General features: G+C 46.2%; 5 protein-coding genes and 2 long non-coding RNA genes across 7 annotated transcripts; 3 read left to right on the top strand and 4 right to left on the bottom strand.

The window, feature by feature from the left end:
• Window positions 1–13,860: 13,860 nt before the first annotated feature.
• Window positions 13,861–16,636, bottom strand: LOC109760678 (uncharacterized). The gene is made up of 4 exons (XM_020319484.1): window positions 15,229–16,636; window positions 15,008–15,051; window positions 14,425–14,607; window positions 13,861–13,866 (listed from the first exon to the last, which is right to left on the bottom strand). The coding sequence occupies exons 1-4, from the start codon at window positions 16,634–16,636 to the stop codon at window positions 13,861–13,863; spliced, it is 1,641 nt and encodes a 546-aa protein (XP_020175073.1).
• Window positions 16,637–19,517: 2,881 nt separating this feature from the next.
• Window positions 19,518–21,268, top strand: LOC109760670 (putative E3 ubiquitin-protein ligase SINA-like 6). The gene is made up of 2 exons (XM_020319479.2): window positions 19,518–19,992; window positions 20,112–21,268. Exons 1-2 carry the CDS (start codon window positions 19,783–19,785, stop codon window positions 20,802–20,804), a joined length of 903 nt encoding a protein of 300 aa, XP_020175068.1. The 5' UTR covers window positions 19,518–19,782; the 3' UTR covers window positions 20,805–21,268.
• Window positions 21,269–22,093: 825 nt separating this feature from the next.
• On the top strand, window positions 22,094–23,325 carry LOC109738362 (putative E3 ubiquitin-protein ligase SINA-like 6). Its single transcript, XM_020297459.2, has 2 exons — window positions 22,094–22,315; window positions 22,597–23,325. The coding sequence occupies exons 1-2, from the start codon at window positions 22,094–22,096 to the stop codon at window positions 23,323–23,325; spliced, it is 951 nt and encodes a 316-aa protein (XP_020153048.2).
• A 1,004-nt stretch (window positions 23,326–24,329) lies between these two features.
• LOC120976345 (uncharacterized) lies at window positions 24,330–26,018 on the bottom strand. The gene is made up of 3 exons (XR_012180889.1): window positions 25,297–26,018; window positions 24,951–25,136; window positions 24,330–24,806 (listed from the first exon to the last, which is right to left on the bottom strand). It is a non-coding gene; the product is annotated as an uncharacterized lncRNA (long non-coding RNA).
• Window positions 26,019–42,179: 16,161 nt separating this feature from the next.
• LOC109786254 (SKP1-like protein 20) lies at window positions 42,180–44,991 on the bottom strand. The gene is made up of 2 exons (XM_020344836.4): window positions 44,653–44,991; window positions 42,180–42,402 (listed from the first exon to the last, which is right to left on the bottom strand). The coding sequence occupies exons 1-2, from the start codon at window positions 44,974–44,976 to the stop codon at window positions 42,229–42,231; spliced, it is 498 nt and encodes a 165-aa protein (XP_020200425.1). The 5' UTR covers window positions 44,977–44,991; the 3' UTR covers window positions 42,180–42,228.
• A 3,672-nt stretch (window positions 44,992–48,663) lies between these two features.
• On the top strand, window positions 48,664–49,494 carry LOC120975262 (uncharacterized). The gene is made up of 2 exons (XR_005771048.3): window positions 48,664–48,978; window positions 49,222–49,494. It is a non-coding gene; the product is annotated as an uncharacterized lncRNA (long non-coding RNA).
• A 2,110-nt stretch (window positions 49,495–51,604) lies between these two features.
• LOC109786255 (phenylalanine ammonia-lyase-like) lies at window positions 51,605–55,349 on the bottom strand. Its single transcript, XM_020344837.2, has 2 exons — window positions 54,985–55,349; window positions 51,605–53,309 (listed from the first exon to the last, which is right to left on the bottom strand). Exons 1-2 carry the CDS (start codon window positions 55,347–55,349, stop codon window positions 51,605–51,607), a joined length of 2,070 nt encoding a protein of 689 aa, XP_020200426.1.
• Between the last annotated feature and the right edge of the window lie 5,599 nt (window positions 55,350–60,948).

Here is a 60,948-nt window from a genome sequence, read left to right as displayed (position 1 = left end):
GTGTTGTCACCTCGGCGTACTGACATACCACGTCACCTCGGCTGGACGGGGGGCTTCGTCAATACTTCATTAACCCACGCCGGGGACTTCGGTGTCACTCTCCCGGCCTGCATTGGCCGTGCTATGTCACCACTTCGGAGTGTCGAGCTCTTCGCTTCGCCACCTCGGGACCGGCTTGGGGGATGAAACCTTGTCCCGCATCAAGATTGGACCGCGTCATCAATGCCGAACACATTAACCAGCTAAGTCGCTTTCATGCTCAAAGTTTTAAAATTTTAACTTGTTCACATACGTTGTTCGTTAAAAGAAACTCCCCTTACCGATGTTAACTGGGGGCTCTTAAAATTTGCACGAGCCATTCTATAATAATGTGTTTTCTTCTTGGTCGGTGCAAAGTCTTTTTCTACAGCTCCTTTTTCTACTCAAGTGTATGGTCAATAGCCGGATAGCCTAGCTTATCTCTAAAGCCACTCGAGTTTAGTTCGCTAAACTAGCCTCGGAGAAGCACTCCGCCTTCGGGATAAGGAACTTGAAGCCGTAGGCTGACCCGCTTGAAGTCTTGAGATAGGATGTGTCATGTTAAAGCACGACAGAAGCACAATTTTTTTTAAAGACCAATTTCCGGATTGGCACCAAAATCTCGGTTTAGTCCGGACGTCAGGCTTTTACATAAGTTTTTGGCTTTTCGGGCCTATGGCACTTCTAAACTATTTGTGTGTTTCGAGCATAAGTCTCGTAGTGCAACGCCGGACACCTTTAGAGATTCTGCAAAAACATTCTCGGATATTGCTATATATACATCGGTTTCGAATTGTGTCTTTGGTCAATAGTTGGGTTGCCCGGCTCCTATGCTTGCCTCCTATGTTCCACTTTGTTCGGCTCGGTGTGCAAAGGGAGAACCACTGCGATTGTGCTTCCAGCTCGCATGGTTAAGCACCTTAGTGGAAAAAAGCCGAAGACTGACTGTCACGATAAGCGTAAACTGGTCAGCGATCCGATGACAGTGTTAAATGACAGGTCGTTCATAACATTGGCCGAAGTGTTTACGGCTTGACCTCGGCTGTCGCCGAACACTAACCAGGGGCTAGTAGCTGGCCTCCCAACTTTAAGCTCCTATGACTAAGTGAAAATTATAAAGCCCGCATATCTGATTGCGTCGTTTCCGCTAACACAACTGCCTCAGGGCACCGAGACGTCGGCTAAGGGTTGTCTTGTTATTGCGGAAACACCCTGCGTAGTATCTACAAAGGGGTAGAAGTCGACGATGGGCCACTTTCAACTGATGAACGGTCGCAACGGAGTCAAAATAAACATATCATCAACATTTGTATTTAGTATACAAGCGCTGCCTTCCGTAATCATCGTTATAAAGCCATAAATATGCATCAATTTGACTTAAGATTTTGGCCAAGCTGGGTTGCCTGGCTCCTGTGATTACCCCTATGTTTCCGATTGTTCGGCTAGGAGGTAAAGGGAGCACCTCTGTGATTGTTACTTTCGGGTCATCCGTGTTAGTACCTTAGACTAGGAGAAGCCGAAAGCTAGCCATCTTAAAGAATATAATTGGTCGGCAACGACGGAAGTGAAAATTTTGGCCCATTAAAAACCACAGAGATCGGGAACTTACCCTGAACTAAATCCTCAATATTTTTCTCCCGCATCGGTCGGAGTTGAGGTTTCATGATCATGGTCGGCATGACAACCCAAAGAAAGGAACCGATCGCGGGATTATTTTCTTTGAGAGATGTTTCTTATTGAAGGAAATATGCCCTAGAGGCAATAATAAAGTTATTATTTATTTCCTTATTTCATGATAAATGTTTATTATTCATACTAGAATTGTATTAACCGGAAACTTAGTACATGTGTGAATACATAGACAAAACAAAGTGTCCCTAGTATGCCTCTACTTGACTAGCTCGTTTATCAAAGATGGTTATGTTTCCTAGCCATAGACATGTGTTGTCATTTGATGAACGGGATCACATCATTAGAGAATGATGTGATGGACAAGACCCATCCATTAGCTTAGCACCATGATCGTTTAGTTTATTGCTATTGCTTTCTTCATGACTTATACATGTTCCTATGACTATGGGATTATGCAACTCCCGGATACCGGAAGAACACTTAGTGTGCTATCAAACGTCACAATGTAACTGGATGATTATAAAGATGCTCTACAGGTGTCTCCGATGGTGTCTGTTGAGTTGGCATAGATCGAGATTAGGATTTGTCACTCCGATTGTCGGAGAGGTATCTCTGGGCCCTCTCGGTAATGCACATCACTATAAGCCTTGCAAGCAATGTGACTAATGAGTTAGTTACGGGATGATGCATTACGGAACGAGTAAAGAGACTTCTCGGTAACGTGATTGAACTAGGTATTGAGATATCGACGATCGAAGCTCGGGCAAATAACATACCGATGACAAAGGGAACAACGTATGCTGTTATGCGGTTTGACCGATAAAGATCTTCGTAGAATATATGGGAACCAATATGAGCATCCAGGTTCCGCTATTGGTTATTGGCCAGAGATGAGTCTCGGTCATGTCTACATAGTTCTCGAACCCGTAGGGTCCGCACGCTTAACGTTCGATGACGATCGGTATTATGAGTTTATGTGTTTTGATGTACCGAAGGTTGTTCGGAGTCCCTGATGTGATCACGGACATGACAAGGAGACTTGAAATGGTTGGGACATGAAGATTGATATATTGGAAGGCTATGTTTGGACACCGGAAAGGTTTCAGATGAGTTCGGGCATTTACCGGAGTACCATGGGGTTATCGGAACCCCCCGGGGAGTTAATGGGTCTTAATGGGCCATGGTGGAAGAGAGGAGGAGGCGTCCAAGTGGGAGGCGCGCACCCCCCAAGCCCAATCCGAATTTGGGGGGCTTTCCTTCTCTCCCTCTCCCTCTTCCTTCTTCTCCTACTCCAACTAGGGAAGGGGGGAAACCTACTCCAACTAGGAGTAGGAATCACCCCCTTGGGCGCGCCCCATGAGGCCGACCCTCCCCCTCCTACACTCCTTTATATACGGGGGAGGGGGCACCCCAGACACACAAGTGGACTGTTTAGCCGTGTGCGGTGCCCCCCTCCACAATTTTACACCTCGGTCATATCGTTGTAGTGCTTAGGCGAAGCCCTGCGTCGGTAACTTCATCATCACCGTCACCACGCCGTTGTGCTGACGAAACTCTCCCTCGGCCTCAGCTGGATCAAGAGTACGAGGGACGTCACCGAGCTGTATGTGTGCAGATCGCGGAGGTGCCGTGTGTTCGGTACTTGATCGGTTGGATGGCGAAGACGTTCGACTACATCAACCGCGTTACTTAACGCTTCCGCTTTTGGTCCACGAGGGTACGTGGACACACTCTCCCCGCTCGTTGCTATGCATCTCCTAGATAGATCTTGCATGATCGTAGGTAATTTTTTTGAAATACTGCATTCCCCAACGGTGGAATCCGAGCCAGGTCTATGCGTAGATGTTATATGCACGAGTAGAAGACAAAGAGTTGTGGGCGATAATAGTCATACTGCTTACCAGCATGTCATACTTTGACTCGGCGGTATTGTTGGATGAAGCGGCCCAGACCGACATTACATGACCGCGTTCATGAGACTGGTTCTACCGACGTGCTTCGCACACAGGTGCCTAGTGGGTGTTTGTTTCTCCAGCTTTAGTTGAATCGAGTGTGGCTACGACCGGTCCTTGTTGAAGGTTAAAACAGCACACTTGACGAAAAATCGTTGTGGTTTGATGCGTAGGTAAGAACGGTTCTTGCTAAGCCCGTAGCAGCCACATAAAACTTGCAACAACAAAGTAGAGAACGTCTAACTTGTTTTTCCAGGGCATGTTGTGATGTGATATGGTCAGGACATGATGTGATATAATTTGTTGTATGAGATGATCGTGTTTTGTAACAGAGTTATTGGCAACTGGCAGGAGCCATATGGTTGTCGCTTTATTGTATGAAATGCAATCGCCATGTAATTGCTTTACTTTATCACCAAACGGCAGCGATAGTCATAGTAGCAATAGTTGGCGAGACGACAATGATGCTACGATGGAGATCAAGGTGTCAAGCCGGTGACGATGGTGATCATGACGGTGCTTTGGAGATGGAGATCAAAGGCACAAGATGATGATGGCCATATCATATCACTTATATTGATTGCATGTGATGTTTATCGTTTATGCATCTTATTTTGCTTAGTTTGGCGGTAGCATTATAAGATGATCTCTCACTAAATTTCAAGGTATAAGTGTTCTTCCTGAGTATGCACCGTTGCTACAGTTCGTCGTGCCGAGACACCACGTGATGATCGGGTGTGATAAGCTCTACGTTCACATACAACGGATGCAAGCCAGTTTTGCACACGCAGAATACTCGGGTTAAACTTGATGAGCCTAGCATATGAAGATATGGCCTCGGAACACTGAGACTGAAAGGTCGAGCGTGGATCATATAGTAGATATGATCAACATAGTGATGTTCACCATTGAAAACTAGTCCATCTCACGTGATGATCGAACATGGTTTAGTTGATTTGGATCACGTGACTAGAGGGATGTCTATCTAAGTGGGAGTTCTTAAGTAATATGATTAATTGAACTTTAATTTATCATGAACTTAGTCCTGATAGTATTTGCATATCTATGTTGTAGATCAATAGCTCGCGTGTAGCTCCCCTGTTTTATTTTTGATATGTTCCTAGAGAAAAATAACTTGAAAGATGATAGTAGCAATGATGCAGACTAGGTCCGTGATCTGGGGATTATCCTCATTGCTGCACAGAAGAATTATGTCCTTGATGCACTGCTAGGTGACCGACCTATTGCAGGAGCAGATGCAGACGTTATGAGCGTTTGGCAAAGCTCGGTATGATGACTACTTGATAGTTTAGTGCACCATGCTTTATGGCTTAGAACCGGGACTTCAAAAACGTTTTGAAACGCCACGGAGCATATGAGATGTTCCAAGAGATGAAATTGGTATTTCATTCTCATGCCCATGTCGAGAGGTATTAGACCTCTGACAAGTACTTTGCGTACAAGATGGAGGAGAATAGCTCAACCAGTGAGCATGTGCTTAGAATGTCTGAGTACTACAATCGCTTAATCATGTGGGAGTTAATCTTCCAGATAAGATAGTGATTGACAGAATTCTCTAGTCACTATCACCAAGTTACTAGAACTTCATGATGAACTATAATATGCAAGGGATGACGAAAACGATTCCCGAGCTCTTCGCGATGTTGTAGTCGGCGAAGGTAGAAATCAAAAAGAAGCATCAAGTGTAGATGGTTAACAAGACCACTAGTTTCAAGAAAAAGGGCAAAGGGAAAGAAAGGGAACTTCAAGTAGAATGGCAAGCAAGTTGCCACTCCCGTGAAGAAGCCCAAAGCTGAACCCAAGCCTGAAACTGAGTGCTTCTACTGCAAAGGAAATGGTCACTGGAAGTGGAACTGCCTTAGATACTTGGCGGATAAGAAGGATGGCAAATTGAACAAAGGTATATTTGATATACATGTTATTGATGTGTACTTTACTAGTGTTTACAGCAACCCCTCGGTATTTGATACTGGTTCAGTTGCTAAGAGTAGTAACTCGAAACGGGAGTTGCAAAATAAACAGAGACTAGTTAAGGGCGAGGTGATGATGTGTGTTGGAAGTGATTCCAAGGTTGATAAGATCACCATCGCACACTCCCCATACCTTTGGGATTTGTGTTGGACCTAAATAAATGTTATTTGGTGTTTGCGTTGAGCATGAATATGTTTAGATCATGTTTATTGCGATACGGTTATTCATTTAAGTCAGAGAATAATTGTTGTTCTGTTTACATGAATAAAACCTTCTATGGTCAAACATCCAATGTAAATGGTTTATTGAATCTCGATCGTAATAATACACATATTCATAATAGTGATGCCAAAAGATGCAAAGTTGATAATGATAGTGCAACATATTTGTGGCACTGCAGTTTAGGTCATATTGGTGTAAAGCGCATGAAGAAACTCCATGCAAATGGATTTTTGGAATCACTTGATTATGAATCATTTGATGCTTGCGAACCATGCCTCATGGGCAAGATAACTAAAACTCCGTTCTCCGGAACAATGGAGCGAACTACTGACTTATTGGAAATAATACATACCGATGTATGCAGTCCGATGAGTATTAAGGCTCGCGGCAGGTATCGTTATTTTCTGACCTTCATAGATGATTTGAGCAGATATGGGTATATCTACTTAATGAAACACAAGTCTGAAACAGTTCAAAGAATTCCAGAGTGAAGTGGAGAATCATCGTAACAAGAAAATAAAGTTTCTACGATCTGATCGCAGAGGCAAATATTTGAGTTACGAGTTTGGCCTTCATTTAGAACAATGTGGAATAGTTTCACAACTCACGCCACCTGGAACACCACAGCATAAAGGTGTGTCCGAACGTCGTAACCGTACTTTATTAGATAAGGGTGCGATCTATGATGTCTCTTACCGATTTACCACTATCGTGTCTGGGGTTATGCATTAGAGATAGTTGCATTCACTTTAAATAGGGCACCGTCTAAATCCGTTGAGACAACACCGTATGAAGTGTGGTTTAGCCAGAAACCTAAGCTATCGTTTCTTAAAATTTGGGGCTACGATGCTTATGTGAAAAAGCTTCAACCTGATAAGCTCGAACCCAAATCAGAGAAGTGTGTCTTCATAGGATACCCAAAAGAAACTATTGGGTACACCTTCTACCACAGATCCGAAGGCAAGATCTTTGTTGCTAAAAATGGATACTTTCTAGAGAAGGAGTTTCACTCGAAAGAAGTGAGTGGGAGGAAAGTATAAACTTGATGAGGTAATTGTACCTTCTCCCGGATTGGAAAGTAGTTCATCACAAAAATCAGTTCCAGTGATTCCTACACCAATTAGTGAGGAAGCTAATGATGATGATCATGAAACTTTAGATCAAGTTACTATCGAACCTCGTAGGTCAACCAGAGTACGGTCCGCACCAAAGTGGTACGGTAATCCTGTTCTGGAAGTCATGTTACTAGACCATGATAAACCTATGAGGAAGCGATGATGAGCCCAGATTCCGCGAAATGTCTTGAGGCCATGAAATCTGAGATGGGATCCATGTATGAGAACAAAGTGTGGACTTTGGTTAACTTCCCGATGACCGGCAAGCCATAGAAAATAAATGGATCTTCAAGAGGAAGATGGACGCTGATGGTAGTGTTACTATCTACAAAGCTCGACTTGTCGCGAAAGGTTTTCGACAAGTTCAAGGTGTTGACTACGATGAGATTTTCTCACTCGTAGCGATGCTTAAGCATGTCCGAATCATGTTAGCAATTTCCGCATTTTATGAAATTTGGCAAATCGATAACAAAACTGCATTCCTTAATGGATTTATTAAAGAAGAGTTGCATATGATGCAACCAGAAGGTTTTTGTCAATCCTAAAGGTGCTAACAAAATGTGCAAGCTCCAGCGATCCATCTATGGACTGGTGCAAGCATCTCGGAGTTGGAATATACACTTTGATAAGTTGATCAAAGCATATACTTTTATACAGACTTGCGGTGAAGCCTGTATTTGCAAGAAAGTGAGTGGGAGCACTACAACCTTTCTGATAAGTATATGTGAATGAGATATTGTTGATCGGAAATGATGTAGAATTTTCTGGAAAACATGAAGGAATGTTTGAAAGGAGTTTTTCAAAGAAAGACCTCGGTAAAGCTGCTTACATATTGAGCATCAAGATCTATAGAGATAGATCAAGACGCTTGATAAATTTTTTCAATGAGTACATACCTTGACAAGTTTTTGAAGAAGTTCAAAATGGAACAGTCAAAGAAGGAGTTCTTGCCTGTATTGCAAGGTGTGAAGTTGAGTAAAGACTCAAAACCCGACCACGGCAGAAAATTGAAAGAGAATGAAGAGTCATTCCCTATGCCTCAGTCATAGGTTCTATAAAGTATGCTATCCTGTGTACCAGACATATTGTGTACCTCACAATGAGTTTGGCAAGAGGGTACAATAGTGATCCAGGAGTGGATCACTGGACATCGGTCAAAATTATCCTTAGTGGAATAAGGAAATGTTTCTCGGTTATGGAGGTGACAAAGAGTTCGTCGTAAAGAGTTACATCGATGCAAGATTTGACACCGATCTGGATGACTCTAAGTCTCGATCTAGATACATATTGAAAGTGGGAGCAATTAGCTAGAGTAGCTCCGTGCAGAGTATTGTAGACATATAAATTTGCAAAATACATACGGATCTGAATGTTGCAGACCCGTAGACTAAAATTTCTCTCACAGGCAAAACATGATCATACCTTATTACTCTTGGGTGTTAATCACATAGCGATGTGAACTAGATTATTGACTCTAGTAAACCTTTTGAGTGTTGGCCACATGGCGATGTGAACTATGGGTATTAATCACATAAAGATGTGAACTATTAGTGTTAAATCACATGGCGATGTGAACTAGATTATTGACTCTAGTGCAAATGGGAGACTGAAGGAAATATGCCCTAGAGGCAATAATAAAGTTATTATTTATTTCCTTATTTCATGATAAATGTTTATTATTCATACTAGAATTGTATTAACCGGAAACTTAGTACATGTGTGAATACATAGACAAAACAAAGTGTCCCTAGTATGCCTCTACTTGACTAGCTCGTTTATCAAAGATGGTTATGTTTCCTAGCCATAGACATGTGTTGTCATTTGATGAACGGGATCACATCATTAGAGAATGATGTGATGGACAAGACCCATCCGTTAGCTTAGCACTATGATCGTTTAGTTTATTGCTATTGCTTTCTTCATGACTTATACATGTTCCTATGACTATGAGATTATGCAACTCCGGGATACCGGAGGAACACTTAGTGTGCTATCAAACGTCACAACATAACTGGGTGATTATAAAGATGCTCTACAGGTGTCTCCGATGGTGTCTGTTGAGTTGGCATAGATCGAGATTAGGATTTGTCACTCCGATTGTCGGAGAGGTATCTCTGGGCCCTCTCGGTAATGCACATCACTATAAGCCTTGCAAGCAATGTGGCTAATGAGTTAGTTACGGGATGATGCATTACGAAACGAGTAAAGAGACTTGCCGGTAACGAGATTGAACTAGGTATTGAGATACCGACGATCGAATCTCGGGCAAGTAACATACCGATGACAAAGGGAACAACATATGTTGTTATGCGGTTTGACCGATAAAGATCTTCGTAGATTATGTGGGAACCAATATGAGCATCCAGGTTCCGCTATTGGTTATTGGCCGGAGATGAGTCTCGGTCATGTCTACATAGTTCTCGAACCCGTAGGTTCCGCACGCTTACGTTCGATGACGATCGGTATTATGAGTTTATGTGTTTTGATTTACCGAAGGTTTTTCGGAGTCCTAGATGTGATCACGGACATGACGAGGAGACTCGAAATGGTCGGCACATGAAAATTGATATATTGGAAGGCTATGTTTGGACACCGGAAAGGTTTCGGATGAGTTCGGGCATTTACCGGAGTACCGTGGGGTTATCGGAACCCCCCGGGGAGTTAATGGGTCTTAATGGGCCATGGTGGAAGAGAGGAGGAGGCGGCCAAGTGGGAGGCGTCCCCCCCCCCCCCAAGCCCAATCCGAATTTGGGGGGGGGGGGGCTTTCCTTCTCTCCCTCTCTCTGTTCCTTCTTCTCCTACTACAACTAGGGAAGGGGGAACCCTACTCCTACTAGGAGTAGGAACCCCCCCTTGGGCGCGCCCCATGAGGCCGGCCCTCCCCCTCCTCCACTCCTTTATATACGGGGGAGGGGGCACCCCATAGACACACACGTTGATTGTTTAGCCGTGTGCGGTGCCCCCCTCCACAGTTTTACACCTCGGTCATATCGTCGTAGTGCTTAGGCGAAGCCCTGCGTCGGTAACTTCATCATCACCGTCACCACGCCGTTGTGCTGACGAAACTCTCCCTCGGCCTTAGCTGGATCAAGAGTACGAGGGACGTCACTGAGCTGAACGTGTGCAGATCGCGGAGGTGCCGTGTGTTTGGTACTTGATTGGTTGGATCGCGAAAACGTTCGACTACATTAACCGCGTTACTTAACGCTTCCGCTTTCGGTCTACGAGGGTACGTGGACACACTCTCCCCGCTCGTTTCTATGCATCTCCTAGATAGATCTTGCGTGATCGTAGGTACATTTTTTGAAAAACTGCGTTCCCCAACAATTACATCAAATAGTAATATACCATTCTCTCCGCATACCTTTGTTTATAAAACCATATGGCCGGATTGCCCTGTTTGTCATAAACCTTTGCCCTTGTAAAGGCTTTATGAAGTAGGACAAACACTCCCTCGCCACTGGCCGAGGAGGTTGAAGCCGATGGTCGGTCAACAAGGGGTTGTATAATGCGGATCCGAGCATTCATGATGTAAAGTACTTGGATACATAGAATCATTACACATAAAAATTGCGAGTAAAATCCAATTACTGCAATCCATCTTTTAAACCCCTTGGGGCCTACCTTGGCGAGCTCGGATTTCGACCAGCTCTAAGCTCCTTTAAGAGATCTGTATTCTCTTTCCGAGAAGTTTGTGTTAAACACAACAAAATTTCCTGTCAAACGGATATCGATCCTTAATTCGGTCACCCGTGCCCACATTAAGGCTCGGGGGCTACTGGGCTTCGTGCTCATTATTTATAAATATTAAAGGGGCACATCGATCACCTGATCTGGTGTTGCCACCCGACCAGTGTCTCGGGGGCTACTGCATTGCTTATTCAATGCAGAGAATTCAAAGTGCTCAGTGTTCGGCATGACCGAACTATGGGCAAGCGCGTCGTCGGACAACAATAAGTACCATCTGGGACTTATCCGGCATCAAGCTAATATATCACGGCGACTTCTCACAACCCTCTCTCAGGGGCCTGTCTGCCGATTGTTATTTCTAATATATTACATTGCATTTCTATTCCTACATATGCTGCCGAGCTCGGAGTTGATCCTCAGGCCGATTTTACAAATTGACCTGAGTCTTAGGGGCTACTAGGATCAGCAGTTTTATGTTTTCATTCAGGTGCATCTCGGGTTTTAGACCGACACACACCTTGAGGGCTACTGGATATACATATACTGGCTATATATCTCGGCAGAGAATAAATTACACCAATAAAAAATATTCACAAAAAATCAGTCCGTGGTCGGGGTGGTGCATCACCTGAGAAGCAGTCCGGCATAAAGCTCGGGCGCCAGTGGCTGGCTCCATAGAGGGCATTTCCGGTATTAAGCTCGGCTGAATTCGTTCAATCTTTTAAAAGACCGAGGTATTTTACGACACCTCGGACGCTGACCATCGTTGGAGCTCGGAAGTGGTCCGGCATAAAGCTCGGATTCGAATGGCTCGTTCCATAGAGAACTTTTCAGCGTTAAACTTGGATAATCTCCTTCAAACTTTTTCAAGCCAAGGTGATCTATGACACCTCGGATATAGTCCGGCGTTGAAGCTCGGATACAGTCCGACGTTGGAGCTCGGATATAGTCCGACGTTGGTGCTCGGCTGCAAAAGATATCTCGAATGCAGTCCGGCGTTGGAGCTCGGGTGCAAGAGGACACCGCCGCACGGGAACAACTTCAAACCCGAGGTATGGCATAAAAAACAACAAGGCATTGATAAAGGCCGAGAACTTAAAGGGGCTCCTCGGATACCCGACGTGTAAACTCTTCGGATTCACTTCGGCGATCCTCAAGATCGAAGATGAGATGATTTGTTGAACCAGTTTTCAAGACCGACGACCGAAGATGAAGAACCGTTCGGAAGAATCGAGGAGCGTCCCCAACTTGAAGACCAGTTCAGGGGGCTACTGACGGTGTCCTGGACTAGGGGGTACTCACCATGCCGTCTCCCGGTCAGTTGGATTGGGCCGAGGACCCCCATGGCCGTTTACTCATGGGCCAGTTCGGACAGCCGATGTATACACGAGTAAGATTCCACAAGACTTGGTGATTAAGACAAGGACTCATCTCCACCGGCGTATTCGACTAGGACTCTTGTTATCCTAGGCCTCTGGTACATTATATAAGCCGAGGCCAGGCTAGTCGATGGAGGATCAGGACATTACTCATCATACCTCTAGGGTTTAGACCACAACATATGATCTTGAGGTAGATCAACTCTGTAATCAAATACATCGAATACAATCAAAAGCAGCATGTAGGGTATTATCTCTTCGAGAGAGCCCGAAGTTGGGTAAAATCCCGTGTCCATGTTACCATCGATCCTAGCTAAGACACACAGCTTGGGACCCCCTACCCGAGATCTGCCGGTTTTGACACCGACACCCCCTGTCGTCCATTATCAACACTCGCAATTGAGAGGAGATAATGAGAAACATCCAGATCTGAGGTTTCCGTACCTGATTCGAAACTAGCATTGATCCTCCCATCAGAAATGTTGCCTGAACCCTCGCTAGCTAGCATCCAGAAGCGGTTGCTGGTAGCTCAAGATTCAGGCATTGTTCCCGGCGAGCCGCACCAAGCGACGTGGTGTCGTAGTCGATGAAGGCGGTGCTAGACGAGCAGAGCGCCGAGGCATGTTGGCGTGCACCCTCGTTTCCGGCAGGCTAGTCACCCTTGGCTCGTCCTGAATCACAATCGGAGCCTGAGCCGACCCTAGCGGTGGGAGGGCGAGGACCACCTCGCGAGATCTGAGCGCCGCCGCTCTCATAGCTGGAGGCAGAGTGGCTGTGTCGAAAGAGACAAAGGCCGCCCACCTCCGCACCATCGTCCTCACCGGCGACTCGGGCTGATCCATTGCCCACATGAAAACTTCCAGCGAGTGGCTACGCCGCACTCGACCAAACAACGATTCCTCCTCCTCCTCCGTCAGGGAATCCCAAACCGCCCGCGCATCCGCATGCAGTGCCTCCTTGCTGTTGAACTAGGATTCGATCTGGCGTAGTCAGGTGCGCCTCCACGCATCCCCTCACGCGAACCTCACCATCCGCTCTTCTTCGATCTCCACCATCCTCGAAGACGCTCGTATCAAGAAGACCAGGAGCAGTCGCCTCCCACTGACCAAGGTAGGGGAGGAAGTGGAATGCGGAACGCGAGCGAGTAGACTCACTCTGCCATCCACCCGTATTAGGCCATGATCGACTCCCGAGGTGTGCGTCACCCCACCGCTCTGCTTCCTCGATCGGCACGACGTGACACGGGAACATGACTGTGGCACACGGGGTGAGGGTCTCCCCTCGACTTGCACGTGAGTCAACCACGCAACCTCTCTTGTCGGCGAGGAGTAGCTTCGCGGTGAAGGCGCAACGCAACACCGCCCCGCGGTAGTGCGTGAGGACTCCCGCCGATCGCAGGTCGGGGATGTACCATGCCGGCCACCGCCAGAGACGTGTTGGTGCAGCCATCTCGTATAATTAAAACTGATTATCGTGTTTCTTTTTGGAGAACAATTATTTTGCATAATGTTGGACTCCCGCCAAAACGCGCCAAGCAAGTATACTACTGATTTTTAGGAGACCCAAAGGAGAGGGGATATAAGAGCATCTCTAGTGGCTGGTGTGTCCCATAGTCTAAGGCTCTAAGCCAAATATAGACCACCGTTGGCCAAAAAACGTCTCCAGCGGCTGGTGTATGGCGTGGTCTAAATTCTAGACATCCACCAGACTAGCTGCACATCGTCCACATTTGGACGACCGAGCGACGATGTCCAAGCCAGAGCTGCTCCTCGCGAGCTCGCTCCCGCGCCAATCTGGAGCAGTTGGAGACGAGGCGCGAGCGCGAGCGGCGGCTGCGAGTGACACAAATTACGAGACATCCTAAATCTGTGCGTAAAAATGTAAATGAGATAAGGATGCGAAAAATAGGCAAATATAAAGTACTGATGTGCTAATACGAACCTTCGTCGAAATAAGGTTTTGGGATAGCGAGGATTTTCTTTGAAGTAGTCATTCCAGAGTAAAACAAACCCCGCATCTCTTGCTCGATTGATTGCCCGCACCAAATTTTGACAATCCGCTGAGAAACTAAGGTTGTCTAAAATGGATTCTTTTTTACACCATTGTGTATGTGAAGATATAGACTATCAAATTGAGACAAGCCACTAGAGATGCTCTAACGCATTGAAAAATAGACGTCTGATTTTTAGGAAAACATAATCTCTTTTCCCAACTGCCACGCATAGTAGTAGTACACCAAAATACTGTACCATATGGTGGTTCATTTTGCTGTGGACTGTTGCAGCTTTGCTGTGGACATTCGGAGGACGAGAGGGGATTTGGCTGCACCCACGAGGCTATGGCTGCACGGTGGAGCTAGCAATCTACAGCCATAACAAACTGAAGAATCTCAAGCGCTGACATCAAACCATCTGGCAAAGATACCTGCAACACTTTTAACTCTGAGACAAAATCATGAAGATCAACATCAGATGATTTATCATCAGAAAAAGCTTTTGCAGAAGTAGCGCAACATTCCTGTAGTTTGCTATCATCCAAGGACTTCAGATTTTTTGAATTGAATAAGAAACCAAACACCTTTTCAAATTTCTTCAACTGATCAAAGCACTGGTCAATGAAAGAATTGCATTGTCAACGATGACTAGAAAGTAATTAACTCTGAAGGATTCCATAGCTGACAACTGTATTTCTTCGTCTTGATCATTTATTTCATCATGATGCCTCTTTCTTTTCCGTTGACGTTTTGAAGGAAATTCTGGCTCTATGTCCATATCAGATGCAATGGCTTTTGCTATCTCAATACTAGCTTGAAAGCCTTCATCTCTATACTTCTTAAAATATATATGACCCCGTCAATGTGTTTTATAGTAGCATCAATGCACACCATCTTTTCCTGCAACTTTTGGCTCACCACATTTAAAGAGAACAAAACATCATGCCAGATAACCATGCCAACTAAAGTTTCAAAATTCTCAAGTGCACTGACCAAAGATTAAGCATCACTTACAGCTGCTGAATCATCAGTAGAAGTCTCCTCCAATTCCTTCAAAGCTGAAATTACATGGATAGTTTGGTACCTGATAGGCTGCACACTCTTTATTCAACTCTCCCAACGAGTACTGGACAAAGGCTTGAGAGTTAGTTTTGTTCCTTTTGGAAGATTGTCAAGTAAAATCTTCCACCTTTTAGTAGAACGTGAAAACAACACGTATATCCGTTGTATAATACCAAAGAATGTAATAGCTTGTTTGCAAGATTTTGCCATATCACAAAGAGTGAGATTCAAACTATCACATGCACATGGCATATACAATGCTTTGGGGTTTTCTTTAAGGAAGCGACTCTGAACACCTTGGTATTGTCCTTTAATGTTGGAATCATTGTCATAACCTTGACCTCTCACATCAGCAGCATTCAAATCAAAAGAACTCAATGTATCCATCAATACCTTCAAAAGCCCCAACCCCGATGTGTCCTCAACCTTTAGGAACTCTAGGAAAAACTCCTCCACTCTCGGAAGGTTGCTTGACATATTGACACAACGCACAATGAGAGTCATTTTTTCTTCATGGCTCACATCCGGGGTACAATCCAAAATAACTGAAAAATACTTGGCATCTTTGATGATCTTTAAAATAACCTTCCCCACGGCATCAGCAAGAACTGAGATCAACTCGTTCTGGATTTTTTGGCCAAGATACTGATGATGGATTTCACTATTTTGAATACGCCGGATGTGTTCATGCATAACAGGATCAAATTCAGCAATCATTTCAATCGTGCCCAAAAAATTACCATTATTATCTTGATACGACCTCTCATTTGATCCACGAAAAGCCAAAGTATGTTTTGCTAGAAACTTCACAACAGAAGCTATTCTTACCAGAACTTGTCTCCAACGCTCCTTCTCCTTTGCAACCCCCCTTTGCATATCATCATCAATTGTCTGATTTTTGCTTAGTCTCAACCTAACTTCATTCCATGTATTCATGTTTGTTAAATGCTCAACACTATTCTCATGATCTTTGAGACGCACACTCAAACGCTTCCAGTCATTCAATCCATCAGATGCTAGCATAGACTTGCTCAGTTTTGATTTGAACAACTTGCAACAAAAACAATATACTTTGTTTGCACCTTTGTGGTAAACCAACCACTTTCTGTCAACAAACTCACCATTACTTAACTTCCTGGAGTAAAAAGCATATGAAAAGTGTCTACCAATGGTGTCCTTCTCGAACTCCAGATCCGGTACTCTAATAGGTCCCTTCTCAATTAAAATATCCCTTTTGCTATTGTCAAGAACTTCCCATGTTCTTGGATCAAAAATAAATGAAAGGGAATCTTCCTGTTCATCATTAGAGGAAGGCTGCAAATTTTCCTCCTCCATTGTACTGTCAGCATCAACTTCAAAATTTATTTGCTCCCCTGTACTCGCACCATCTTCATTCACCTCAACATCTGAATTTTCATGCTTAGAAGTAGTTTCTTGCCCTTGTTCTTCACTGACATCAACATTGCTTGAAGATGTAAAGAACTTATTCAAAGAACCCTTCAGTGGTAGAATTTTCAAACCACTTTCTTTCTTTTTCCTCCTTTTTTCAGCACCCGACAATTGCTTCTTCTTAGGTAACATGGCAGGCTAAAGTCCTAAAATCATGAAGAAAAGATCAAAAGAGCATACAAAGAATTAGGAATTTATAGATCGGATGATTGGAACCTTAGACATGTTACATAGAATGACAAAAAATTGATAGATTGGATTAGAATATGTACATACTAAATAAAGAATAAATAAACTACTGAAATTGTCAAATTGAGGTTTGGGGATGGACAGGAACATGGATGTGTATTTCTTGACTTCCAGTCGGATGCGTATTTGTATAGGTATTGCCGCGGTGCCGGATGTCGGATGGCCAGGCTGCCGCCTGCCGGACTGCTGAGTGCTGACTGCTATGTGGCGGCGAGGCGAGGGTGACGCGGCAAGGGCCAAGGGGCAAGGCGCTGAGCGAGCGAGAAGGCCGACGGGCGGGCGAGGGCGACGAACCTACGATACGAAGGAAACGAGCAGTTGTGTGCCTAGCCCTGGCAACTAGCGTGAGTCACGGCACGGCTTCGCCTTCGCTAATCCATCAGCGATCGCTAGCTAGCTATATCTGGGCCGCCTAGCCCATCTTATTTCTTTTCTTTAATTCTTTTGTAATTTTTTTACTTGTTTTTGTTGGGCTATAGTATATGTATATACTCCATCATGCCCCCACCCCTCGCCTGGGCCCTGGGCCGTCGCCCCATCGGCCATACCCCAGGGCCGGCCCTGTGAGCGGGAGGCCACGTTCCGGCAGACGCATGCCGACCAGGAGTACAACCTTTGCCTCCTCGATGAGCACCAGCGCGCGGAGGAGCAACTCGCCGCTAGCATGACCATCACGCTGGATGTGGACCTGTTCGACTCCTATCGTACCACCCACAAAATCCGCCACTACCGCTGGTGGTACCGCCGCCATCAGGCAGAGCTAGAACGCCTTCAAGGAGATCGACGAGGCGGCGAATGAAGTCTACGACAAGATCGAGGACGAGGACAACGTCACCAGCTCCGCCACAATCACGAAGCCGACACATCTGCAGGCACCGGCGATAGCGAGGAAGAGTAGAGCATGGAAGGTCACCAACGCTCGGGGTCCCAGGAAGGCCATCGCTCTTTCGCCCCCTTGAAGCCAAGCTTGGCGGGCTCATTATCGTCGGCTCAGTAGCTATTGCAGGCTGCAGAGGCGGAGCTTCAGTTCCCGGGGCCCATGGCCTGCCGGACATGGGGAACGAGTGCTGGCGGTTATTTTTCTAGGTTTAGAGTCTGGTCTAGATCAAAATCATAAGGCTTTATGTAAAAACAACAAAGTTTTAATGAGATTCATCTAGTTTGTTTACATATGCATGTATGCAGCTAACTTTGGATGGTTGGCTTCCGCATCAGTGTTCGTTGACTGCCCCCCCCTCCCTGGTCTGTTGACTGATGCGGTGTCTGGTTTGCGGGTCAGCCTTGGAGACACCCTGAGTCTTGGGCCCGATGGCGGTGGCGCCCGGAGCCTTCACCCTTTTGATGGCATCGTCGCGGAATCTCGGCCCCTCTCGATGGCAGATGGCCTACGACGTCGGGTTTGCCTCCCCCTAGAGTATCACGTCCTAGTCTATGGAGTGGGTTGCATCTGTTTATCTCCTATCTTCTAGACAGGTCCCCGTGGTCCTTGTTCTCAGTCCTTGTTGTCCCTTGGCAGGAGCGGTTGTCCATGACCCGAAGTGAGGGGGCTATCGCTACGGTGAGACGGCCCCTTCCGGAGGTGGCTCGGTGTGTCCGAATCGTAGGTGTTCGGTGGGTTCTCATGGGGACTCGGCTTCGATCCTCTTTAATAGTCTTGGTTGTAGTTTGTTAGGGATGGACTCTCCTGTTTTTATTGCAGGGTGTTGGGTTTGTGGTACTTGTGTCACTCGCTCGTCGTCATTATATTTCGTTCGACCTGCTTGTTGGAAGGTATCCTCACCACTTTGTATGTATGTGTCTTTATCTTTAAAAGGGAGGGCGGAAGTTGGCAAGTACTACTATATGAAGTTAGTTAGAACCTAAGGTTAGATTGGATGATCAAAATTCATATTGAATTAGTTCCAAACCTTCTTTTTCATTTTGTGTTATTTTTTTCATAGACTAATAGTGTTTACATTTCGATCAATGAAATTGCTTTTGGGTATGATATGTGTCCGACCGGCATACGACACTAGGATCCTACGTTCGTGGTTCAAGTGGCGATGTCATCTCACGGTGGTTTGCTAGTGTTGGACATCAGTCCTACAGGAATTCATCGTACGCCCAGCACTGCTCATCAATCTACGTGTCTTTTGTTCCTCTACTGTTTATCTTCTAAAGTATATCTAAATAGTTAGCCTCAGTAAACTATTTCTCTCAACATATAAGCATGCCATCTCATCATGCAACATGTATGAAAAAAAGGCCGACCCCCACTAACCTATTTCTCTAAACATGCAAGCATGCCACATCATGCAACATGCATGGAAAAAGACTCAGCTCAACATGTAAATTTGCACGGGAATTTACATTCTACTGTGATATTTATATTTAATAAATATTATGCTACTATACAAAAATCAAACATATTTTCAGTTCTAGCTCTTACATTATTGCTCAAAATATTCACGTTTCATACAAGGAATCTCATTTAAATGTGTTGAGAACTATCTCGCAACAACGTGCGGGTATCATCTAGTTAATATTATGAGCAGAGAAACTGTAATACCCTCTCTATTACATTTGGAAAAAACATCTACATCTAGAATGCCAAGATTATATGATTAGATTTATTATAAGATGAAGTTTTATACTTTATATTTGGTATTACACATATAAATAATTATCTCTGAAAACTAAATTTACAAAGTTTGATTGTTAATAAAAACTACGCGTACTAGTACATTATTACACAGAGGGAGTATAGAGCTTCGGCTTCAAAACACTTTAGTCTGTTCACTGTAGTACTATCTTCCCCGCCTGCCAAGGACCAAGCAGGCAACACCAAATTTATGGTGGTTCGTTTTGCTCTTTGACTGTTGCAACTTTGGGTGTCACATTAACTCAGCTGCTTGCTCCTTTACTCTGCCGTGCACTTGCTGTCTTTCTCAGAATCTCATCCTTCCTCCTCCAGTCTTATCTTTCAGCCGTTCACCGGAGAGACAGAGAGAGAGGTTTGTTCCAGGCGAACGCAGGCTGCTAGTTCGGCCATGGAGATGGAGCTGCCCAATCTCAATGTCCCGGTGAAGCAAGAAATCGTTGTGCATAATGAAGGAGCCCAAGGAAGAGGAGGTGGTGGCGGCGCAATCGTTGAGGCGTCGGGACACGGCACGAGGAGGACGGAGGCCACCGTGAGGATTGAGGCCAACATGCTCGACTGCCCCATCTGCTCCTCCCCCTTCAAGCCTCCCGTCTTCCAGGTTGGTGCAGTAGAGCAATTTCTACCATGATTGAACATCCCATGAACTGAATCGAATCTAGCAGCAGCTGCACGCACGGATTTTAGTATTCTCTTACTTCCCTCCCTCGATCTGTCTAGTGCAAAGGCGGGCACCTGGCTTGCGGCAGCTGCGTCGCGAAGCTCCCCTGGAAACAGTGCCAGAGGTGTGACCTCGGCGGCGACTTCCACGGCTGCCCCTTTGTGGACGCCTTCGTCTCCTCGGCCAGGATGAAGTGCGACCACCATGGCTGCGGCCGCCAGGTCACCTACCACAAGCTCGAAGACCACAAGAGCGCGTGCCCGCTCGCGCCCTGCAGGTGCCCGGTGCCCGGCTGCGGCTTCGAAGGCCCGCCGCCTGCGCTCCCCCACCATCTCAGCGCCGTCCATTCCATGCCCGTGCACGTTGTTCAGTACGGCAAGGTGCTCCAGCTCGAGGTACCCGTGTCAGAGCCGCGTCGCCTGCTGTTCGCCGAGGAGGACGGCCGCGCGTTCCTCGTGGTCGGCGGCTCGCTCGGCCTGGGCGTGCCCATCGCCTTGTCGGTGGTGTGCGTCAGGGCGGGGGCGTCCCCGCCGCCGCACTATGTGGCCAAGGTGTGGGCGAACGGGCCGCCGGTGGCCAACGACAGGACCGACACGGTCCGAGCGGACATCCAGGTGACGAGCAGCAAGGAGCCCGGCACCGTCGCCGTGGAGGAGCTGACCTTCTTGACGGTGCCGCACAAGCTGCTGGCCGGGGCTGGCCCGTCCAGGACGGTGTCCCTCCACGTTCGCATTGACAAGATCACCTCCTAAATGAATCTGCTATGTCTAGGGCTCTACTTATCTTAATACTAGTAAGGCTTAGTCTAGTTTGGTCTAATTTAGGGGCTGTTTGGTTTGTGACTAACTTCGTCAAAGATTGCCACACCTAAGGTTAGGCAAGTTTGACCAACTTAGATGAGTGTTTGGTTCAAGCCACACCTTAGGCAAGCCACACTTGGGTCCCACATGGCATACCCATAAAAAGTATGGCAAGATTCTCTTAGGCTTGCCAACTTGTGGCTCTCATTTTGATGAACTATTCTTAGGCAAGCTTGGCAAAAATGTGTGGCAAAATGTGGCAATGCTAGGCCTAGAACCAAACAAACAACCCCTTAGTTTAACAGAATGATGGATTTTGGTACTAGCATGCATCAATTCGTTCAACAACGGACGAGTACTTGTTAGTTCCAGCATGATTAGTACATGGAAGAGGTATTTTGTTGCTGTTGGATGTATGATCTTTGGGTAGCACGTAAACCAAATACTCCCTCCGTTCCTAAATACTTGTCTTTTTAGGCATTTCAAATGACTATCACATATGGATGTATGTAGACATATTTTAGAGTGTAGATTCACTCATTTTACTCCGTATGTAGTCACTTGTTGAAATGCCTAGAAAGACAAGTATTTAAGAACGGAGGGAGTATATGCTGATTATATGTTTGTTAAGAAATTGTCCCCTTCACGATCGCATTCACAAGACCACCATAGTCTGACCCGCATGTCAATCTGGCTGCCACCACCCTTCAACTTGACCGAATTCGACTAAATTGTTCTCGCACGACAATATTAGCTGTGTGGTTTGGTGAATGATATGTACGTGAACTATATTGTTCCGGCACGACAAGTTCCATGACTAAGAATGCAGTTTGTCAGGCCACGTTACATGTGTTAAATTTAGGAAGATCATATTCCAAATTGTGAGTTTTGTAAAGCAATAATTTGTTTTTAACTGGACCATCATACCCTCTCATCCGTAAGAGGCACATCTTAATCTCAAGCGTTGATTTTATTAGAGGGGTTGTACGTGAAGTGGAACCCAAAGTTATATCATCCCAAATAAAAACTCCACCGACATAGCAATACGTTAAAGATCAGTTCTTTGAACAGTCAAAACGAACATTATCAGCATGCTAAAATTATTGGCAGCTATCTTTCCTTCTCGGGTATGCTCTGCTGGCTCCAACATTGCCGCAATGGCAGCCCTAGTTTTCCTCTTCGGTCTTCACCCTCCCCTCTCTTCCATTATTTCCCCACTAAAACACACAGCGTGACCAGAAATGACCATGAAGGAAGGGGAGAGTCGTGGCAAGAGGGCGGGTGCCGAGGAGGTGAAGTCGGAGTCGAAGAAAGGGGAGGTGACGATGCAGGACGAAGGCAAAGCAGGGGATGCGTTGGTGGCGGCGGAATCCATGGCACCGACGCAGATCGACGTGAGGATGGACGTGACACTCCTCCACTGCCAGGGCTGCTTCCTCCCCCTCAAGCCCCCCGTGTTCAAGGTGATCTCTCATCTTGCACCAAAGCGATTTTTTTTTGAAAGAACCCCAACACCCTCTTTCTATCTCTGTTCGAGAGGATTTCTTTGAGATTCGGGAAGATCACACATTTATTATTTTTCCACGTGGATGGAAGACATTTGTCATCTTCTTCCATCTATCATCTAGCAAGTGAAATTTAATAAGTATACATTTGTGTTGTGTGCATCGCACTGATGCATAGACCAAACATTATCCTTCTTTTCTTAAAACAAACTTGCGTGTTGTTGCGTTTACTGTGGCAGTGCGATGCCGTAGGGCACGTAGTGTGCTACTACTGCCGTGCCGGGCACCGCGCCGTCTGCAGCCGTGCCAACACCCACTGCGGCCAGCTGGACAAGGTGGTCGGCGCCGCCAAGGTGCCATGCCCCTACAAGGGGTTCGGCTGCGATCGCTACGTGGTGTTCCACGAGGCCGCGGACCACCAGCGCGTGTGCCAGTGCGCGCCCTGCACCTGCCCGGAGTCCGGATGCCCCTTCGTGGGCTCCCGCGCAATGTTGGTCAACCACTTCGCCGCCGACCACCAGCGCCCGGCCGTCACGCTCCGGTACGGCCGGTCTTGGAGCCTGAGCTTCTCCCTGTCGCACGCCTGGCACCTGCTCGTCGGGGAGGAGGACTGCAGCGTGTTCCTCGTCTCCCTCCGCCCGCTCGGTCCGGGCACCGCCGTCTCACTGATGTGCGTCAGGCCGGACGGCGAGGCTGAGACGGGGCCCCGGTTCTGGTGCAAGCTCTCCATTGAGCGCCGTGGCGGCGACAAGGACTACGACCTAGTCCTCATGACCTCCCCGGTGATCAGCAACGCGCTGTCCACGTGCGCGCCGGCGTTGGGCCAGGGGATGTTCTTGGTGGTGCCCCAGGAGCTGCTCTCCGGCGACACGCTCACCCTCAGCGTCCGCATCGATCTGATCCCACCTGCCGCCGTCGCTCCCAAGTCAACTACACCGCAGGCCAGGGCGCCGAGGAGGATGCAGTGAAGTATGTTTTTGATCTCGTTCATGTTATGGATGATTAGTGCAGCTAAGTTAGATGATTAATATGAATGTATGACTAGAGGCTAAACCACACATGTGCAAGCTAACCAACCCAATCAATCAAGATTATGGTAACAAGTTCAGTAGTAATGCAACTAAGCAGCAGGGATGGATGATTAGTATGAATGTATGATTATTCTGGCATCTGATGGTTAAGCTGCTTAAGCAATATCAGTACTAGATCAGTTTGACTAAGTAGTAATGCAGCTAAGCAATGGTAAGGTAGCAATAATATGTAGCTAAGCGAGGGTAGGAATGCTTCACTCATTGTATTTGATCTGAGTGAAGTGCAACCAATTGTAGTTAATCCGAAGATCATGCACCAGAATTTATTCTGTTCTTTATAACCTGCAAATTATACATTTTGTGAATCATATTGTTCATGTTCAGATTCTTCAATCACGTGAAAGGAGCTTCTATAAATCATTTTTTTTCCGACTGGCATGAAAAGATTATGTAAATGTATCCTTCTCAAAAACTAACATCATTTTTTTCATTTTTGTATCTAAGATCATTCTCTCCCTTTTTTCTGTGAGCAAGCTGGACCTGATGCTCAAAGGACCTTCAAGTTCAAACCGAAGATGACAATCTGGACAAAGTCACATTTCAAAGAGTTTTTCCCCCTCTCAGAGATGGGTCAAGTTGTGTGTTATTATGTATCAAACTGGGGACAGAGGATCATGCTTCTTTCAAAGTTTGTATTCATGGCTCACATAAATCCTCGTGTGTTTTGATGTAAACCTTTTGGTACTCCATGATTTGGAGCTTTTATGTTTAATAAAATGGTTGTGAGCATCACATAATGCAGAGGCCCCAGGTATCCCCTTTTTGAAGGAAAAAAAAGATCAACAACAGTTGTGTCCAGCATAGCGTCAGATATAAGCTTTGATTTATTTTGTAATTCAACTGTGAACACAAGTAGAATGTAGCTTTTACACACCAAACCATAAGATTATTTTAGAATTTTTTCACAATGCTGTGGGCCTCACAAATTCAGTCCAACATCCAACCTGTTGGTTACATTGCAGCTACTACTTAGTTTCTCAATTCCCAAACTGCAAAAACTGAGTGCATTTCCCAAATTTATTTAAAAAATACCACCTGATAATGCGCATTCAAAACAGGTTCGCAATCTTTTTGTGACATTTAACTGGAAGCAGCAGAGAGAGATTTTATTACGCTAGTTGGGGGTGTAGGCAGAGAAGGTTTTTGAAAATTCTGCATTGCTTGCTGAGGCAGTTGATTCTTCTGCTGGCTCTACAACGGCCTTTTATTACACTTATGCTTATGTTCGAACCTAGGACTTCTCCTAGGGGTTTCGGTATGGTAGTTCTTCTTCTTCCTAGGACGTCTCCCATACATCCTCAGCAGCCTTCCATTATCTCCTTCAAATGTCAGGCCCTTCGGAGTCGTGAAAGTGGGACCTGCAGCGATAACCACTTATCTCTATCAGGCTGTCTTTGTTAATTCCAAAGAGGGATCGATGTTGCAATGATTGGTTGACATTGAACATTTCCATGATAAGCACACAACTTAAGAAACAGTGTGATAGAGAAGAGTGTAATTACTTGGGAATGGCACTGATGTAGGAGGAAAATTCTGTGTTGCAGTGGTATCAAGAGGCCCTTCCTCTGCAACCAAGGACGGTGTTGCAGTGGTACCTGTCAGAGTATCTCTGGACTGAGTAGAGGACCCTTCTTCAGTCTGGTCAGGCTGTGATGAGGGATGAGCCTCCGGAGCGGCCGAAGCGGCGCCTACAGTGATATAACAACTTTTTATCTCTATCATGGTGCCACTGCTAACTGAAAACAGGGATTGGCATTGCAATGGTTGTTTGATATGTGTACTATTTTCATGATAATTAAGCACACGAGGTTTTTTAACATAAAATGGGATAGCGAAGAATGTAGTTACTTGGGAGTGGTACTGCCATTGAAGTGCAATTCTCGTTTGCAGTTGTATCAAGAGGCCCCTTCTCCTTATTAAACATGGACCATGTGGTAGCTTTGATAGTATTTCCGGACTCGGCAGAATCTTGCCTTCCATCACCAGCTTCGACAAACACCTCCTGCCTATCAAGCATCGTCGCCGGGGGTTGAGTCGGGATTTCATCCTGTTCAACATTCTCCTCCTCGTCGCTGCTCAAGTCAATGATATCATCAATCACGTCTATGAAGTCTATTATTGTCATTGTGCAGCTGAAATAGGTAATAAGAAAGTATGAGTAATGAATTAAGATATGAATGCATAGCATATTAAAGGTAAGGAACTAAGCACATACATCTAACTTAGCTGCCTTCTACCGTGAAGTCTCTTAGTGCAAAACAACATATAAGAACAGCATGCACCACTGACGACAAATCTATTGACACGAATTTCATACGGCAAATGACAAACATTCTCATAACTTAGTCTCTAGATTCCAAAATGTTTGGTTCCGTGAATGCTAGGCCCTAGTATGGTTCTGACATGTCCGATCAATTTTACTGTGTAAATGCGGCTGTGAACTTCTTCCTATACACTTTACGCAAAAAACAAAAAGAAGAAAAAAGAACGTGATTCCCATATACACAGATAAAATAAATTCAGAGAGTTTCAAATCTGATCCGAATCATAGGATAGGTTAACTTAAATTGAACGGTAGAATGGGAGTAATAAAGAAAGGATGCAGGTCTAGTCTCAAAGAAGTTATCTAACAAGAACGAATCAGCAACAGATGAGATGCAGGAAAGCTTACTCTCTCCACCACATCCCGGACTCAAATCTGGCTTGCCTGCTTCGTCCGTCCAGCCAGTACGGTCTAGTGGAAGACGGGAAGAGGAGGGGGAGAATATATGCGGTCATGTGGGAAGAAGAGGCGGCCGTGCTCTAGGAAAGAGGAGTCTAGACGTTTTGGGAACATATACAAGTATAAATGAAAGGTATTAATGGTTGGTCAAATCTGAATTTTGAAAAAAGAAATTGAAGTGTTTTGCCACCCGAGACAGCTGATTGATTTGCCTTCTCCCCACGCCATCATGATGCCCTCTCTTCTCCCAAGAGTCTCACAATTCACATGCATACTCCAACATTCAAGTATAACACACAGTTTTTTTTGTTTTGCGAAATAGAATAACACACAGTTAAGTTACCTGTTAGTCCCATTTCTAAAAAAAAAGTTACCTGTTGTCAAACTTTATTTTGAAAATGGTACTCCCTCCGTTTCTTTAGTCTGCACATTAGGTTTCGTCAAAGTCAAGCTTTGTAAAATTTGACTAACTTTATATTAAAAAAATATCATTATTCACCATATGAAATCACTATTATCAAATGCACCGTGAAATGTACTTTCATACTATATAGTTTTAGTATTATAGAAGCTCATATTTTTTGATATAAATTTGGTCAAACTTTGTGTAGTTTGACTTTGATCAAATTTTATACGCGGAGTAAAAATAAACGGAGGGAGTATGTTGTCATCTTTATCTATTAAAATTACTTTATTATTATTAAAAACATCTGACGGGTTAACCCAAATAGAGATATGCATTGTGAGAATAATTAATCGGACGATCAAACTTTTGTTGACTATCCATGTTTGGATAGACGTAGTACGATTAAATAAAACAGTTGAGTCCAAATAGTAGAGAACAACCTGGATCGAGGAAGAGAAGTTTGGATAGGGTGTTGAAGTAATTTGAGAACGGCTTGACTCTACGGCAAACCTTCCTCGACACCTTCATAACATACGAATAGGCGGTGCTCTAGAAAAAACATACGAATAGGCGGTGCTCCGTCAAGATGATTGAACATATTAGAAAAAAAAAACCAACATTGGTGTGTCAATATTATCGATGTACACCAACCTTCCCTATAAGGCCGACTAATCACCTTTTGTTTTCACTATAACAACATTGCAATCTACAGTGGTAAATCCTCACCAAGCGTAAAGCCGTGAATCGGTGATGCTAAATCCTCAACAAGTTTCGGCCGAAGTAAAACACAAGTAATGTAAAGAGCGTTGCCTGCAAAAGGTGAAAAGCTCATCGATGTCGTGGCGACCCGTGCCTTCGCTAGCTTGGAGTTACACTGATCCTCGACGCCACACGCCTTTGCCAACTCGGAAGTCATTCAAATCCCCGATGTAACAATGCTCGTCGCCATCACCAAGCTCGGACGCACACAGATCCTTGACGCCTGGATATTGCTCACCTTTTCCAAGCTCAGAGTTGCGTGGATCCACGGGACTATGCCGCCACTCACCTGCACCAAAGCTTGGAGTCACGCGTATTTATGACTGCATCATCCTCCTCCCCCCAAATGAATTTTCGGACTACCATACTAATCCCTATTATCACCAGTCTTCGATGTAGCCTTCCATGCGCCCTGCAATGTGCCTCCTCTTTGGCGCACCTTCGGTGCATTGGGTATCAGCATCATAGGATTAAGAAGAGACAAAAATACCAACTCATAGCATAAACATACCATGGATTCCGTATGAAGCACGCATGTGGGATGTGAGGACTAATCACACATCATGGTTAGATCGCAAACAAGAGGCACCGCAAAAAGGTTTCTTTAAGTGAATGAGTAAACCGTCTTATTATCTCTTCGGTCATTAAGGAATGTCGTGTACAAGAATAAAAATATGGAGACATTGCTATGGTGGTGGCGGTAATGTTGGCTCTAGATGAGGAACTTGGCGGGTGGAGCGAAGCAGAACAGGATCCTCTGTCATGGGAGTCCTCCCTTTCCTTTTCATAGTGCAAACTCTATGGAATAGGGCTTCGGGTTGCAACACCTCAAATTCGACCGGGCCCCCTTCACGATTGTTCCTTGGTCTCACATTGTGGGCGCGTCATGCCCTCATACCGGTGCTTGGCTAGCCATTCGGAAAGGTTGTCAACGGCCTTTTGTACATGCATGGAAACGATCTCCTCAATTTGTATATCTTGTATATGCCTAAAAAGTATATATTTTGTGTGCCATGTAATTCTGTATATGAATCTAATGGTTTATTTTTCTTAAATATATGACTCATATTTTTTTATAACAAATATAGGCTCGAAGTAGAGGCAGCCTAAAGTGCCTGGACAGACATTTGCTGGCGATTTGGTGATCCTTGTTGGAGTCGCCCTAGGATGCTAGGGTTGACATATGGAATAGGGTGACATGCAAATTGCACTGCACCACCGAGCGCTTGCGACTCCCCTAGGGTTTCCCTGCGCCGTCGCCGGCTCCCCAGCCGCGCGTCGCCGCCGCAGCGGCCGGCCCCTGCCGGCGCATGCCCTCCCCCACCGCTCCCCCACCCCCACCCCACCTCCACCCCTCCCCCCCCTCCCCCGTAACCTCCGCGTCGCCTCCCCGAGTGAGGTGACCGGGGGCCTCGTCCCCAACTCCCCTCCGCGCTCCTCCTCGTTCTTCCCTCCCCCGCCGCCGCCGGCGGACGCCGCCGGGCCCTCCTCGCGTGGTAATGGCTGCGGCGGGCCAGCCCTTCCCCGCGCGCGGTCTCCCCTGCTCGGGCGGTGGTGGCTGGGGGCGGTGTGCTTCGGCCGACGTTAGTGTGGCTCGGCGCTGCTGCTGCTGCGTGCCACGGTGCTCTCGACCCGACGGTGCGGCCGTTGGCCGTGGGGCGGCGCGGTGGCGCTGGTGGCTGGCGGCGCCCGTCCAGCCCAGATATGGGCCCATTTGGACCCCATCTGGGTTGGGGCGGTCCAGTGGCTCGGCGTTCGGCGGCGGCTCTTCCTAGTGTTGGAGACTTGGCGGCGGTTTGCGGGAAGTGAGGACACCGTCGATCGGCGAGCTGCAGCGTGGTGGCAGGACTGTCTGAGTCCACGTGGACCCGGCCGGGCCGTCGGGGCCCGGCAAGCCTCGTCACCGCGTCCGGTCGGCTACACTGCAGCGGTGGAGGCTGTCCCCTCCTTCCAGTCGAGTTGTGCTCGCTCCCGTGGCCGGTGTCGCCTTTCCCTCGCTAGGTCTCGTGTTGGCGGCTCCAGTGAGGCGGCGAGGGTTGTCCGGTAACCGTGGTGGCACAAGCTGGTGGGCGGCTGATGGGGTGGTGCATTTCGAAGTGTCTGGGGTGGTGGTGGTGGTCGTGGATCAGGAGAAATCCCTGTCGGCTTGTCCGGCACCGATACGGTGACGCCTGAGGGCGTCGTCGGTCCTTCCTGAGGGGCGTCGGGTGTATCCCTTCCCCACCATCCCCCGTGTATCGGGGGAAACCCTAGAACTTGTTCGGGCAACAATGACGACGCCGTCTCATCCCTTCTTGAAGGTGTTGCTTGGTGCACGGCGCTTCGGGATGCCGGGAGCGTGGTGGTACTTCTTCGAAGGGTGCAACAGTTGCCGGGCTTCCTTTCTCCGTTGATCTGCCGGTGTCGGCATTTATTTTTCTTTTTTTCTTCTTGTCTTTCATTTTGGGCTTTTCTATGCCGTGGCCCCGGCAGGCTGGTTGTATCGGACATTTGCTTTATATATATAAAGCGGGGGAAACCCTTTATCGTCGAATTGCACTGCACACCACCGAACAAGAAGCTTGTGAACACATGGTGGTAGCTCACCTAGAGCGCCACAACGTCATAACAGGAATTCACCACTCAAACTCAAAGCATATGGAGAGAAAGAATCTCAACTGTGACGTCCGGATAATTAGACTACAGTAATTCCCTGCTATTGATGCCACGTCACCTCTGACATTGTAGTTAATCCCTTTCGTTAGTTCAAAAACCAATTCAAATTCAAAATTGAATAAAAGGCAAACAACAAAAGTTTTCAAACTTTAAAACTAAAATGTTCGGGTTGTGCCAAATAATGCGTAGATAATTATGGTGGAGAACCACACTTTTATAAAATGTTCAAATATTCAAATGGTAATAAAACAGTAGCAAAACTATTATTTAAATACTTTAAATACTCAACAATTACCAAATATTTTATTTTAGGTGCCAAGTTAATTGTGGCAGTGGACTAATTAGTAATACTAATTTAGGTGCTCATTTGGAATTTTACAAAACTAAAATAAAATGTAACTAAAAGAAAACAGTAAAGAAATAAAAGAAAAATAGAAAAGGAAAAGCAAATCAAGAGAAAACAAAAAAAAGGGGAATAGGCCTCGGCCCACCCGACCAGGCCCAGCCCATCTTCCTCCCCGGTCGTCTTCTCTGTTCACCCGACCCTGTGCGCGCCCAAGTCGCGTCCCCGCCGAACCCACCTCGCCGTCGGCGCCTCGGTGGATAAGGACTCCACCCCCCTGGCGCCTCGGGCTCTCTCCCACTCGCCCACTTGCCCCCTCTCGCTCGCCTCTGCGCCTCCCCTCCTCCCAGATCCACCTCTCCCCTCTCCTCTCGCTCGATCCCGAGCGCGCCCGTCGCCATGGCCCCGTCCTAGCCGCGGCCACCGTCGCCACCTCGCCTCGTCCCCATGACAAATCGGTTCTCCGGCCCTCGCTACTTCCTCCCCGACCACCTGCTCGAGCCGGGACCCCCTACATCACCCCCAACGCCGTCACCTTCTTCCTCGGGTTGCCGCCGTCTTCTTCGACTCCGGCGACTGCTGCTGCTACTAAGCCTCTCATCGGCCTCCGTGTGCCGCGCAGTGAGCTCCTCTACCTCCTACCCTTCTCCGTTTGCTCTCGCGCGAACCCTAGCTAGCTCTCACAACGAGGCCGAACGCATCGCCGCGGAGCTCGTCGCCGACGCGTCTCCGGTGACGGTTTGGTCACGGGCTCGTACCCATTGGACTCGCCGCACCACGTAGATCCTCCCCAGCCTCCTCTTTTGCTCAATAGCGTGCTGCCTCGCCGTTTCCGTCTTCGGCCGAAGCCGCTCCGCCGCTGGCCTCGACGCCGGCGCCGATTCCAGCCAACTCCGGCGACGCCACCACCGCTGTTCGACGCGCGTTGCTCCGCTCGTTCGAACGCGCCCTCGCGCGCGCGAAACGGTTGCCCGTAGGCGAAATCCGACGAGGTCCGAAGCCCTCCGCCGTGTTTGGCGTCACCGGCGACGTGCCGCCGGCCGCCGCTGACGTGGCACACTTGGGGCCACCCCGGGGTCACTGCCAGCGGGCCCCGCGGGCCCCGTTGACTGGGTTGACCCAGTCAACGTGCTGACTGGGCGTCTCTCTGACGCTGACATGCAGGCCCCGCCGCTTAATCTTCTAATTAAACGTTTTATTAATTAAAACTAATTAGTTTAGTTAATTAGTCCATGACAAGCGGGACCTACCTGCTAAATAACCCTGTTTAGTTAGTTTTAAAACTCTGTTAACTCTCTGTCTATGACATGTGGGCCCCGCTGGACCCACATGTCAGTTTTGACCCTGGTCAGCGAGTCTGTTGACTGCTGACGTCATCCCCACGCAATGCTGACGTCATATTCCTTTTCTGTTAATATTAATAATTCCAGAAAATACTTTAATCTTTAAAAATTCATAGAAAATAAACCGTAACTCGGATGGAAATGTTTTCTACATGAAAGTTGCTCAGAAAAATCCAACGAATCCGAATACGCGGTCCGTTCATTTGTCACATGCCTCTAGCATGCTGAACATGGAACTTTCCCCCTCCGGTCATCTGTCTGGCACAGGTCCGGAACCGGGAAAACATTCCCGGTTGAATTTCCCCCTTCACCTATTCGTGTAGACATACGTTAGGTCACACCCGACACGTCGTATTACCACGTTATGCTTTGTGTTGCTATGTTTGCTTTATATTTACTGTTTCTTCCCCCTCTTCTCTCCGGTAGACCCCGAGACCGATGCTGCCCATGTGATCGACTACGTCGACGACAACCCCCTCCTTGCCAGAGCAACCAGGCAAGCCCCCCCTTGATCACCAGATATCGCCTATTCTTCTCTATACTGCTTGCATTAGAGTAGTGTAGCATGTTACTGCTTTCCGTTAATCCTATCCTGATGCATAGCCTGTCATTGTTGCTACAGTTGTTACCCTTACCTGCTATCCTACTGCTTAGTATAGGATGCTAGTGTTCCATCAGTGGCCCTACCCTCTTGTCCGTCTGCCATGCTATACTACTGGGCCGTGATCACTTTGGGAGGTGATCACGGGTATATACTATATACATTATATACATGACACATGTGGTGACTAAAGTCGGGTCGGCTCGAGGAGTACCCGCAAGTGATTCTGATGAGGGGGCTGAAAGGACAGGTGGCTCCATCCCGGTAGAGGTGGGCCTGGGTTCCTGACGGCCCCCGACTGTTACTTTGTGGCGGAGCGACAGGGCAGGTTGAGACCACCTAGGAGAGAGGTGGGCCTGGCCCTGGTCGGCGTTCGCGGTTACTTCAAATAACACGCTTAACGAGTTCTGGGTATTTGATCTGAGTCTGGCCATTTGGTCTATACGCACTAACCATCTACGCGGGAGTAGTTATGGGCATCCCGGCGTCGTGGTATTAGCCGAAGCCTTCGTGACGTCAGCGACTGAGTGGCGCGCGCCGCATTGGACCGTAAGCTCGCGCTTGTATTAAGGGGGCTAGGTCTGCTTCCGGCCGCGTACGCAACGTGCAGGTGTGCAATGGGCGATGGGCCCAGACCCCTGCGCGCATAGGGTTTAGACCGGCGTGCTGACCTCTCTGTTGTGCCTAGGTAGGGCTGCGACGTGTTGATCTTACGAGGCCGGGCATGACCCAGAAAAGTGTGTCCGGCCAAATGGGATCGAGCGTGTTGGGTTATGTGGTGCACCCCTGCAGGGAAGTTTATCTATTCGAATAGCCGTGTCCCTCGGTAAAAGGACGACCCGGAGTTGTACCTTGACCTTATGACAACTAGAACCGGATACTTAATAAAATACACCCTTCCAAGTGCCAGATACAACCCGGTGATCGCTCTCTAACAGGGCGATGAGGAGGGGATCGCCGGGTAGGATTATGCTATACGATGCTACTTGGAGGACTTCAATCTACTCTCTTCTACATGCTGCAAGATGAAGGGTGCCAGAAGCGTAGTCTTCGACAGGATTGGCTATCCCCCTCTTATTCTGGCATTCTGCAGTTCAGTCCACTGATATGGCCCTTTACACATATACCCATTGCATATGTAGTGTAGCTCCTTGCTTGCGAGTACTTTGGATGAGTACTCACGGTTGCTTTTCTCCCTCTTTTCCCCTTTCTATACCTGATTGTCGCAACCAGATGCTGGATTCCAGGAGCTAGAGATCCCGAGGATGATTCTACATGGAGTTCGGCTTCGAGTAGTAGTTAGGAGGTCCCAGGCAGGAGGCCTGGCCTTTTCGATCGTTGTTACTTTTGTGCTAGCCTTCTTAAGGCAAACTTGTTTAACTTATGTCTGTACTCAGATATTGTTGCTTCCGCTGACTCGTCTATGATCGAGCACTTGTATTCGAGCCCTCGAGGCCCCTGGCTTGTATTATGATGCTTCTATGACTTATTTATGTTGTAGAGTTGTGTTGTGATATCTTTCCGTGAGTCCCTGATCTTGATCGTACACATTTGCGTGCATGATTAGTGTACGGTCAAATCGGGGGCGTCACAAGTTGGTATCAGAGCCGACTGCCTGTAGGAATCCCCCTTTCCAACTCCTTGGCCGAAGTCGAGTCTAGACATTACAAAAACTTTTACTAACATGGCTGTGTGTCTTACGGGCCCACGTCGCCATTGGGTGGTATTAGGATCTTTTACTCCTTGTCTATACTCTGGGACTCTAATCTCTCTTCTATTCGGGTTAAGTGAATTTTGCTAAATCTAACATTAGGATCTCGTTATCGCTTTCACCCGAAGAGCCCCTTATTACTGATGATCGTCTGCTGCACGTGAAGACCGTGAAGATACTCTCCGTTGATAACCCGAGAACTTGTGTTCATCGCTTTTGCAATTCCCTTTCATCGATAAACTCCTATGGATAACCGCGTATACTCGCCATTCATACAATGTTTCCCAGTTGAACTTGTTATTACAAGATACCCCGAAATTATCTCTGTTGTTCCGAGAATCATTGAGCTTACTGCCTTGCCGTTCTTTGTCACCTGAATACCCCTACGGATAATTCTCGCACTTACCGAGTATCCGCTCATCCCCAGTGGATTCAAGTATATCACAAAAGTGTTCAGAATACCATTCGATCTTCCAAAAATCCTCAGGAGCCTATTGCTCTTGAAATTCTTGCTTACTAGCATTATGATTAATCCCATAAGTCTCGAAATCTTATTGGCACCCCTTGTCATTATCTTTTTGAGTCCATTGATTCAATATGTTGCGAATGCTCGCAATCCTCAATCAGATCCTAGAATTCATCCTTCCGGCTCAGACATCATTTTTTTTTAACATGAGCTGGATCTCGACCTATCAAATTGCCATCGATTGTACCCCTAAGCCTACTCAACTTATCCATCCTTGATCAGAGCGTTGCTTCTGACCCCCTGATTTGGAAATCATAATTCTTTTGCATTTGAACTTTGAGTTAGTCAGTTGTTTCTATAATCAGATCTCCTTGCATTCTTCTTCCTCTGGTTGAGTACCGATGCTCACATCAGATCCCTTGTGGACCATCGGTTCCTTTGTTGGATTTTACCCGACAGTGTCCTTCATATTGAATAACCTTGTGAGCCTTTCCATGGGTATATAATGCCTTTGGTAAATTGTATCATCTGTTTTTGAACAATGCTCTTCTTTCGAGCTTGTAATATTTACTCCGAAGTTTGTGGTATATGTTCCTAAGATGCCTTGATGGGTTGAACCTATGCCTTTCATAATATGTGTGAACTCGAAAGTTTTCATGAGTCTTACTCTTCTGGTATTTTGCCAGATAAAATTTCAACACTACAACTTCTTTGAAAAATGAGAAGTGAATGAAAGGTTATGCATTGGAGAAGTGGGAGTCGACCTTGAACCTTTGTGTTCATGCCCATGGACACGATGTAGATCCTATCATGGAAGCTTCTTATAATAATAACTATTTCCCTGGTATAATATCATCTGGTATCGGTGAATTGATCCTTTGCGATCGTGGTTCCGACCATGTTCTCCTTTAAATACCATTTCCTATGCAAGTTTAAGTAATTGTCTTCTATAGAGCAATACCCCAATCCACCCTCTACTTTGATCTGTCGTCGAGTATTACCCCCTGGTATCTCGAGATTATCATGGAACTGCATAACTTCTTATGAGTTTTTCATCAAGTGCTACATTCTCACTGATTCCAATTTTCCACGGGCTCTGAGTTATTAGTCACTCGAGAACACCGATAAGTGAATCGATTCCGCACTCCGATTCAATAACTCTAAGTAATTCTTCTTGCTTACGAGTTTAATAATCCTTCAAGTCATTCCTAGCCTTATCGGCTATATCATTATCGTGCAAACTTTTTAACTGTGCTACCCGGTCCTTCCCGGAACACAACTTTCGATGATGAGCTAAGCTTACGTCGATCTTCCTCGTCATATTAGTTCGCCTTGAACAACAAGCTTGATTTCAAGTTTGTGCCGTACCCTTGGTTCCATTAACCTATCGCTTTCATCATTCCTCTGACTTGATGTCATCGCCGAATCAATCTCTCGACAAATGTGTCGTGATCAGCACCAACATTTTGAGCTCTTCCAGGATATCAGTCGAAATTCAGGATGAGAAATACCATCCTTGCCCCTCGATGATTTGTGTTATCATCGGCAATGTTATTGCCCCCCCTCCAATTCAGACTTGATCATGTTATGGAGCTCTTTCCTATCTAGCTTATGTTATGTTCTACATTGAAGTATTACTGTCCTTCATGTCAAGGATGTTGTGAGGATTGCCTCACCTCTTAAGAAATTCCTGATATAGAAATACTTCTCGCCATCTCCATTCATTTCCAGGTTCACGTGTTGATTCTAACGGGGATACCAACAGGTGAACTGTGTTGTTTGGATTCTGCCCTTCTAGCAACCCTATTCCTTTGAAGTTAATGGTCGGACATTCATTCTTAGACTATTGATTATTGAATCACCATTCCGACGTTGGTCGTGCAACCCAACCCATATTTCGGGTGCACCTTTCAACCAATGTTTAATTGTGTATGTTTTCCTCGAGCATACATCATTATATCATTTGATCTGACCAATGTTATCTCCTTGTTCACATAAGTGTGAAAATCCCTCTTTTTGGAAATCTCGAGGAATTGTCGCTGAGTTCATCAGCCACCCCCTCATCCTCTCCTTGGTTTAATGATGAACTCTTGTTTCGAAACTCGCTTCAATTCTCGAGAATCTTACAATGTCATCTCGACAATTTGTGTTGCACCTTTCTTCTCAGGCATCCTGAGTCTGAGTTATCCTGACACCAATCAGATCTGAATCTCGGTCAGATATGATGGTTGGAACATATTTCCAAGAGTTATAACGTTGGTCTTTATATGACCCGATAAGGTGGTCTCATACCTAGCCCTCCGGCCCTATTGTTATAGTTTTCATTTTTAGCAAGGTTAGCCATTCTTCCATGAGGAAATTGTAAGAGTTATTCTATTAGTTGTTCCTGATGGATCCTTTGTGTATCCAAAGTCCAACCTTTGCTTGGAGACCATGCCAATGCTATCTCGAAGCATGTCTGTGGTACTCCGATTTTCAACAAGAACATTTGAAACCCAATGCTAAATGTTTCTTGCTCAATTACCCAAACACCGTTGTATGGGTAATGTCATGAAAATTCTCTCCCGTACCTAAGGAGTTTTCTACATTATATCATGTCATGGACATCATGCTCTGCTTGTCCTTGGGAAGGAAATACCCCTGAAATATGTGTTTAAACACATTTTCCTTTCCATTGTTCTGTTTAATCTGATAATCATATTTTCCTTTCCATTGGTTGGTTTAACGTTTCTGGTGATCATTATGATCTAAGCAGTATTAATTCCCTGCTTCTACAAACACCTCGGTGTACAACTTTGTCAGTAAGACCCTGTTACTATTGTTGGTGACATTCCGGTAACCACCGATGGACGAGAACTTTGCCTATTGGTCCGCCTTGTTTCAACGAGCAGGAAAATGGTTCTCTTCGTCCCTCGCCCTTGGTACCGACGATGTTGCTGACATATAACTGACAGGCTACCCTCTGACATTCCTTGCTATCATGATCGTGCAAGATGTCACCGTCCTTCCTACTTTAACCACATGGTGGGCCCATAACCCACAGTTCCACAGGATCAAAACCTGACTCTCCTGTGCACCCCCTATTCCCAAATTAATTCATCGCGCGTGGCCTCGTATGTAATTCACGAGCCACCTTCAAGTCTGATATCAGACACAATACTTATTCCCGTTGCTTTGAACCCCTTTCACGCCCTGTAACAGGCATCGAACGATTGCCTACCCGCTCGAAACTTCCCAGGATACCTCCTTACTTTGCTCTCGATATTTCCGTAAGTTTCAATTCGAGAGTTACTTTCCGCCACCTTCCCCGATGTTAGCTACCAGATAGTCAACCTTGCAGAGGTCCGTTCTCCTGGAATATACCCACCCTTTATTCTTTCGTAAGTACGATGGAGTTCCCGAAGAAAGGACGACAACTTCATCATGATGACCTGAAACAGCAGAATGAAGACATCAATGTAATGGATCAACCTCTTCGAGAAGAACAACCAAGACCAAGAACACTCCCTAGAATTTCGTAACCCGAACCTTCCCCCTTTACTTCCCTCTTAAATCTCAGGACGAGATTTCTTGTAGTGGAGGAAAATTGTGACGCCCGGATAATTAGACTACAAAAATTCCCTGCTATTGATGCCACGTCACCTCTGACACTGTAGTTAATCCCTTTCGTTAGTTCAAAAACCAATTCAAATTCAAAATTGAATAAAAGGCAAACAACAAAAGTTTTCAAACTTTAAAACTAAAACGTTCGGGTTGTGCCAAATAATGCGTAGATAATTATGGTGGAGAACCACACTTTTATAAAATGTTCAAATATTCAAATGGTAATAAAACAGTAGCAAAACTATTATTTAAATACTTTAAATACTCAACAATTACCAAATATTTTATTTTAGGTGCCAAGTTAATTGTGGCAGTGGACTAATTAGTAATACTAATTTAGGTGCTCATTTGGCATTTTACAAAACTAAAATAAAATGTAACTAAAAGAAAACAGTAAAGAAATAAAAGAAAAATAGAAAAGGAAAAGCAAATCAAGAGAAAACAAAAAAAGGGGAATAGGCCTCGGCCCACCCGACCAGGCCCAGCCCATCTTCCTCCCCGGTCGTCTTCTCTGTTCACCCGACCCCGTGCGCGCCCAAGTCGCGTCCCCGCCGAACCCACCTCGCCGTCGGTGCCTCGGTGGATAAGGACTCCACCCCCCTGGCGCCTCGGGCTCTCTCCCCACTCGCCCACTTGCCCCCTCTCGCTCGCCTCTGCGCCTCCCCTCCTCCCAGATCCACCTCTCCCCTCTCCTCTCGCTCGATCCCGAGCGCGCCCGTCGCCATGGCCCCGTCCTAGCCGCGGCCACCGTCGCCACCTCGCCTCGTCCCCATGACAAATCGGTTCTCCGGCCCTCGCTACTTCCTCCCCGACCACCTGCTCGAGCCGGGACCCCCTACATCACCCCCAACGCCGTCACCTTCTTCCTCGGGTCGCCGCCGTCTTCTTCGACTCCGGCGACTGCTGCTGCTACTAAGCCTCTCATCGGCCTCCGTGTGCCGCGCAGTGAGCTCCTCTACCTCCTACCCTTCTCCGTTTGCTCTCGCGCGAACCCTAGCTAGCTCTCACAACGAGGCCGAACGCATCGCCGCGGAGCTCGTCGCCGACGCGTCTCCGGTGACGGTTTGGTCACGGGCTCGTACCCATTGGACTCGCCGCACCACGTAGATCCTCCCCAGCCTCCTCTTTTGCTCAATAGCGTGCTGCCTCGCCGTTTCCGTCTTCGGCCGAAGCCGCTCCGCCGCTGGCCTCGACGCCGGCGCCGATTCCAGCCAACTCCGGCGACGCCACCACCGCTGTTCGACGCGCGTTGCTCCGCTCGTTCGAACGCGCCCTCGCGCGCGCGAAACGGTTGCCCGTAGGCGAAATCCGACGAGGTCCGAAGCCCTCCGCCGTGTTTGGCGTCACCGGCGACGTGCCGCCGGCCGCCGCTGACGTGGCACACTTGGGGCCACCCCGGGGTCACTGCCAGCGGGCCCCGCGGGCCCCGTTGACTGGGTTGACCCAGTCAACGTGCTGACTGGGCGTCTCTCTGACGCTGACATGCAGGCCCCGCCGCTTAATCTTCTAATTAAACGTTTTATTAATTAAAACTAATTAGTTTAGTTAATTAGTCCATGACAAGCGGGACCTACCTGCTAAATAACCCTGTTTAGTTAGTTTTAAAACTCTGTTAACTCTCTGTCTATGACATGTGGGCCCCGCTGGACCCACATGTCAGTTTTGACCCTGGTCAGCGAGTCTGTTGACTGCTGACGTCATCCCCACGCAATGCTGACGTCATATTCCTTTTCTGTTAATATTAATAATTCCAGAAAATACTTTAATCTTTAAAAATTCATAGAAAATAAACCGTAACTCGGATGGAAATGTTTTCTACATGAAAGTTGCTCAGAAAAATCCAACGAATCCGAATACGCGGTCCGTTCATTTGTCACATGCCTCTAGCATGCTGAACATGGAACTTTCCCCCTCCGGTCATCTGTCTGGCACAGGTCCGGAACCGGGAAAACATTCCCGGTTGAATTTCCCCCTTCACCTATTCGTGTAGACATACGTTAGGTCACACCCGACACGTCGTATTACCACGTTATGCTTTGTGTTGCTATGTTTGCTTTATATTTACTGTTTCTTCCCCCTCTTCTCTCCGGTAGACCCCGAGACCGATGCTGCCCATGTGATCGACTACGTCGACGACAACCCCCTCCTTGCCAGAGCAACCAGGCAAGCCCCCCCTTGATCACCAGATATCGCCTATTCTTCTCTATACTGCTTGCATTAGAGTAGTGTAGCATGTTACTGCTTTCCGTTAATCCTATCCTGATGCATAGCCTGTCATTGTTGCTACAGTTGTTACCCTTACCTGCTATCCTACTGCTTAGTATAGGATGCTAGTGTTCCATCAGTGGCCCTACCCTCTTGTCCGTCTGCCATGCTATACTACTGGGCCGTGATCACTTTGGGAGGTGATCACGGGTATATACTATATACATTATATACATGACACATGTGGTGACTAAAGTCGGGTCGGCTCGAGGAGTACCCGCAAGTGATTCTGATGAGGGGGCTGAAAGGACAGGTGGCTCCATCCCGGTAGAGGTGGGCCTGGGTTCCTGACGGCCCCCGACTGTTACTTTGTGGCGGAGCGACAGGGCAGGTTGAGACCACCTAGGAGAGAGGTGGGCCTGGCCCTGGTCGGCGTTCGCGGTTACTTCAAATAACACGCTTAACGAGTTCTGGGTATTTGATCTGAGTCTGGCCATTTGGTCTATACGCACTAACCATCTACGCGGGAGTAGTTATGGGCATCCCGGCGTCGTGGTATTAGCCGAAGCCTTCGTGACGTCAGCGACTGAGTGGCGCGCGCCGCATTGGACCGTAAGCTCGCGCTTGTATTAAGGGGGCTAGGTCTGCTTCCGGCCGCGTACGCAACGTGCAGGTGTGCAATGGGCGATGGGCCCAGACCCCTGCGCGCATAGGGTTTAGACCGGCGTGCTGACCTCTCTGTTGTGCCTAGGTAGGGCTGCGACGTGTTGATCTTACGAGGCCGGGCATGACCCAGAAAAGTGTGTCCGGCCAAATGGGATCGAGCGTGTTGGGTTATGTGGTGCACCCCTGCAGGGAAGTTTATCTATTCGAATAGCCGTGTCCCTCGGTAAAAGGACGACCCGGAGTTGTACCTTGACCTTATGACAACTAGAACCGGATACTTAATAAAATACACCCTTCCAAGTGCCAGATACAACCCGGTGATCGCTCTCTAACAGGGCGACGAGGAGGGGATCGCCGGGTAGGATTATGCTATACGATGCTACTTGGAGGACTTCAATCTACTCTCTTCTACATGCTGCAAGATGAAGGGTGCCAGAAGCGTAGTCTTCGACAGGATTGGCTATCCCCCTCTTATTCTGGCATTCTGCAGTTCAGTCCACTGATATGGCCCTTTACACATATACCCATTGCATATGTAGTGTAGCTCCTTGCTTGCGAGTACTTTGGATGAGTACTCACGGTTGCTTTTCTCCCTCTTTTCCCCTTTCTATACCTGATTGTCGCAACCAGATGCTGGATTCCAGGAGCTAGAGATCCCGAGGATGATTCTACATGGAGTTCGGCTTCGAGTAGTAGTTAGGAGGTCCCAGGCAGGAGGCCTTGCCTTTTCGATCGTTGTTACTTTTGTGCTAGCCTTCTTAAGGCAAACTTGTTTAACTTATGTCTGTACTCAGATATTGTTGCTTCCGCTGACTCGTCTATGATCGAGCACTTGTATTAGAGCCCTCGAGGCCCCTGGCTTGTATTATGATGCTTCTATGACTTATTTATGTTGTAGAGTTGTGTTGTGATATCTTCCCGTGAGTCCCTGATCTTGATCGTATACATTTGCGTGCATGATTAGTGTACGGTCAAATCGGGGGCGTCACATCAACGCATCAGAGGCATGCAAAACGATAGATTAGAACTAGCATTAGTTGCAGAATAACTAGCAACCAGCACCAAACTCATAACCAAGTTCAAGAGTGCAGCAAAATACTACCAAACAAAAGATAACGAAGTCAACCAAATGGTAAACCTCACAGATTGACCGGAACCAGAACAATGTACTTATAGCTTATTACTAGCATAGTTTCAAACCACAAAGGCTGCTCCCAGGCATTAACGAAGCCGGGTTTCCTTCCTTGTTGGTCATTTGCATTACGAGATAGTTGTTTCTTTAGTTGTCGCCACTCGACCTTCATTCGAAGGCCCATTGGTTCTCCTTCCGGACTTCCTCCTCTTCCTCTTTGGTGAAGTCATTCTTGATGTCGAAGGTCTTGCTGATCTCCTCTACAGTCCTCCCCTTCATCATGTCAGCGACCTTCTGGCAGGTCAGGTCCAGCAGCCCCTTGATGTTCAGGTAGTTCGCAGCCTGTAAGGGGCTCAGGGCAAAATCCAAGCAAGTTGGTCAGGTAGCATTCTTATAGAAAAGAGACTATACATAGATAAGAAACAGGAGCAACATAAACAAAATATTGTTGCATCACCCACGTAGTGAGGGAGCATAATACTGAAGTGATACACTGGTTAATCATGGCACAGAACTGAAAACAGAAGCATAGCTCTAAGTAAAGACATCAGACAACGAAATCTTAGAAAGGATAAGAAACAACACATATTATATTAGACTAGCCACAATGGTAACATATGTGTGGTAACATGCAGCACTTTATTTATTAGGCTATAGACTCATCTTGCATTGATATGTGTGATGTTACTCATACTAATAGTAACTAGCTATGTTACCACATGTGTCTCTTTCTTCATTTATTGCTTGCCACATCATCTATTTTATCTAGATATGTGTGATGTTACGACCTATGTTACTCCCACTGTGGGTAGTCTTAATAAGGCAATACACTAGGTAGTAGATCACAAACACTTATGACATGCAACCATGTAAATATGATGAGAAATAACCCACATCCTGGTGAGATTACAAACACTTCAAAAATCATTGAAGCCTTCAAGTATTTTGTCAGAGCACCTGCCACGAGGCTACACTCTACAGCACACACAACTATAGTTGTCAGCAAACGAAACACGAATCTGGGGTACCAAACCGCATCTAAACAGCAGGAGCAAGAGCGCCTTGACGAGTACTCACTAGTAGAAAAAGAGGCTTCCATACGCCCCCATTAGTCCCCAAAATAATCGAACCGCGACCAAAGGGGTCTTTAGTCGCGGTTCGGGAGGAGACCCACGACCAACTATCTGGGCCCAGCGCGCGCTGGCGGACGGGAGGGGCTTTAGTCCCGGTTGGCCTGGCCAACCGGGACTAAAGGTCCTCAGGCTGGCCCGAAGGCCTTTAGTCGCGGTTGGCCAGGCCAACCGGGACTAAAGGTTAGACCTTTAGTCCCGGTTGGTCTGGCCAACCGCGACTAATGGCCCGAACCTTTGGTCGCGGTTGGCCAGACCAACCGGGACTAAAGCTTAGACCTTTAGTCCCGGTTGGTCTGGCCAACCGCGACTAAAGGGATTTGAGGCCTCATTTTCAAACTCTACCCCCCCCCCCCCCCCCCCGTGGATCGCCTTTTCAGTTTTAGAAAAAACAAAAGAAAATGATGAAAATGTCAAAAAAATAAAATAAAATAAGTTTCCCATGTGATATGTGGTCTAGTTGTTGGGAAAATTAACAAATATGAATTTCGACTTTATTTGGAAAATCTCTCTGGAATTTCTTAAAATGGGCATAACTTTTGCATACGAACTCGGATGAAAAAGTTTTTTATATGAAAAATCATCTACTCGAAAAGTTACATCCGAATTTAACCGGGGGAACCTCGTTAAAACATTTTCAAAATCCTCAAAAACCTAACAGAAAAAAGATACGGGGCTTTTAAGATTTGGAGAGGCAAAAAAATTCAAAAAATTTCAAACAGTGGTCAAACTAATTATTCTAGAATATTAGTGTTACTAAATAATTATTTCAGTTTTTTTAAAATTTTGGTCAAATCTGGTCAAACTGTGGTCAAACAGTGGTCAAACAATGGTCAAACTAATTATTCCAGAAATATTAGTGTTACTAAATAATTATTGTTTTTTAAAACAATAGTTTCAAACTCAAACAGTGAAATGTGTCACTTCATGCTCAAGCTAAATTCCTGAGGGTTAATAGAATTGACATCCTACTATTGTCAGGAAAACAACAAGTGCAGACTTGGAAACGAGGGAGAATAGAACCCGGAAGTTAAGCGTGCTCAGGCTGGAGCAGTGAGAGGATGGGTGACCGTCCGGGAAGTTAGATGATTTGGAATGATGAGGGGTGATTAGAGAGTAGAGGTTAAATTGAGCAGTGATGAAGGGTGGTGATTAGAGATTAGAGGTTAAAATAATTCAGAAATTTGAAAATAAAAAAAATTTAAAAAAATTCGCAAAAAAACCCTACGGACTAAAGGACGGGCCTTTAGTCCCGGTTGGCCACGAGAACCGGGACTAAAGCCTTTAGTCGCGGTTCGTAAGAGGCGCGACTAAAGGGGGGGGTCTTTAGTCGCGCATATTTAGTCCCGGTTGCACAGCCGGGACTAAAGGCCTTTGCGAACCGGGACTAAAGGCCTTTTTTCTACCCGTGACTAACTAGAAAGAGCACCACGGGGGCGGGAGGGTTGGATGGAAATCTCACCAGGATGACGTCGAAGCGGATTTGCTGGTCGACGTCTATGCACTTATCGTCGAAGGTCTTGAGGTCCGGCTCGGAGGCCTTTGCGGTGGGGTTGGCGGCGTCGCCTCCGCGATTCTGGATGTGCTGCCTGCAGTACTTGATGACCATGTCAAGGATCTTGGCGTTGACGTTGGGGAGGGGGATGATGTTGTTGGCACAGCCATCCTCCATGATGTGCTTGATGGTCTGCGACTCCGTCGCCACCGCCTCCTCCACCACGAACTCCTCGCCGTCGGCGCTCTTCAGCGTGAGCTTCCTCTCCGCCGTCCGAGCCGTGTCCGCCATCGATCCGGTGGCCGGGGAGATTGGGATGGCTGGGTGGTGCGAGTCGAGAAACCTTAGGAGAGAAGGCGAAGGGGAGGCGGTGGTGTTTGAGGGGATCGAAGGGAAGGGAGGTGCTTTTATTTTTCAGATCACGAAGGGGAAGGGTCTATGAGAACAGTCAATCAAATTAATTCACAGTCATCGCATGTAGCCGATCATGCACCACATATTTGCCTCCAGCCGGTCAAGCGTACGTCCAATGCTGACCAGCAGCAATTACAGCATTGGACCATTGCCAATTCCATTTTTGCATGCCTGTTCAAGCGGAAGGAACAAGAGAAAAGTAAACACGTCTGTTCAAGGGTACATATGTATCCTATATGGAATTTTTTTAGCAATTCAACAGAAAGTCCAAAATTTCTGAAAATATTTTTGAAATAAACTTGACCTTTCGTTGTACTAGTGAGAAAAGCTCTACAAAAAGAAAATTCCTCTTTTACTTCTTCTCAAAAAAGACATTTTTTCAGTCAAAATAGCGTGAATAGTGACCTAGCTATCATAGCAAATAAATTTTGTCTTTTTCGCTGTGAAGTCAACGTAGGTTTTTTTTGGGTGAAAATTTATATACTAGTGCGCAAGTAAGTCAAGTTTAATCTAAAATACTTTTGAACTATTTTGTCTTTTTGTTTAATTATTTAAAAAAAAATCCCCGTATAGGGTGTATATACATGCAGCAGCCAAAGGGTATTTCCCATGTTCAATGGGCCTTTAAAAAGTTGGACGCCGGTGGTCTGCTCTCTGGCCCAATAAACCCGAGCGGTGGGAATATAAACATATAATTATCTCGTCTCAAAAATAAATAAATAAAATTAGAAAATCCACAACTATAAGAATATCATAAGGAGCAAAAATGCACGGTTCAAAGCAATACTAAAAGTGCATGTTTCAGAGCATAGATTGTAACATCCCAACAGTAGCAACCCTATTTTATGCTTGTTCTTTTTATCGAATTCATAGTTTTGCATTTCATGTAATCAATAATATCATTAATCTTCTAAGCAACATATGGAATTTTTAAAGTAACGTGGGTTTAGATTTTGTTTCTTTCAAGGTCAGTAACTATTTTAAACAATGGCTTTAATTCAAATCCAATTTGCACATGATTTGAATATTTTCAAATTCACATTTTTTTCCAATTGCCCCACAACTTTGCACATGGCCTTCTTGTCACATTCATAGCCTCCAAAAAGTTCCCATAATTTTAAACCGCAATTTTCTCATACCTCTAATTGAACCCATCTGAATTAAATTTAAATGAATTGGAATTCAAGCTTCTTCATAATTGATGGAATCAATTTTGTGGGCATATGTATAAATCATAGTCCACATAAATGATCCACAATTTTATTTCACTCTCGGTCCGTCTATTTCTTTTCTTTTTTTCTTTTCCTATTTATAAATAGAAAAATACAAAGAATAAAAGGAAAGCCAGCCCACTTACATCACTTATCAGTTGTTGTTTCCAGTACTACAACAATATGGCAATCTACGGTGGTAAATCCTTGCCAAGTGCAAGCCGTGAATTGATGAGGCTAGATGGCTTGATCTAAAGAATTTTCGGCCGAAGTAAAAAACAAGTAAAGTAAAGAGCGTTTCATGCAAAAGGTGAAAGGATCATCGATGTCGCGACGCCCCTTGCCTTCGCTAGCTTGGAGTTACACTGATCCTCGAAGCTGCATGCCTTTGCCAAGTCGGAAGTCATTCAAATCCCTGATGACACGATGCATGTCGCCATCACCAAGCTGGATCATTGACGCGAGGATGCTGCTCACCTTTGCTAAGCTCAGAGTCATGTGATCCTTGGGACAATGCCGTGACTCACCTGCACCAAAGCTTGGAGTCGCGCGGATTTGTGACTGCATCACGCCCCCCCCCCCCCCCACCCCCACCCCCACCCATATGAATTTTATCGGACTGCCATACTAATCCCTACTGTCACCAGCCTTCGATGTGACCTTCCACACCCCTGCAATGTGCCTCCTCTCTGGTGCACCTTGGGTGGATTGGGTATCAGTGCCCTAGGATTAGGAAGAGACAAAAATACCAACTCATAGCATAAACATAATATAACATAAAACATACCATGAATTTCGTATGAGGCACGCATGTGGGATGTGAGGACTAATCACACATCGTGGTTAGATCGCAAACAAGAGGCACCGCAAAAAGGTTTCTTTAAGATGAATGAATAAACCGTCTTATTACCTCGTATGAGGCACGCATGTGGGATGTGAGGACTAATCACACATCGTGGTTAGATCGCAAACAAGAGGCACCGCAAAAAGGTTTCTTTAAGATGAATGAATAAACCGTCTTATTACCCCCCCCCCCCCCCCCCCCCCCCCCTCCCAACAAAAAAACATCTTATTATCTCTTCGGTCAGGAAGAAATCTCGAGTACAAGAACAGAGCTTCGGGATTGCAACACCTCAAATTCGATCGGCCCCTTCACAAATGTTCCTTGGTTTGATGTCATGGGCCCGTCACGCGCTCATACCGGTGGTTGGCTAGCCATTTGGAAAGGTTACCAACGGCATTTTGTACATGGAAACGATCTCCTCAATTTGTATATCTTTTGTATATGCCTCCTCCTAATGGTTTATTTTTCTTAAATATATGACTCATTTTTTATCACAAAGATAGGCTCGAGCCTCGAAGTGGAGGCAGCCTTGTATTTGAAGTGAATCCGCATGGAGTGTGGTGTGCTCACAAGAGTTAAGCCTGCATTTGGAGCTGCGCGCTAGTTAATGCCTAGGACTGGATGGGCTGGCCGGTGCACGCGCATAGTAATTGTGTGCAGCAATTAAGTCCCAACCAAGTGTTTTCTACCGTGTTCACAGTTTCACACATCACATCGTCTACCCCTTTGGCTTCTACTACTTCTGCTGCTTGCATAAGTTGAGCCGTGCTCCATTTTCTGCTTTGACTTCCACCTTGCAAGTGAGTGCTCCAACCATGGAGAACGGCGGCGAGCCGAGCAACAAGAAATCGAGGTTGCAGGAAGAGCCCATGGCGGTGAAGCATGAACGGGAGAGCCAAGGCGGCCAAGGCGCCCTGTTGGCGGTGGAGGAAGCCATGCAGGTTCCATGGGTGGCCGCTGAGGTGAACCCGCTCTTCTATCTCTGCTGTGCATGCCAACTTCCCCTCAGGCCTCCTGTGCACCAGGTACTGCATGCATAGCCAGTTGCCGATTCTTCTCCATCGCTATCGCTGTCATGAAGAAACAATGGCTTGATTCGTGAGTGATTGCGTGCAGTGCGAGGGCGGGCACAGGGTGTGCGGCAGGTGCCATGGCGACCGCTGCACGGCGTGCGACCCGCCGGCGGCTTACAGCCCCTTCCCCTTCATGGACGACGCGCTGCGCGCCGTGCAGCTGCCGTGCTGCTACAGGGCCGACGGCTGCGGGAGGAAGCTGATGTACCACGAGGCCGCCGACCACGCGCTGCGGTGCGCCTTCGCGCCCTGCCACTGCCCGGGCCACGGCTGCAGCATGTGGGCCTCCCCGCCGGCCCTCCTCGACCACATCGCCGCCGCCCACTCCTGGCCCGTCACGGAGGTCGGCTACGGGAGCCCGTTCAGGATCGCCGTGCCGGCGCCGTGGCGCGGCGGCGGGACGCACCTCCTCGTCGAGCGGAGCGACCCGCGCCTGTTCCTCGTGACCCTCTCCGAGTTCGGGGAGGCCACCGCTGTCACGGTGGTGTGCGTGCGGGAGGGCACGGCGGCGGCGGCGCCCCGCTTCAGGTCCACGGTCTGGGCTGAGGTTGCCAGCAACACGGAGGAAAATTTGTTTCGTCGTCTGTCCACCGTGCCGAGCAGCAGCAGCGGCAATCTTCCCGGTGGAAGGCCGCCGGTGTGCCTGCTGGTGCCACCGGACTTTGGGAGCGAGAGCGAAGACCTCTTCCTCGGTGTTCGCATTGACAAGCTCTTCTGATCCATCGACGCCGCCAAGTCTCATTAATCCATGGTAATCGTAATCCATCTGTACTGGCTTTATATATACTCCAGTTTATCCTAAACGATCGATGTCATGTTTTATTAGTAGTTGGTACTGGTAGTACAAGCAGAACATGTCAGGTTACCAACTGCTATGTAGTGCGATGCATGTCTTTTGGGTTGCATTTTCGGATGTTCAAGATTAATTATAATGTTCCCTCGCTAAATAGGGACTAATTATAGTAATATTGTTGTTTTTGTGTCTGTGTTGAAGGTCGTGAATGTTTTCTTAATCACTGTGTTGACGACTAATGCACCGTCGTCGTCATGGAAAAGGTAGAGAGATGAGTGGTGTCGAAAAAAAATTCTCGTTGGTGATGAAGGTTATACGACAGGCCTGGATGGGTAGAAATTATATCTTCTTGTTTCTGCGGGTTTAGGATTTATATGTTCTGCCTATGTATCTTTGTCGATAAACAAGATGATTACAGTACTGTAGATCTAATCTATGATGATTATAGCTTGCTGTGTCATAGCACACTCAGTCTGTCTATTTGTGGCACAGTGAGCATGGTGGTCTGATTGTAGTTGAATCAAAACCGTCAATAATGTAGGGGTGGTTATAAGAACCAACCGCGCACACGGGTATGAGTAGGCCGAGTCCATCTCTGCTAACCTTATTCAAATACTAGGAAAAAAAATGTTATTATGCAGATTCCAAAAAATAATATTCTATTAATAATTTTTAAATTATATTATTTAAATAACAAATATTGATTTCATATATAATATGTTTATCATGTATGTAGAAAAAAATCTTCACATATCTGAAAAATGATCATCATGTATTTAAAAAAAATCCATCGCATATTTATAAAAACTATTATCAAGCATTTGTAAAAAAAATCCTCATGTATTTATATACAAAAATTCATCATGTTTTTATTAAAATGTTCATCACATGTTTGCAAATAGTTCATGTATAGAAAAACATAGGAAAGAAAATAGATGAATAGAAAAAAAAACCAAATAAAAGAGAACAACTAATAAGAGAAACAAAAGAAGAAAACCATCGGAAAAACAGGAAGAAGAAAGACAAGAACCAGTGGAAAAACTGAAGAAAAGAAAAAACTCAGGCAGGTTCCAAGTTCCCTGCCTATTCATCCATCAGCCCCTAAGTTTTCTCTTTGTGCCTTCCTCGATAGTCGTCAAATTGGGCTCCACGCCGGCACCGGCACCGCCTTCGTGTTAGTCGCCGGCCGCCGTTGCCAACACTGCCGAGGCCTACTCCATGGGTACCTCCCTTGCGCCTCCCAAATGATTTTAGTTATGGTTAATTTTGTTTCTTTATCTGAACCTGTAATATTGGGACTTTTCAGACGGAATTTGTACAATTAGTACACATATTTGTTTTGTTTGATTGGCGACTAGTACTCTTCTCCTTTTTGTTTAATTGTCTATCAGTATTCATCTTGATTGATCCGTGGAAAAGGTTATGGATTTTCGATGAAACTTGCATCTTTATTGGGGGGGGGGGGGGGGGGGGGGGGATATTTGTATTCATATGCCAAGGAAAACAGAGCAGGCTATATATCGCCTATGGCAAGTCTGAATTCTCACTCGCCTTCATTAATTCGCCTGTGGGCCGCAGCCTACTATCCAGTAATCTTTTCTTTTCCATGTGTACGCTCACCTCGGGTGTAGTTGATATGTTTATTTTACCATCCATAACTTGCTCCAGTATCAGGTCTTTCGTCGTTTCTCTGTTCTGTTCTTTTACTTTTATTTGTTTTCCTTTTCATTTCGGTTTCCTTGTCCTATTATTTTTGTTAAATATTTTTTTACCATTTTCCTTTTCCTTTTTGTTTTGTCTTCCAGTAATTTTTATTGTTTTTTTAAAACATATTTATAGGATATATTAAACAGTTTCATTGGCTATTAAAAAAAGTTCAAGTGTTGTTTAAAATTTTCAAATGTATTCAAAACATATTCAGAAAAATGTTCAACACATATAGCAAAAGTGTTCACTGCATATCTCAAAATTATTCATTGTGTATTTAAGGAAGTTCATTGTTTGAAGTATCTGGATTATATATTTATGTCTCATTTTGGGTTTTGTTTTTCCGTTTCTTTTTCCATTCATATTTGTGGTTTCGATATTTCAAATCAAATATAAAATATTTAATAATGCTCATATGTTTGAAAATTTATACGCATTTTTTTGAGAATATGTGAACTCACTTTTTTTGAGAATATGTGAACTCACTTTTATCAGGAGAAGCTTAAGGCATTTCACTTGACATTACGCGATCCAGCAAGCAAAAGCCAAAATAGAATGAGAGGGGATATGTTGTCTGGCTTGTTTTAGCTGCGAGTCATGGGAAAGGGTCTAAAGCGTGGGGGACTTTTTTTACTGTGGCCCAAATTAAAAGCAGACAAAGATGGGCAAGAATCAGACAAACATTTCACACATATGAGCACGAGTTACAAAATGACACGAGGCAAGTTCGAGTTACAAAATGAAAAACAGCTGATTGTCAAACAGACATAAAAAGAGGTGCATGTACACACATGCAATGATCAAAACACACGTGAACAACAGTGTTGTTCACTTATTCAGACAGGCACACGTATGGGGATAAAAACCTTGACACGAGTTAGTTGATGGGCAAAGGCTCACCGTTCCATTCCTTGAGGCACTCAAGCATGGGGTCGATGAGCTTGCCTTGGCTGATCCCCACGAACACCTTGTCACACTCTTCGCCGGGCGCGAGAAGCTTCTCCCCAGTCAGAAACACGCATCTGAGTTCCTCACGAACAAAACGGTAGAGTGGGAACGACCTGCTCCCCATGATCATGTTCGAGATGGGTGCGGTGCCCTTCTCCACGGCCACGCGAGCCGCCTCGACCTCCCGTGGCAGGGCTATCATGAGCTCCTCCTCTAGCTTACTGATCTTGCACAACACCTCATCGTCGATGCTCCTGCTAGCAAGAGCGTGCTCGAGGAGCACACTATGCAGCTTGTGCATCAGGGGGTAGTTGGCGCTGCATGGGTCGTCGGCATAGCGAAAAACGTCCACGCGGTCGATGGCGGCCGCGAGCTTCTTCTCAACACTGGTTGCGTCGACCACCTTTCTGGCAGCCTGTGCCACGCATATGTTGACAGAGATCTTGATGTTTTGCTCCAGGTGGCGAAGGTCGACGGCCTGGCAAAGTGCCACCAGGTATGTCGAGGACATGAGCTTCAACATCTCCACCGCCTCTGCAGTCTTCCTGGCTGAGACAAGGCCAAGTGAGTTCACCCCCTGGTTGTGCTGCTCCGCGCTTTGGACATGGGTTGTCACCGGGTTGGCAAGGTATTGGAGCTCCGAGCAGTATGCGGCCATGGCGATCTCAATGCCTTTGAGACCATAGTCTAAGCTTGGGTCGCGGCTTCCAGCTAGGTTCGACGTCAGGCCATTATTATAGAACTCATTTACGAGCTCGGAGAACTGCGCGAACATGAGCTTCCCAATGCTGGCGATGGCAAGGCGGGTGTTGTCCATAGATACGCCGATGGGTGTTCCCTGGAAGTTACCACCATGGAGTGCAATGCCACGGTGGACGTCAATGACTGGATTATCACTCATGGAGTTCACCTCACGCTCAATACACTTGGTAGCCGCCCGAATGACCTCGATCTGCGGGCCAAGCCACTGTGGCGTGGTGCGGATCGCATATCTGTCCTGCTTCGGCTTGAGGTGTGGGTCCATGTCGTTCACCATCTTGCCGTGGACCATGAACGGGCTGCTAGCCAGAATGTGTTCCATGATAGCCGCGGCCTCGATCGTGCCGGGGTGATGTTTCAGCTTGTGGATTAGATGGTCGGCAAACTCTGATTTGCCATACATCACCTCACAAAACATCGCAGAAAAAACCTCGGATAGGACAGCGAAGATGTTGCAATCGAACAGTACCATTGCTGCAAGGGCGGCGGCTGCAGCCGTGCCATTTACGATGGCCAACCCTTCCTTGGGGTTCAGCTTGAAGAAGCCACCATCTATCCCGGCAATCTTGAATGCCTCGGCGGCATCCACCTTCCTACCATCATGGGTAATTGCCTGTGCGTTCGGGCGTCCGGTGAGAACACCGGCGATGTAAGCAAGCGGGACCACGTCGCCACTCGCGGTGATGCTGCCCCGGAGGGGAATCCTCGGGTGCACTCCTTTGTTGATGAGCTTTGTGATGGCCTCAAGGATCTCGAAACGTATGCCGGAGAAGCCCTGGAGGAGGGTGTTGATGCGCACGAGCATAGACGCACGTGTAACCTCCGATGGCATCTCGTGGTCACTGCCGGTGCCGAATATGCCAGCAATGAGATGCCTGCATGCATGGACGAATAAGGTCAATGATGGCCGGCCAACAGACTAATTTAATTCTTGTAACTTTATCTATCACACACAAGTCCTGATTTCTGGTACATACATATAGACCCGTCTTTTATAACTTGGAAACATTGTTAAGTTTCAACAAATTTAGCCTTGCCGTTTTCTTTAGAAAATATCATCACGACTCACGTACGAGCTGTGCAGAAAAAAAACAAGTATGGACGGTGTTGCTATATATGATATATTTGAAATAAGTAACTTATTCCTTTTTATAAATTTCACACAGCTCACATATTATCATATTCTTTTACAGAAGGTCATGTGGATAAGTTTTTATCCATATAACTTGCATAACTGTTACAGAATACTCCCTCTGTCCGCAATTATTTATCGCAGAAATGGATGTATGTAGACATATTTTATTTCTAGATAAATTATTTGTTATCCATTTTTCGTGAAAAATAATTCGGGGCGGAGAGAGTAATTGAGAACATAAAGTTAGGAAATTGGGTTCGTATAGGATCAAGATCATTCTATCACTTTCCATACTACTACGAGATAGTTAAACAATTTCAGTGTGGTGGTGGCAAGCTATATATCCTTGCAAGGATGCCAAGTGTCTCCGTGTCGGCTTGTGCTCTCAACTAAATTAGCAAGATGTCGAGATATAAAATATTGTGCAGGCGTACTAGTGACTATGAATATTAGTGACGCATATTCTCCAACTATGATAAATACTCCATCTATTCAATAATATACTGTATATGCAATTGTATTCATGTTGGCATATATTTTCCTATCATTTTTTTTGAGGGGATATATTTTCCATAATAGAAAGTGTGGTTATGCACATGTATACATTACTTCTCTAATTATGATTTTTTTACTAAATTCATTGTACCACATCTTGCGACATTAGAAGATTTTTTTTACCATTTTATGTACATATTTCCCATATAAATGCTTAACATTGAATATATGATATTTTCATGCATATATATTTCTAACAATTTTCATAAGCCAATTAATAATTAACATTATTTCTTCTACTAGAACGTACTTGCCAAAGAAAAGAAAAACCTACTACTTTGAGGCCGAGCAAAGATTGAACGACACAAATATACTTTTTAGACTTTTTCCTTATTTGCTTGCTACTCCCTTCTATTAGTAGCAGCGTGACCGTCAGAAGTCTTCTTTTGCTTGCGAGCTCAAATGAGCTATGATGAACAGTAAAGTTCAAAAAATAAGTAATACAAAAATTCTGACTTTTTTCGTGGAACACTCTGAGCAAATATTTTGGGTGCTTGCACAGTTTCATTATGGAACGACATTCGTGAAAGTGGTGGGGAAAAAATCAGCACCTCAAAATGCTCACAAAAATAGCATTTTTGGAGCATCGATATTTTTTTTGCCACGACTTTCACGAATGTTATTTCATGGTGTAACTTTATAAGCACTCAAAACATTTGTTAGTGTATCAGAAAAAAATAGAATTTTTAAATATTTTATCAAAATTTTCAGATTTTACTTTCATCCGAACTATTTGAGCTCGAGCTAAGAAACATCACGTCCCCACTGCAGTCCCTGTTAGCGGTTTCTTCTGCCAAAATTGCAAGACTACTCGAATATTCGCATGATGTTGAGATGTAAAATTATATACTAGGCATCACCTGACGAGCTCAACTTGGAGGCCGTGCCCATCTTTGGTGCGACGGTGGGAGGTGCCACCGAAGCCCGTAGTGACGCCGTAGATGTCGCCGCCGTTGGCCACGGAGTCCAGGATCCACTCGCTGCAGGCCTTGACGCGGGCGCGCGCCTCGTCGGCGAGCTCGACGGTGACGCTGGACACATCCTTGGCCTGGGCGACGGCAGCCACCTGGCCGACGCTGAGGCCGGCGCCCACGATCCTGACGACAGGCTCGCGGAAGTGTGCCACCATGCGCTTGACCTCGTCGAGGTGGCTGCCGGTGAGCTCGGCCGCCGCCGCACCCCAGAAAAGCGGGTCCTTCTCAGCGATGAGCCCGTTGTTCGCCATTGCTTGTTGCTAGGACGGTGGTGGTTGATCGGTTGAGGGCAGTGGATGATGAACCGAGCTCTTCTCTTGGAAGGAACTATGGCAGATGGTATGCTTAAATAATGGTGGGACTGGATGGGTTGCATCACCGTTGACCTACAAGATGACGGTGGATTAGCCATTGTTTCCTCCGAGGTGCAAGGAATCAAAGGCATCTGAACAGAACGCTGCCAGGTGGTTGCCGCCTCACTGATTGTCTTAGCGCTAGATGTTGTACGTAACTTTGCCGAGATTGGCATCTTCTCTTGGTTTGGCATATAGTGGGTTTTCACTTTGCATGATTTTGGAATGGCCTAGTTGGAGGATTGGACCAACGGAGAGATTTAGCACCCATGCCTGTAAAAGCTAGGCGGAAGAGTTTGCTGTGTGTCGATCAGCAGGGACTCTGTACGTGTTATCGTGGGTCGGTTGTGACCTCTACGAAAGCTATACAGGAGATATGGCCAATCGTAGACAATCCAATCACCAGCAACCACACATACGCGCGGAATACAAAGTATACAATGTATTTCAAGACCCCCTTTTTTTTCGAGTGAAATTTCCAATCTATTCATCAATCATGGTAGTACAGAGAACACAAGAGGTAATAAAAATTACAACCAGGTCTATGGACCACCCAGCGACGACTACAAGCACTGGAGCGAGCCGAAGGTGCGCCGTCATCGCCCCTCCATCATCGGAGCCGGGCAAACCTTGTTGTAGTAGACAGTCAGGAAGTCGTCGTGCTAAGCCCCCAAAGGACCAACACACCAAAGCAGCAACCATCGCCGATGGAGAGAGTTGTAGATTGAAAAGATCAAACCTGGAACCACACAAACGAAGACGAACAAAAACTGAATCCAAATAAATCCACCGAAGACCAGCACCGACCGAAACCCATGAGATCCGACGGAGACACACCTCCACACATCATTCGACAACGCTATTCGCACCATCGGGACAGGGATAGAATGTGGGAGACATTATTGCTACCGAGGGACATCGCCGCCACCACACCGCCCCAACCAAGACGTTCATCCTAGCAAAAACGAGAACGGGGTCCCTCCCGCCGGCGGGGGGCCCGAGATCCTCCGCACCTCCACAGGCCAAAGGCCATTGGAGGCGGGGCGGATCCACGGCGGCACCGATAGGAGGAGGAAGGAGACTTTTCTTGGGAGGAGGAAAGCAGTCAGGGGTTTTGCACGAGCGATCTGCAGATTCAAGACCCCCTTTCAATCGCAACTTATGTAAGTTAAGATTGCGCCTAAATGCTTCTTGCTGCTGTACTGTCAATGGTTTTGTAAACCTACAACTTGATCTCTTGTGGGTATAAAACGAATGTTGAGCAACTTGTTTGCTACTCTTATCGACGGAAGTAAACCATGCTAACCAAAACCCTCCTTAATTCAAAAGCGCGTCTGTTGCTTCGTGGAGGGGGGGGGGGAGGTGATCGAACACCAAACCTGCAGCTTTAAGAGCGATAGTATTTAAAAAAAATGCTCAACACATATAACAAAATTGTTCAACACACATAACAAAACTGGCTATGTTGAGGGGGGGGGGGGGGGGGGGGAGGGGGTTGCCCCAAGCCTTTGAATTTTTTTTAGGAGGGCTTAGATTAGGACTCTGCCACTACCTAGCACCACCGGCTACGGGTTCGGCTCAGAGTCCTCTAGCGATGTGGTACAATCTACCATATCCAGCTCTCAGTCCTCCGGCGAGCACCACACCAGGCGCAACATCCATGGCATTGTCTCCTCCTTCACTTCAGGGCTGAGTACTATTTTCCTTTGGAACCCTAAACTCTCCGCCGTACGGGCCATGACCTCTTTACTGAGACTCTCCTCTTTTGTCTGTTCTCTGTAGTCGACCTAGGCATGGTGATAGTCAAGTACCTGAAACATAATACAAAAACCAAGCTACTGTGCCTTGCCCTGATCATCGCTGGGGTCTCCTTGGTTGGATGGGCCATGCATGTTCACCCTCGAGAACTTCAGTTCGTCCAAAACCAATCCAAGTCATGGTCCTCTACTCTAGCAAAACTAGACAACCTATCACTAGCATTATTTTGTGAACGAGATATATGAGTAATAAAAGAATGTCGAGGCCCTCTCAAGTACTTAATTTCCTTACTACATGTGTATAGACTGATCTATCCACTTCCTTTCTCTGAATCATAGAGACCCCAATGAACAAGTCCATCTCAATGTCGATAAACAAGTCACTTCCTTGAATAGCAAAATTGTTCACTATGTACCTCGAAATTATTCATAGTGTATTTAAAAATGTTCATCGTTTGAAATATGTGAATTGCATTTTTTATGTCTCTTTTTTGGTTTATTAATTTATTTTTATTTTTCCATATTCTATGTGTGTCTTTTACATTGGAACTGAAATATAAAATATTTAATAATGATCAATGGACATTAAATTATTTTAATACACAATAAACATTCTTTGAATGCAGAAGAGGTTTGATATACTTTTTTTTCATACAGAAAAAATATTTCAAATGCATGAACATTTGTTCCTCACAACATTTTCATGATCTAGAGAACATTCTTATTGATTCATGGAACATTTTCTTTGTGAACCTGAACGTTTTTCCATGAGGCATGGTACAACTTTTGATTTGACCTTCCTGTACCAAAAGACATATGCACATTTACTTTTGTATAGATTAAGATTTTTCATATTATTTAGGTTCAAGCGAAAAATAGTTCAGATTAAATCTATGTCGTATTGGGAGTCAAGGTGTAGAAATTATAATTTTATCTAATTCCATTTCAAACAAAAGGTCACATACACATAAACATTTTTGCACACTCACGTACATTTTATCATTATCCATCGTGATTGATCCGTGAAAAAGGCTATGGTTTTTCAATGAAGCTTGCATCTTTATGAGGGGGCATATTTGTATTCATATGGCAAGGAAAACCACACAGGTTATAATATATCGCCTAGGGCGAGTCTGAACTCTCACCCGCCTTCATGCATAACGAATCACACTAGAGAAAGAAAAAAAGTCGACTTGGTGTCCTCCGCGTACATCTCCAGCCCTGGCACCAAATATATGGTGGTTCATTTTGCTGTGGTTCATTTTGTTTGAAATGGGCTAGGGCTAGGGCTAGTACACCAAATATATGGTGGTTCATTTTGCTGTAGACTGTTGCAGCTTTGCTTCTCATCGTGACGCGGACATTCGGAGGAGGAGGCTAAAGAGGAGCCTGAAGCGTGTCCTGTCACAGAGGAGGCTACCATGGCACCGTCATAAGTGGGCAAACCACTCGTATGGTAGTTGATTATTATTATTGTTAGTTTACGTGGTACAATTTTGAGGATTCTCGTATGGTAGTTTACGTGGGCAGTAGGTACCTGGGCCAATGGGCTATCGTTTCGATCCTCTGGCTGGTCAACAATGGGCTACGTAGATCTCAAACAAAAATACGTAGTGGGCTAATGGGCAAATTACTCCTCGTATGGCAGGCAGACTGGTAGTTTACCGGAGATGAGAAGGAAACGATCTGTCGATCGCCGCTAACCCCCGTTGAGTTTATTTCTGTTGGAGTAATAAGGCGGCGCGGCATTCTCTCTCGGTGGATCTGTAGCGGGACGGGGACAGACTCGCGGAGTGGAGGCTGGCCTGGGCGCGCCGGCGGCCGCGGGCTGAGCTGGAGCGGATCCATCCGAGATTCCGAGAAACAGTTGCATCATCGACTACTTGTCCCCCTCTTGGCAATCAGGTGAGATTGATAGCTTATTAGGGCTTAAATTTTGAGGTCACGGCGAGGGGATTTGGTCATCGTCGTTGATTAGGAATTTATGGATTTAGTTCTTTGTTCAGCAATTTGTTCTAAATAAATGTTAAATTCAAAATTTAAATCATTACATTTGAGAGATGAGGTTTTGGCAGAAAATGTGAATGGTGTTTTCCTTGAAAAGATTCACAAATCACAACACTTAATTTATGTGAATTACATATTCATTGTTTTGTCCTCTAGTCTCCGGCCGCTAGGTTGTTTGGATGATAATTTGACTAGCTGTATTATTATTTTTGGTAATACTAATACGGCGAGTTTGGTTCTATGCGGGACTGCTTGTGTTACTTATGTTGTCAAGTCTCAACTTTATTTTGGTTTCAAGGAAATATTGTATACTATATAATTATTCATTTTAATATTATATTTTGGTAATTAATATGGTTATATCTTCACTGCATCATTAATGTGGATTTGTGGTTCGAAAGTTTGATGCTAATTTATTTGTGGTATATCCCAACACCCGATTTTTGGTTTCTAGATTAGACGCTTAGGCTCAAACTCGCCCAGGCTGCACAAAAATTCTGGCTCCGCCACTGGCTGACACGGCACGAGGTGGAGCGTGGTTGCAGTCGAATACGTTCAGCTGGCGTTAGGCATATACATGAGGCATATGGCCTGGATAGTTTGGCAGACTGACCGGGATTACGGTCGAAATGGAAGACAATGGCGATTTCACTGATGACGACAAAGAAACATGATGCTGACGGTGGCCGACTTTTCGGCGTGGCAACACACGGCGTAGGTCCAAGGGCTTGTGCACTTCAACAAGACGATGGTGCGGGTTAGATTCAAGATGGTGCACACACAAGAGCTTGAAGTGGATGGGTGTGAGGGTGGACTAATCATCTACCATGGAGTCACGCTGAAGGAGGAGCTGGGTCTCATGAAAGGCTCCATTCAGTGTCGATGAAGAGGCCACGGTGTAAGGTTCTAGAGAGTCAAAACCAATTTCAACGGGACAAAGTGAGTGACATATTCTTCCGACTAGGATCACTAGTAGAAAACAGGGCTTTCATTCGGGCCTGGCCAACCCATTAGTCCCGGTTCCGCACGAACCGGGACCCATCGGGTGCATTAGTCCCGGTTCGTGAGCCCAGGGGGCCGGCCGGGCCACGTGGGCCACTGGTCCCGGTTCGTTTGGACCTTTTGGTCCCGGTTCAACGCACGAACCGGGTCCAATGCGCCTCGCCCCCTGGCCCATGACCATTAGTCCCGGTTTGTGCCACAAACCGGGACTAAAGGGTTGGTCCTCGTTGCGGCCAGAGTTTAGTCCCACCTCGCCAACCGAAGGGCGCTCACACCGGTTTATAAGCCCGTCCCTCTCTGCCTTGTTGAGCTCCTCTCAAAATGAAAATAGATGCCCTTATACAGGGAATTTGACCTAAATTCATAGTGAGTTTCTCTGAAATTCATAGAAATTTATTATGAATTTAGGTTGAATTTCTCTATAGACGCATCTATGCTCATTTTTTTATGTTGGGGTTGGCGATCTTTACAGACTTTTCGTGTGTTGAATATGCACCATTCAAAATCAGTCTCTGCTTTGAATGGTTCATTTTGAACACACAAAAAGTCAGGAGTTCAAATAAGTTTAAAAAATGAAATCCCTTTGTAACAGACGAGTTTCCGTATGAAATCTTGATACTTTGAAAGAAATTGTCCGTTTTGTACACGAGCCGGGACCCTCTCAACTTTCTTGCACATGCTATGTGGATGAAATGATGATACCATGCCAACTTTCAACCTTTTCAGAGTTC

Source organism: Aegilops tauschii, chromosome 3 (genome assembly GCF_002575655.3).
Source record: "Aegilops tauschii subsp. strangulata cultivar AL8/78 chromosome 3, Aet v6.0, whole genome shotgun sequence".
NCBI classification, from domain to species: Eukaryota; Viridiplantae; Streptophyta; class Magnoliopsida; order Poales; family Poaceae; genus Aegilops; species Aegilops tauschii.
This window is presented reverse-complemented; position numbering and strand designations above follow the sequence as displayed.

Coding starts and splice junctions, on each gene's coding strand:
- LOC109760678 (XM_020319484.1), bottom strand. CDS start 16,636: ATGTTACCTAAGAAGAAGCAATTGTCGGGTGCTGAAAAAAGGAGGAAA. Junction 15,052..15,228: donor ACAAGCTATTACATTCTTTG/GTATTATACAAC, acceptor ATGTAATTTCAG/CTTTGAAGGAATTGGAGGAG. Junction 14,608..15,007: donor CTACTGATGATTCAGCAGCT/GTAAGTGATGCT, acceptor TTCATTGACCAG/TGCTTTGATCAGTTGAAGAA.
- LOC109760670 (XM_020319479.2), top strand. CDS start 19,783: ATGGAGATGGAGCTGCCCAATCTCAATGTCCCGGTGAAGCAAGAAATC. Junction 19,993..20,111: donor TCAAGCCTCCCGTCTTCCAG/GTTGGTGCAGTA, acceptor CGATCTGTCTAG/TGCAAAGGCGGGCACCTGGC.
- LOC109738362 (XM_020297459.2), top strand. CDS start 22,094: ATGACCATGAAGGAAGGGGAGAGTCGTGGCAAGAGGGCGGGTGCCGAG. Junction 22,316..22,596: donor TCAAGCCCCCCGTGTTCAAG/GTGATCTCTCAT, acceptor TTACTGTGGCAG/TGCGATGCCGTAGGGCACGT.
- LOC109786254 (XM_020344836.4), bottom strand. CDS start 44,976: ATGGCGGACACGGCTCGGACGGCGGAGAGGAAGCTCACGCTGAAGAGC. Junction 42,403..44,652: donor TCCGCTTCGACGTCATCCTG/GTGAGATTTCCA, acceptor AGCCCCTTACAG/GCTGCGAACTACCTGAACAT.
- LOC109786255 (XM_020344837.2), bottom strand. CDS start 55,349: ATGGCGAACAACGGGCTCATCGCTGAGAAGGACCCGCTTTTCTGGGGT. Junction 53,310..54,984: donor CTCCAAGTTGAGCTCGTCAG/GTGATGCCTAGT, acceptor CCATGCATGCAG/GCATCTCATTGCTGGCATAT.